This window comes from Acinonyx jubatus, chromosome A3 (genome assembly GCF_027475565.1).
Source record: "Acinonyx jubatus isolate Ajub_Pintada_27869175 chromosome A3, VMU_Ajub_asm_v1.0, whole genome shotgun sequence".
Classification (NCBI taxonomy): domain Eukaryota; kingdom Metazoa; phylum Chordata; class Mammalia; order Carnivora; family Felidae; genus Acinonyx; species Acinonyx jubatus.
Genome location: NC_069388.1, coordinates 103952211 through 104023105, shown reverse-complemented (window position 1 = coordinate 104023105; position 70895 = coordinate 103952211). Strand labels below are relative to the sequence as shown.

Genomic DNA, 70895 nt, shown 5'->3' with positions numbered 1-70895 from the left:
CTTTATTTCGAGACTATTAACAGCCTGAAACAATCCTCCCCTCCCCTTTCTCCTCTCCTGGCAGATCCAGCATCCTCCAACTCAGTCCTGCCTGGGCCGGATTAGGGATGGGAGGAGGTTATGGCCCATGGAAGAGTCATACCATGAACTTTACGGGGTTTGCAGTGGCCAGGTGCAGAGCTGGGTCCCTCCTTTTCTCAGCAACAGCCAGACAAACGAAATGCAGGCTCCAGAGAACATCCAGTTCTGTGGAGGGGCAAGTAGAAAGGCAAGGGGATGGGAAAACAAACAGGTTTATGAAGATAAAGGGGAGTTTTTGTATAGGCACAGGGGACAGCCTTCGGGTGAGGAGGAATAAGAGAGTTATGGGGAGATTGGTCATGTCATAATCAACAAGTGACAAGGGGTAGGAAGTTTTTGTGGGTTGTTAGGAGGTTACCCACGATGGCAGTAATTTTCAGGCAGGTATTGGGAGCTGGGTTGAATCTGAGAAGAGCCCATGGCCACCTTTCACCACTGCTCACAATCCCCAGAGGACCCTGGCCATGATACTCCCTCCGGAACCAACTCCTGTCTCCCCTAACCTCAGACCTTCTGCTCCAGGGAGGAGCCTTAGGGCAGCTGGAGCCTAACATTCCCTGGGCTCTTCCAGCCCCAACATTTATCTTAGGGTTATTTTCACTCCCAAGAACAAAGAAGCTTTCTATTCAGCAAGTGGCGAGAACCCACACCTCTGACAAGCCATAGATCACCCTTGGGGAGAGCGGGAGGGACGGGTGGCCAGCACGTGGGGCTGCTTCTCCCTCCCACCCAGACCCTCAGAGGGGGCGTCTGGCTCGTGGCTTGCTGTAGGGTCCTGGGCAGAAGACAGAAATGGTGCAGGACAGACTGGTTTTGTGAGCCAGAGGCCAAGCTGTGTGGGAAGAGAGGGAAGTGAGGGTGGGGGCATGACTGACTCTCAGGAAGCAGTTCTGAGCAATCCGTGCTTGGACCCAAACTCCCTGGGCCCAGTCTCCTTACATGAGAGATATGATGATCATCCAAATCGCCAGGATCGGGGAAGGGGGGAGGGGCCTCTAAAAATATAAAAGTAACACATGCCCACGGTCTATAAAGGCCAATACACAGAAAAGGTATATATTGGATTCAACACCCACAGTGCCTGCCACTGTGGCTGAATTTTTTTTTAATGTTTGAAGAGGAGTTTTAATTTTTATTTTTGTAGCTGAATTTCTTGTTTCCTTCAATAAATATATTTGAATACACTAGCATGTGTAGGTATGGGCACACACCTATACATACATATGCTTATAAACTATCCATTTTCAAACACTCGGTAAGAAATTAAACACATTGTTCTACAACGTCCTTTTTACATTTAACTATATAGCTTGTAAGTCACTCCACTTACTGTTGTACATATAGAACTATCTCCTTTTTACTGACTGGTTAGTATTCCATTGCATGGCTCTTGATGGATATTTAGGTCATTTCCCGTCTTTTCCTATTACAAATAACACTGCACCAAATATCCACGTAACCTATTTCTTTGTACACATTTCTGAGTACCAGTAAGGTATGTTCCTAGAAGCAGAATCACCAGGCAGACCAAAGGGCATGTGCATTCATTTGATTCCAATGGATATTGCTAAACTGCTCTTTATAAACGCTGTTCTTATTTACACAGATGCCGACAATGCATGAGAGTGCCTCCCATCTTAGGCGAACACTGTGTGTTATACAACTTTTTGATTTACATTAATGTGATAGATGAGAAAAATGGCATTACGGTGTGGTTATACCTCGCATTTCACTCATTGCAAATAAGGTTAGAAAACTTAATGTGTTTAAAAGCCATGTGCACTTAAGGGAGCTTTAAAATATACAGATCCTTGCATCCCATGCTCAAAAAACTAATTCACTGAACCCCAAAACTGTATTTTTAAAAAGTGACTGGGGTAAGGATTTCTTACAGAGAACATAAAAAACACTATCCATGAAAGAGAAGCTGATACACCGTCCTTTAAACTATAAATGTCCATTCATTAAAAGAGAATGGAAAGTCAACCAACAGACTGGGAGAAGATATTTTCAATATATATATTCTACAAAGATCTAGGACCAGCATATATGAAGACAGTCCTACAAATCAACAAGAACAATTAAAAATCAACAACCGATTTTTTTTTTTTTTAGGTAAAAAAAGACACAGACACTTCACCAATGAAGATAAATGAATGACCATATACATATGAAAAGCTTGACTCATAACTCATCAGGGAAAGGTAAATTAAAACCACAGCGACATACGATCACCAGTAGCACTCTGGTATTCAACAAGCAACTTTCCAGGAATTAAAGCTTTTCTTTGGCATCAATACTCCCATGAGGGCTGACGTTAAGCCGCCAAGGTGACTTCGCTGATCGCATAATGAGGAAGCGATGTAGACAATGGACGTTTACAAGCCACACAGGCTGGTTCCAGCACATCACTGAGACCACTACACAACTGCCGTGAAGGCTAAAATGAAAAAGTCTGACCATACCAAGTACTGGTAAGATTGTAGAGGAAGTAGAACACTAACAGCTTGCTCGTGGGAAGTTGTTACTGGAAAAAAAAAAAAAAAAATTGGTACAGTGTAAATTGGTACCATCACAGCGGAAAACTGTCTCTTAAAGCTAAACATATTCTGATTCTATGAATATGTACGCCCCCACAAAAATGAGTGCATATGTAGTGGCTTATTTTAGGTGTCAACTTCACCGGGCCAAGGGATGCCCAAACATTTGGTCAAATATTTTTCTGGGTGTGTCTGTGAGGGTGTTTCTGGCTCAGATTAACTTTTGAATCAGTAGGCTGAGTAAAGCAGATTGCCTCCCCTGATATGGGTGAGCCTCAGCCAATCAACTGAAGACCTGACTAGAATAAAAAGGCTGAGTAACAAGGAACCCCTCCTGTCTGACTGCACTGAACCAGAGGGCATCGATTCTTTGGGACGTCTGGATTCAAACTGAAACATCAGTTCTTTCTGGGTCTTGAGCCCGCCAGCATTCAGCTGTCCTGGTTCTCAGTCCTCCGGTCTCTGAACTCACCATTGGTTCGGTTCTCCTAGGTCTCCAGCTTGCAAAACACAGATCCTGGGACTTGTCAACTATAATCATGTGAGACGATTCCTTATAATAAGTCTCTCCTTCTCTCTACACACACACACACACACACACACACACACACACACACTACTGGCTCTGTTTCTCCAGAGAACTCTGAATAATATAGCATATGTCCACCACAAAAATGTACAAGAATGTTCATAGCAGTTTTATTCATAAGAGTCAAAAACTGGAAACGATCCCAATGTCCACCGATACAGTAGCATGGATAAATATATGGTGCTAGACTTGTACCATGGAATACTATCCCACAATAAAAAGAATAAACTACAGATCTACACAACAGCATGCATGAATCTCACAGACAAAATTTGGAAATAAAGGAAACAGACACAAAAGACTTTATATATATATATATATATATATATATATATATATATATGTATGTATACCTCAACTTGGAGCATCCATGAAAACGTATTCTGAATATTCGAGATGCTCCATATTCTGATATGGGTGGTAGCTACAAGGGTACGAAAATTTATCCAGCTGCACACTTAAGCTTTGTACCCTTTACTGTTCATATGATATACCCAATATAATTTTTAAATAAAAATGGTGTTTTAAAGCTAGCAGGTATTTCCGATGATCAGTCTAGTATAGGAAACACTGGACTTGGAATCAAAATTTCTCTTAGAGCCGGTGTTCTGTGAATGTGAGAAGAAACAGGCAGAATGGCACCAGGGCAAAAGCAAGAAGAAGGATGCTGGAGCACCTGCCTGGCTCAGTCAATAGAGTGGGCGGCTCTTGATCTTGTGGTCATGAGTTCAAGCCCTACATTGGACGCAGAGTTTACTTTAAAAAGAAAAAGAGGGGCGCCTGGGTGGCTCAGTTGGTTAAGCATCCGACTCTTGATTTCAGCTCAGGTCCTGGCTTCACAGTTCATGGGATCGAGCCCCACACTGGGCTCTGCACTGACAGTGCAGTGGATTCTCTTGACGCTGCTTGGGATTCTCTCTCCCTCTTTCCCTTCCTGTCTCTCTCTCTCAAAATAAATAAATAAACTTTTAAAAAGAGAGGAAAAAAAAGAAAGAAAAAGGAGCAGCGAGTAGAGGCAAGGATGGAAAATGGAAAGACAGGGAGAGCAACTGAAAATACATTCAATTCAGCCAACATCTATTTAACAGCTGTTACGAGCAAGGCACTGTGCTAGGTAGCCAGAAGGTTAAAAATAAGCAGAGTGCAGCCCCTGCCCTCAAGAAGTTTGCCAGCTTGTGGAAGACATAATTGTACATTGCGAGGCAAAGCACGGTACATGCCCCACCCCCCAAAGGGGGCACCAAGAGAAAGCTCTGCAAGTGGAAAATGGCATTCGGTTGGGCATGAAGTTCATCTGGAAAGACTTCACAATGGGCCAGGCACTTGAACGAGGCCTCAAAGGATAGGGAGAATTCTGCTAGAGAGAGATGGTTGGAGGAAGATATTTATTCAGGATCCTTTCGAATGAGCCAGTGCACAGGGCCAGTGTAACCCTTGAGCACTGAAGCTCACCAGACTCCCCATGAGATGGATGAAGAAATAATCCACAGAAGTGGCTAGTGGATGTCTACTGACAAAGCCAGAAGGAGTTCCAGGTCTCATCCAGGGGCTAGAGATTTCCCAAGGAACCATAAAAGAGACAAATGTGCTCAGCCCTTCTCAGCACAGAGGATGAAGTTATTATTTGTTATGGATTCCTTAAAGAGCAGGGGGAGTAGGGGCTGCATGGGGACCAGAGTCAGTAAGAACAGGCTAGAGGCAATGGCCATAGTCCAGGGCTGGACCAGCCAGGACCTGAAGCAGGAAAATGGCAATGACAAGGCAAAGGTTGGGACACAGGAAAGCTGGAATCAACAAATTAAGACTACGGCATATGCTCCCTGAGGTAGGGGCTCTGTCTATCTTGAACAAGTGAATTTCCAGTGAATTTCTAGCACCTAGTGCGGTGACGGGTACATAGGAAATACATAATAATGTTTGTTGGACAGACTAAAAGGAGTGAGGGACAGGAAAAAGACAAAGATGACAGCCTTCCCCTGGGTGAAAATTTACGTGAGTAGGAAGATGGGAACTCAAGAGAAGATGGTTTGGAAAGGAAAGAAGAAGATGATGGTTAACTGAGACAGAAATCCTAGCAGAACCCTCTTCTGGTACAATCTAGTAGAAACAAGACCGTGGCTGGGACCAGACAACGAACTAACAATTTTATATGTGATGTCGTCCTCGAGAAGTGACTGTTGCAGCTGCATGACCAGATGACATGGGCAAGAGAGAGAGCAGAGAGAAGACGAGTGAGGACAGAACTCAAGGGTAAGACGCTGGGGAGGGCAGCAGGAAAGGAGACAGAGAAGAATCGGGACAGTAGAGTATCGCCACAGTCCATGGAAGACAGAACTTCAAGAGGAAGACCCTCTCAGTTCAGTTCTATATGAGAAATAATTGTGTCCCCCTGCTCCACAGTAACCCAGAAACAGAAGAGTTTAGTAGACAGTGTGGACTTGAAATAGAAACAGACAAGCCTTGACTAAATATAGCTTTAGTGCCAGTTAATAGTGACATCTTGAGCAAGTTCCTAAAACATCTATTTCCCAACGGATTGGATTCTGATTGGTTATAAGAGTGCAATTGATATAATCTATAATTCCGGGTTGCTGTAAGGATTAAGTAAAGGTATATGATAATAAATGAAATGTATAAAAATACACAACAGAGGGACTAGAACGTAGTTGGCATTCAATGCCTACTCACTACCCTTCTCTGGCCCTCCTGCGTACTAGGACCAGGAGTACTAGGACCTCCTGCGTACTAGGACCATTTGGGGAAATGACGCTCAACATAGACTACTTGAGGTATATGTAAGAGATCTAAGCACACTCCAGAACCACTTGCTAGGACCGGGGGGAGCCACTGCATGCTGGTCAAGCCACTGAACCTGATCAAGCTGCCCAGAATACTGCAGTCAGTAAGGAGATGTTGGTGACGCTGCAAAGATGGTGGCAGCAGCATCGAGGATACAAGAGCAGAGTCATCAACCATCTCCTTGGCAGCACGAGGAAAGAGGCAGAAGTGCCACTGAAAAACTAACCACAGAGACACAAGTGTCCTTGGGTTGAGAGCAATCTGAACAAGTATGTGGGCCAGGGGAGAAGGCAAGCTAGGAGATACAAGAAAGACAAAGGCCTGGGGCTCCTGGGTGGCTCAGTCGGTTAAGCATCGGACTCTTAATTTCAGCTCAGGTCATGATCTCACAGTTTGTGGGATCAAGCCCCATGTAGGGCTCCACACTGACGGCCCAGAGTCTGCTTGGGATTCTCTCTTTCCCTCTCTCTCTCTTTCTCTCTCTCTCTCTCTGCCCCTACCCCGCTGGTGCTCATGCTCTATCTCTCACCCTCTGAAAATAACTAAATAAGCATTAAAAAAAGGAAAGACAAAGGCTACTCAAGACACTCAAAGTGAAGGGTTCAAACCAAGGGGTGAACCAGGTTCCATGACATGATCCTAAGACTGGTATAACTTGAGGAGCCATGACCCTTTAAGAAGGCAAATTTATAAATTTATGATTACAAATTAGATACAAAACTGTATGTTTATTTAAAATGAGAAAATCACTCACACTAAAATTTTGAAAAAATTTTATGCTGATAAACACCACAATCACAAAACCCAGAAAAATAACATACATTTATTAATTAATTGCTCGATACACCCCTAGAATACTTTTAGGAAAAGTATTTTAGGTTTTGTGTGTGTGTGTGTGTATTTTTTGATTGCTTCCTCTTACATCAAAGGTTTTGTGGCATTATCTCCTATAGAGAGCACAGAAAAGTAACTCAGTCTTTCCCCCAGCATGGCTAATCAAAATTTGTTTTTTATTATTGATGGTTTAGAAAAAAATTCAGCTTCATAACTCGCTATTGGTAATGTCACATAAATTTTTAGGATTATTGTCATATTCGGGAAAACCACTATCAAGATCCTTTCGTCTAGAAGCTATGGTATTTCACGGCATGTCAAGTTCTCTTGTACAGAGACTCATTCTAAACGTCCTTTGACTTGATAGTATCAATGAGCCAGGTTGTTGATTTTCTTACTATAGTGGTTAATCATGAGTGTTGTAGCAACTCACTGATGTCGGTATTAAACAAGACATTTAAATAATGATTCAGTGATGAGAATCACAAACCTACGACTCTACAGACGAGCATTCTAGCTATTTGGAGCACCACTGCAAACGTGTGCTCTGTACACACAGGAATTCTGATTAAGTCACATTTCTCAGAAAAAAGAAAAGAAAAATGTATGGTGCATTTACTATTGAGTGTATTCCTGGCAGGAGAGAATTTTCCCTGTGACTTGGCACTGATGATGAGAACCAAATTCTCACAGCTTTACCTTTCTGAAGAATGCAAAATTATTTGCTAGACTAGCCTCTGGGTCTGCAGCAAGTTGCCTGGTGACTCCTAAAAAGATATGTCCTTGTGCTAACCCCCTGAACCTGTGAATTTGACCTTATTTAAAGGAAATGTCTTTGCAGGTGTTAAATTAAAGATCTTGAGGGGCGCCTGGGTGGCTCAGTCGGTTGAGCCTCCAACTCTTGGTTTCGGTTCAGGTCATGATCTCACGGTTCATGGGTTCGAGCCCCACATCAAGCTCTGTGCTGACAGTGTGTGGAGCCTGTTTAGGATTTTCTCTCTCTCTCTCTCTCTCTCTCTCTCTCTCTCTCTCTCTCCATCTCTCTCAGCCCCTCCTCCCCACTCACACTGCCTCTGTCTCTCTCAAAATAAATAAATAAACTTAAAAAAATTTGTTTTAAATCTTGAGATCATCCTGGATTATCCTGATGGGCCCTAAATCCAATGACAAGTGTCCTTATAAAGCAACAGGAAAGGAAAAGGCAGGGACACAGAGGAGGCCATGTGAAGAGAGAGGCAGAAAATGGAGCGACGCAGCCACACGCCAAGGAGCACCAAGAGCTGAAAGAGACACAGAAGTCCAAGAAGAATTCTTCCCTAGAGTATCTGGAGGGATGGTCAGCCCCCTGGCCCCCAGAGCTGAGAGAATACATTTCTGCTGTTTCAAGCCATCCAGCGTGCGGCCCTTTGTTAGAGCAGCTAGAAAACTAATACAGGTTCCATACATTCCAAACTTTGTTTCTCCTCTACTCCCCAAACATTTCCTGTGGGGCTGCCATAAGACACGTTCACGGTCTCCAGCCATGCACCTCAAGGTGCCGGTTAAGTCAGCACAGTGTGCTGCAGAGAAGCCCCCGGAAGCCCTTCCCCCTGCGGATGGCTGACAATAATTTAACTACACATGCGAGTGACCAGAAGCCTCATACACACATCTCACTAAACCCAGACTCAACACGTGCTGGACACAGCTTCCCATTAGCTGGGTCTCAACAAACCTTCTCACCCCTCCAAGGCCATTCAACACAAGCAAAAATGTGAAGGCAAGGCAATCAGAGTGGAAGGAGGCAGACTTCTTAGCAACCATGGTTAAAATACATGACGCTTGTAACTTTACTGGAACATATCATCCCATGGATGCACTAGTAGAGTTCCCGCCCCTGGGTCCCTGGAAGGAGTTGTACAAGAGGGGGCTCTGAGCTCAACTTCTGAGCTTCCTGGTAATCGTCTCAAGGTCAGCCTCCAGCAAGAAGGACCACATCTTTCCCTGAGATCTAAAAATGCACAGCCAACCAGCTTTCCAGTGGACTCAGTTTCTAGAAGGAAAGCAACTCTGACAAATTTGAAGAGTTCTAGGAAGGCAAGAGCACAGAAAGTATTAAGACAAGGAAGAAAAAAAAAATCCTAGGAGCTCACAAAGGGCCCCTTTAATTATACCAAGAACAGGAAGGAAGGTGTGGACCCACTCTTGAGGATATACTTAGGGCAGAGCAGTGATGTCAATGGCCATGGAAGAGAAGTGAGTATGGCAAATCCAAACTTACTTTCATATTCTAGGCAAGATTCATCAAATAAGAAAGCATAAATATTTGTAAACTGAGTTAAAAGCTGAAGTTACATGAAGAGGTCCTGAAAGTCTGAGGCTTCTCTAAATGGAGATCTGTCAGCTCACCTGTAACATCCAGGGACTCATAAGAACCTATGGATGAAATAGTCCTGTAACTTCAGTGTATCATGCAGGTTGAGAGAGATGCTGCATTTCTGTAGCTGAGCAGATATAGTTAGGACTTTTGAAAACAGAAGAGGTCAATACTGGTAACTGTGGATTATCCATCTCGGGCAAGATTCTGGCACAGACTTTGAGCACATCTGTGTGTATTTGTGTGTGTGTGTGTGTGTGTGTGTGTGTGTGTGCGCGCGCGCGCGCGCGTGTGTGTGTGTGTGTGTGTGTGTGTGTGTAAATTTCCAGGACAAGTTTCCACGTGCCATCAGGTTCCCAGAGAAGTTGGTGACCCCTAAAATGGTTAAAAGCTACTGACCAAAGATTTTCTTTCAGGAAAAATTGCTTAACCCTTGGACTCTTCCAATCCCCTCTGTCCACCGGTGGGGAAACTGAGGACATGGGAAAAGGGGTCTGTTCAAGGTCTGTTCCTTCCTCAAGTTCTCACTGCCCCACCCCTACCTCCACCCCCACCCTTTACATTGCTTTTTCCAAAATGCTTCTCTCTCCATCAGAAGGTATGAAGAGATGCCCAGAGCTTGGCTGTGGGAACAGGGTGTGATTTATGAGCTCTTTGTATCCCTTCCTGGGAAGGGACGGACAGTTTCTGAGCATAACACTCAAACCAAAAGGAATCCCTTTGGATTTGGAAATCCCCAGACATTCTTTGAGAAATGATGAATAGGGCTTGAATGTAATGGGAAAGTCATGGGAGACAGACTGGAGATGGGACGTCTTTCAAAGAGCAGTTGGGGTTCTTGGAAAGGAAGGCCAGGATCTCTGGGAGCAGGGTGGGTTCCCTAAGGCTCCTCTGTCCTGCCAAGTTAATTTCACTCTTTTTTAAAATTTTATTTTAGAGAAGACAGAGAGAGCACAAGCTGGGGAGAGGGACAGAGGGAGAGAGAGAGAACTAAGCAGGCTCCTACTCTATGCAGAGCCTGACACAGGGCTCGATCCCACAACCCTGGGATGATGACCTGAGCAGAAATCAAGAGTCAGATGCTCAACTGACTGAGCCACCCAGGCGCCCATATTTCACTCTTTTTCATAGACTTTCCACTCCTGCCAGATTAGGAGAAGGAATTTGACATTATTTATCTATATTGCTTCAAGCTCTTGGTGAAATTGCTCATTATAGACAAGAAGAAATGGTATGGATAGTTTGAAGATATAAACAGCTTCAGGATTCACCCTTGTTTCCCTCTGTTCAAACTTTTTATTTATTTTTTTATTTTTTAAGATTTATTTATTTATTTAAGTAATCTCTACACCCAGTGTAGGGCTTGAACTCATCACTCCAAGATCAAGAGTCACATGCTCCACCAACTGAGCCAGCCAGGTGCCCTTGTTCAAACTTTTTATTAGTGATGTGCATGAGAATATTGCTGGCATGCTTACTAAATTTGCAAGCACTATCAAGCTAGAATTATTAACTTTTCAATCAACAAACTTTTATCAAAAACTTCTAAATGAAGAAACCGAGGGGATGAAAGACACTGTTTCCTGCAAAACTCAGGAACCAGAAGCAAAAGAAACAAGTACACAGTTACAGTGCACTGTGACTGTGCTGCCACAGAGAGGGAGGCATGGGGGGGTGGGGGTGGTTACAGGAGCCCAGAAAAAGGGCCCCAACCCAGATTGTGATCTCCATGAGGAGGTGATGGTTGAGGAGTCTTGAGAACAAGGCAGCAGTTAGCAGAGCAAACCTGGGAAGGAGATGACCCACTGGAGGGAAAACATATACACAGGCCCAAGTGCAGATAAGCCCTGGTCTGTTCAGGAAGCTGCATGTGGTTCTGGATAGCAGGTGTTCATGGAGGTCATTCAGTGGCATCAGCCAACAGATGGTCTTGTCTGGTCTGAAGGGTCCAAGATGGCTTTCCCCACATTTCTGATTATTTGCTGGCTGGGACTGGATTCAGCTGAGACTATTGATCTAGTGGCTTCACCAGCATGTTCTAAGAGTGACTGGACTTTTTACATGGTGGCTCAGAGAGAGTGTCCCAAGAGACCAAAATGGGAGCTTTGGGAAATTGATGACCTACCTTGGAAATTCCAGACATTGACTCCCAATGCATGCTGTTGGCCAAACAAGTCACCAGAGCCAGCCCAGAGTCAAGGGAGGGGGATGGGACCCCATTTCTCAATGGGACAAATGTCAAAGGATTTGCATCATCTCTAAGCCACCACAATGGAGAGAAGGTCAGGGAAGTGACACTTATATTTTCAGAAAGATAAAGTTATGGTGTCCAGGAAGGAAAAAGACGGATGGAATTCAGCTAGGGAAGAGTTGAGGGTGCTCTGTAAAATGGCCTAAGTCTTAATAAAACCAGTATAACTCATCAGCCTGATGGCCTGGTCTTCCCTGCTCTTCATTCTTTCAACAAGCACTGATTTTGTGTCCACTCTTTTCCAGCCCCTGGACAAGGTGCTGGGGAGATGGTGTGAATAAGACACTGTTCCTGTATTTAATCCATAAATCCATAAGTAAGTGCAACAGAATGTCACAAGGGTTGCATCTTGGAAGATGAGGGGACTCTCTAGGTACCTGGAGAGAAGAGTGGGGAAGAGGGCATTCCAGGCCAATAAGCAGCAGGAACAAAGCTGTAGAGGCATGTGGTGGTTGGTTTTAGGGCCATGTCAGCATGCTAGAATACGGGATATGGTGGCCTCGGCAAGAGCAGAAACAAAAGGGACAGCATTCAGACCCAGATGATGTCTGCCGATGGCTCGGCAGTGTGTGTGGGGGCATGTGGGCTCTTTACCTGTTTGCCTGGTACCCTTTCACAGAAATAGCCCATAAAGGCACTAGAATGATGTCTGCTTATTGCCTTGCGGGGGCAGAGGAACAGAACCAAATGATTGCCATTCCCAGGTACTTCTTCAAAGTGATCAAAATGGGAGAAAACTGGTCAGCTGGACACCAGGTGCCAGAGCAGGTAGGATGTGTTTCTGGCCACAGGGGTCCCTAGAACTCAGCCAGCTGGCTCTGTGCCTCAGGTCCTAAGCCAGAGTTCCACGGTCCTACCCCAGCTGCCTGGGGTAGACAAGAAGACAAACAAACATCAGGGCCCCCTGCCTCTACCTGCCCTCCTGCCTTCACAAGAGCCAAAAGAGATACACCCCAACATTGGGTTTTACCAGGCTTCAGTGGAGGCTACTGTGGAGTTCATATGTGACATCTCTCAACACCAAACACTCTAGGCAGGGGGGAGGGGCTGGTGGGGAAGGCCTTATCTTATTCAGCCCAAAATTTCATAGCAGGACCAAGGGTTTGGTCCCAATGAGCATGGAAATTCAGGTGTGGCATAATCCTCAGCCCCACCGATGAGCTTCCAAGAGTTCAACAAAGCAACTGACCCAGCCCTAATCCCAAATACCAACAGCAAACCACATCCTAACCCAAACCCTTTCAGACCCTTATCCTCTTTGCTAACTCCACAACCATCTGAATTCCAGCCCAGTACTCATCTAACCCTATGCTAATACCAAATAAAATAACAAAATAACCTATACATTTACCTCCAATCAATCCGTACTGCCTTCAGCCCTAACTTTGACTCCAATTCCAACCTCACCCTAGGTCAAAGCAAAGGAAGGGTCTCTGGAGAGAAAATCACCACTGCTCCACAATCTGGAGGCCTTGACCGACAGCTGTCTACAATTTGTAACTTGAAATGTGTCTTGAACAACTGTCCTCCGGGTTTAAAACCTGATAGGAGACTATTGCCATTATTAAAGGATTTAATGCCCAGAAATCTATTTGGAAAGAATCAGACCTTAGAAATCCATAGCTGAGAAATAGAGGCATTTTAGTTATTTCCTCTGCAAACAGCAGACTGGGATGAAAATTCTTCTATCCCAAACCTTGGGCTGCCAGGAGTCATCGGGAAATGGGATTATCTTCAATTTATAAATGTTGAATAACTGCCAGCTTCTAAGGAGAGAGGAGATAAGTAGAAGAGTCCAAAGGAGAAACTAGATTTTTTTTAAAGAGACCCCAGCATGTTTCGTTCTGACTTAGTGTCTGGCCTTCTCCCCACCCTGGAAGGCTGGTTAGGGGTGCCCAGCCCATGGCCCAGAGGCTAAGAGCCTGAATGAGGGGCAGGGAAGGTGGGGTTTCAGAGCATGAGGCCCGAGCTAAGTCCCAGAGTTGTGTTCTGTAGGAGAAGGCAGAGGTCAGTCTGGAAATGTGATTCCAAAGTGGGCTGTCAATCAGGGAAATAAGACAAATAACTGAGGCTGAGACACAAAGCCCAGGGGCGGGATGGCTGGAGCAGGGAAGGCCAGAAAGAGAAACTGCAGGTTGGGGCAGGCCAGTTGGGGGATGGGGGAGGCAGTCTGGAGAAATTCCAGGATCCAGGTGCCAGTACCCCACCCAAGCAGGTTTTACATCCTAACAGCACAAGTTTGCATGGAAAAGCCAGATTCCTTTTTCAATCACACTTCCCCCCCCCCCCCCCCCCCACCGACAAAATTGGAGAATATTTAGCAAGTCTAAAAAAGTTTCTAGAAGCGAATTAAAATTAACTACAACCCCTAGGGGCGCCTGGGTGGCTCAGTCGGTTAAGCGTCCGACTTCAGCTCAAGTCACTATCGCCCCGTCCGTGGGTTCGAGCCCCGTGTCGGGCTCTGGGCTGATGGCTCGGAGCCTGGAGCCTGCTTCTGATTCTGTGTCTCCCTCTCTCTCTGCCCCTCCCCCATTCATGCTCTGTCTCTCTCTGTCTCAAAAATAAATAAACGTTAAAAAAATTTTTTTAACTACAACCCCTTGACTTGGGTTACAGTCATTTAAAGGGGGCAATGTGACTAGCACTTCATCATTTCAAGAATTTGTCCTCTTACCTTCCAGGCTTAGTTGCTAACATCTAGAAGAAAACAGCTTCTGCTCTCTTTCTTCGTCCAAGAGGACAAGACCTCCTGACCAGAAATCAAGGCACAGCTGAGGCTGACTGAGCAGATGCTATTCCCTGCACTGGAAGGGAGGTGGGGGTCCGTTCAGAAGATGCGTGCTGGTTGTCTCCCGCGTGGCGGCGCTGTGCTGGCCCCGGGGTTACAGCCTGGCACATACCACCCCTTCTCTGGGCACTTCCACCTCCTGCAAAGGCTACCGATGGTCCCCAGGCCAGCTTCCTCCGTGTATCACTGACACACCCCCGTGTGCACCCACTCCCATACTCCCACACCACAGCATCACACGGGTGCCTGCACCCTGGCAAATACATTCGCGGACGCACACAATCATTCACGCCGATGTCCTCGCTTGCACGCTCACATCACAGCGACATACACTTACACGCTCAAAGACTACACACGCACACGCATGCCCTCGGACACACTCTCACACATGCCGTCACTGATGAGCACACACTAGGCAGTCACCTGCTCCTTCTTTTGTGCTCCCTTGTCCCCTGGAGAAAAGTCAGCAGGTGGCATTTAATATAATTAATTATATAATGTCACTCACCCACCTCTCTCAGCCTGGATGCTTCCTAAGTTCACTCCGGTAAAGCCCACCTTCCTGCACAGTGCCTGGCACATGGTAGGTGTCGACGGTGTTCACTGCATGAGCCATGACCCGCTCCTAGACACCCCCTCTCTCTCAGGCTGGAGTTACAGCTGGGAAAACAAAATTCTAGGGAGCTCGTCAGAAAACTGGCAGGTGCTACAGCAAGTGTCTCCCAGCTCAGCTCTCCCCTGTGCCCCGTCTGGGGTAGACACAGGCGGACAGCACCCAGCCGGCAAGCCTTCCCTGCTCCTGCCACCCCTCCAGGTGACATCACCACAGGTCCCACCCTTGGCCTCAAGGAGCCGGAAATGGGGTTCCTCGGCCCTCGGAAAGTTGACCAATGCCAGGAAAGAGGGATGTACTCACCAGTTGCATGCAGGACTCTGGATAAACCTGAATGGTTGAGAAACTCAGAAGTGAAGAGAGCTGGGGCAGGACAGGATGAGACAGGACAGGGTGGGTCCTGCAATATTTGGGAGAGCAGACAGAAAAGGCGCCTCAGGAGAGGCAGACCAAAGCCTCACACAGTCACCTTGCCCTTTCTCTTGCTCAGTCAGCAACAGACCACAACCAGGGCCCAGACTGGATACCAAACTAACAGCACAGGCTCCCATCCCTATCCCTATCATGATGAACATACCATACTAGCAGTAGGATAGTCCATTCTACACACACACACACACACACACACACACACAGCCTGCAGAGCTAAGGCAGGTCCAGGATACGGACCTTGGCCTGGCAGTGGGGGATCAGGGCTCAGAGCAGGGGAGAAGGTGGGCTGGGGTAGGGCTGTGGCCGCTTTCTGTGGTCAGAGCTGCAACTCTGAGCTCCTAAAAAGAGCTTCAGGTTTGGGGAAGGAGAGAGGACTTGGGGGATGGGGAGAGGGCATCTCTGATCAGATTTGGCCATTATCACACATCCCTGATGCTGTGCCCCATCATGGGACTCCCCCCACCTCTCCCGGGGCCCCCATCGCACAAGCACAACCCTGGAGAGCAGGGTCCAAACACCCCTCGGTGAGGGGCTCAAGGATGGGGGAACCAGGACACGCTCTCCTCCTCACCCCACAAATACCGAATCTCCCTTTTGCCGTCTACAGGGCCAGCGTCAGGCATGACCTTTGCTCCTTGGTGCCGCCTCCTTCACCACCCACCGCCAGCCTGCTCACCACCTTGGGGCCATTAGCATTTTTAAGGTTCTTATTCCCATACACATCCTGCCCTGGGATTGTCTCTTCCTCGAGGTATTAGCACCTTCCACTTGCCTTTTATCACCCCAGCCCCGCCTGCCTGGGGTCAGCCTTCAATCCACAAGCGTCTGGGGAAGAGCCAGGAAGCCTGCTCACACTCCTTTCACAGTTCATCCCTTTCCGTCGGAGGCATGTCCTGAGGTCCCGAGCCCCCTCCCACCTTTTCTCCCTTCCCCCCCACGAGAGGTGTTCCCATAATCAGTAGGCATCAGTCGGCTCTAATCAACCCCCTGTTTTGACTATTTTAGCAGCAATAAAAGGGCCATAAAGAGAAAGTCAGTGGGCCCTCTAGGAGCATGGATCTCCTTTGCTGTGATATAATGAAAAACACCAAGTGCTTCCTCAGAGCCCTAAGTGACAGCGTGGCAAGCAAAGCTATTGGAGGAAGCCTAATTATGCTATAAATTAAAGGCCTTTTTTTTTTTACCCAACATTATGACCTTTAATAAGATTGTTTTTACAACCGGCTGTCAATAAATCATGCAGGAGCACCAGTAAGAAGCATTCTCCGAGAACTTCTGCGAATTTCATTAGCTGCAGTTTATTTGGTTTTGGCGAGCTATGATGTTTTTTAAATCTCAAATTAAAGGCTCTGAACCATAAAAGCTAATTCAGAAAAGTTCCTGTTTCAGCCTCTGAAAACAAGCTTCCCTAATTGCAGAAATTAGCTGAGATGTGGCCAGGCCAGGAGGTCATTAGCTGGGAAGCAATGACAAGTGGCTGGGACTTCACCAGGCCCAGCAGCCACGAGCCCCCTAAAAACCTAAAGGTGCCAGTCCCAGGGGACAGCTGGCCCTACAGTGGCCGGCTCTGGGAGGTCCTCGTCCTGAGGACTACTGATGTCAAAAGGGACAGGCCAGCTCAGCTACTGGGGCAGGAACGGCCCCAGCCAGTGTTCTTAGGCCAACAGATTGGGAATCCACAAAGCCGTTTAACCCGCCGCTCAGAACTCCCCACCCGAGCTTTCTTGACTTCAGTTCTTGTCCTCCTCAGAACACTAACATTGGCCATATCAGTGTTATAAGCTTCCTGAAAGATATATAAGGAGAATATATAAAGAATAGGACATATGGGTGGCAAATTCAGAGGCATCGCCATGACAAAGGAGTGCACACAGTGAGCAGAAACATGGCCAATGGTGTGAGGTCTGCTGCCCACCTCTTAAGAAAGCAGGTGAACCTGCTATATGCCACACGCAGCTGGTGCCTGAGTACAGACTTACATCAGAAAGCCTGCGTTTAAATTCCAGCCCTGCTATGAATTATGGAACCTTGTGTGGCATGTACAATTAAGATTGTGAAGCCAGACAGACCTTGTTCAAATACTGGCTTCAGGACTTGCCAGCCAAGTGACCTTAGGCAAAGTATGTCATCTTTCTGGGCCTCAGTTTCCTCCTCTGTAAAATGGGGATAGTCTCAGTAGTCTCCCCAGAGCATTGTTTTGAGCAAGAGGAAGCAGAGGCAGAGACAGGGCTGCTGTCTATCGGCTCTCGATAAACACCAGCTGGTGACAATGGTAGTAAGAAGGACAACAGCATTTCCTCCTGGGTCTCAGCTTCACCCCCTACAAAAAGGGGGCTGGATCTGAAGGATTTCTAAGGCCACTTCCATCATGGAGTGGAAGTGACTCGAAGAGATGTAAACTCTCCTGCTTAAACCCTTCAAAGACTTCCCATTACCCACAGAATGAAGTCAAAGCTCCTCAGAAAGAGCCCGTATGCTTGGATCCCTGCTGCCCACTCCACCCCTCCCCCACTGTCCCAGAGCTCAAGAGAATTTGATGCGCAATAGCCCCTGCCTCTGGGCTCAGGTACACAGTCTCCTCTCTGCCTAGAATCCCCCTGGAGCCTCTTCACCTGGCTAAGACCTTCTCCCAGACCCCCAAAGTCACTTCTCCCAGGAAGCTCCCTACCCTCAGCCCTCCCCCCCCATTCCCACAGGATCTACTTGTAACACCTGCTACTTCTATCAGAGACATCATCACCCCACACTGATGGTTTTGTCCAACCCGCACCCTCACCTAAGTAGGCAGCAAAGACCATATTGATTTGGGTCCCCAAATCCCAAAACCATCCTTGGCATATGATATGCCCTTAAAATATTTGTCAAAGGAACGTTCATGAAATAGCATTCAGGGACAGAAATCTAGCAAAAATGGTATGCAGAAATAGATGAAGTTATTTTGTCAACAGACATTTGAGTTGTAACTAGGAGTTAGGTTTTTTTTAATCTTAACGAAGTAATTATACTGAAGATCGTCAGAAAACGAAACTTTAATACCTCTTCCCGTAGTCTTACCATCTGTTCATCATCTCTCTTTTCTCAGAGAACGAGGAGGGCAGACGGAGTCGAGATGAGACCTCATAGGGTGAGGCTGGGTCAGAAAGGATCGCCTTTGAGAACCAGGAGACACAGAGGCATGCCCTGGGTGGGTTCCATTCTCCTCGCCCCCAACTCTTTCCCTCCACGCTCCCCAACCTGCCCAACTTCCACAGCCCAGGATTCCTTTCTCCTAGGGGAGAAACATCAGTGGTTCTAAAATTTCCGAATGAAAACCATCCGTGAAGTCGTGCGTGGGAAATGAAATGCCAGCACAAGGGCGTCAGTGACTGTGGAGAAATCATGGCATCTACACTCACCTGGGCTTCCTTTGGTCTGCCTCATTAATCAGCTCCCCAGGTCATAGGGGTGTCTCGCCTCAGGCTCACAGGTCTGGTTTTTGTATAATACACATTTCCCCCAGTTTTTATTTCATCTGCTTTTTTCAAGCAGCCTTTCCATTATTTCTGAACATTTGAGTTAAAAAAATGTAAATTACAGACGCCTGTGGATTGACGTAATGTGAAAAGAAGGCGGCTGTTTCCCCTCCCTCCAAACAGGGACCATGGTTTTTAAAACTAATAAACCCCTTAAACCTCATGAAGCCCACTTCAACCTTTTTAAATGGCTATTTTCAGAAAGGAAAAGGGAAAAAGAAGAAGCCAGGAAACATGTTTGGGGCAATGCCTTGGCAGGAGGGGGAATGACCCCTGCCAGGGCAGATGGCATCTGCCCCTCCCTCAGGTCCAAGGTGGCAGCCCATGGAGAATCTGGGAGGGGAAAGCCTCCCACTCGTGGAAGAGCCTTGGAAGTCCTCATAGAAAGGAGAGACTGAACGGACAGACACAGGAGACAGGAACTTCATGGTACAGAGAGGCTCTGGAGAAGGTGGGAGCAGAGGGATTGAGAGGGACATAGGAGGGATCAGTTTTGATACCCAAGTTGGGATAGTGAGTGGGAGGGCACTGGGAGGAGAAAAGGGTGAGGAAGGTGGCCTGGCCGGGAAGGAAAGTCAACAGGATCTGCCTTTTCTAGAAACAGGAATTGAATGTGGAGGAGACTATGAAGCTGGGAATCATGGGTGGAGCAGAGATCAGAAATAGCTCTAGGGAGACAACAAAAGCCACCTTTAAAAACTGATCCCACCTCTAGTGTGTGCAAGACTCTCCTATTTTTGCCACTCAGTGAGGGTCCCACTCAGTAACCACTAGAGACAGAGTCAAGGGTCACTTACCTTACCCCAGAGGACTCTGGCTGACTGTCTACTCAGGCATTGGGTCCTGCTCTGCCCGTAGCCCTGAATTAAATGCTTGGCAGAGAAACACACAGAAGGCATCCAGCAACATTCATAGAATGAATGAATGAGCTAACACACGAATGGATCAATGAATGGGTGAAATGACCGTCTTCGAAGCAACTGTAATCCTTCTGGAAAGAAGTACAGGTGCCTCTCTTCCAAGCGTACCAGAAGTATGCCCCAGAACAAGCCTACCATGTACAGCTGCACAGGTACTAGGGATCCAAATCAAAAATTTCCCTCCCAAAGTGACCTCTCATTCAGAAAGCAAAAGTTCCTAGGAACAGCTGAGAAGTCTCTCTCTTGCTTTTTCTGTCTCTTCTAGGTTCAACAGGTTGGAATTTCAAAATCAGAGAAGGACCAGCAAAGTTGATTTGGAAGTGCCCCAGGGAGAGGCTGGTGTGAGCCACTCTGCATTTGCCACATGGGCTGATGATCCTCCCCAGCTTCCTGAGGGATGGCATCAGCTCTTACAATTTCTGAGGGTGAAACGGGTCTTTGGAGTTTCTGGATTTGCCTCCCGGACACAAGGAGATTCCCAGCAAATCCGCTATTTACACTTGTAAATGGAAGTGTTTCGCTTCTGTTCTGGTTTGGTTTGGAAAGAATTTCTCTAATGCTTCCACCTCCCGAACCATCGAACCATCGAGTAGGCTTTAAAAGTATCACGCTTAGCCCTTCCCTACCACACCCACACCAGAGGGCATGGCTAGGGTCCTCCAGGGGGAAATGCTTCTGTACCCTAGGTCCCTGGGATTCGTGCCTCCTTCTCAGCAGTTGCAATGGAGGGGCTAGATGAAGGGGAGATCACCCTTCGAATCAGCCAATGTCCCTTCCTCAGCTGAAGTCAAGGAGATGTGAATGGGTTGCCAGTCAAAAGGCAGATATAAGTGTCCCCCACGATTTGAGCTGGATGAGGGAAGCACACGCTTCATCACTGTCATTCTACTCTGGCTTATAATTTAGGGAGCAGAGGATACGTTCTCATGGAGCTCAAAATCTCGAGCTACAACTCTTCAAGCTAAAAGTACGATCACTTAAAAAAAAAAATACGACTGCTTATCAACTTTATGCACCTCCTATTTAGATGTGAAAAATGCTCCAGAGGGAAGTTTCATGAGCAAAGGCCAGAATTTACTGCGTATTTCCCACAAATAGGGCTCACTGGTTTGTTCTGCGAGAAAGAAAACCCAGAGGACCCACCCAGCAGGCCTCTCGGGCAAAACAGAATCTAAGCCAGATTAAAAAATCCACTTCAGGACTTTTTTATTGCTGGGGTGGGCTGGAGAACTGTCAATGGGCAGGAAAATAGCACATCTGGAATGTGGCTCTGTCCCCTTGATGGCTGGTATAACTCAACTTGTATGTCAGATCTTTTTTTGTTCTTTCTTTCTTTCTTTCTTTCTTTCTTTCTTTCTTTCTTTTTTTAATGGCCAAGATTTATCTGGCTTCTACTCATTTTTTAAGTCCAGGGTGAATACGATGGTTGAATTCTCTACGTTTACATTTGTGTAAATTAAAAGTCGTATTTCACTACCAGGCTGGTCTCTTGCTTGTCTTCAAGGTGAAAATGGCAAAACTAAGCGCTATGATCCAAGGCGCTGATTACCCTTCTCACCCAGAAGATACTAAAAGAGAAAGATCTTGTGATTTTCTTCACTGAAGCTATATCCCCTTTGTGCCTTTATAAAATCTGGTTCTGGAAAAGTTGGCGCCAAGATGCTCAAACTGAAAGTAGAATTTTGGATTAATTTAGTCAGTCATGTTCTGACTGTGGCAACAAGAGGCTATTATAGGCCTTTTTTTGCAGCAAGCAAATTGGTTTGTAAAGTTGATAGAGCCATTTTAACTCCTAAAGGGATTTGAGAGGAAAGTGAGCGGACCCTTCTGGAGACAGTGGTCTATTGCTTTTTCGTCCAGGGGCTGATATCAGTTTTGACCATAAGGGAATGCCTTTTTCGTGGAAGTCCACACTTGGCATTTGCTCTTAAGTTAAAAGCAAGAGCAATGTAATAAACGTTTGGTAACAACCCCCCACATACTTAGATTTATTGGCTAGTTAAATCTTTAATGGTTAAAGTTAAAAACCTTTTATTTCAATGGCCTGGGGATTTGCACAGCTGGAAAGTTGCATTTTAATATATTCAAATTGGAATAGAAAAGCCAAAATTGACCAGGACATTGACTGTGTTTCTTGGATACTCCCAAACTCGTAGTAAGCAGATGGCAGCCATGGCCTTGCTGTAGGTCTACCCTCCTCACCCCAAGCCAAGCCTGAAGGGGAAAGAAGAGAGGGGAGAAGGAGGCATGCGCTGCAGGGACCCGTGGGGCGGGCTCCCTTCCTACCTTCACTCACCTGCTTCACTCACCTTGTTCTCTACCCAAGTAGTTGAGAAATCACAGAGCATCTATTCTCTGGCTCTGCCACCCAAGTGGCCCATATTGGTTGGGTCATGCCCTACCAGTTTTGCCCTTCTGGAAACTCAGCTGGTGGCATGCGAAAGCAGTGGCAAAGGGACTGGGGCACCTGAGTTGATGGGGGTTGATAACATGATAAAGGGAGATGGGGGAGAATGGACTATCAAGGCATAAGGACAGTACAGCGTCTGAGAGGTGAAAGTGACGGCAGGGACAGGGGGTGGTGCTGGTGACAATTAACCAAAGGAGGGAATTTCAAATTGCTTTCCATGAATTATCTCATGGATTCTGCAATTTGGTACTATTTTACTCTCCTTTTACAGATAAGGAAACTGAGGTATACAGAGGCTGTCCGAGGGAGGGGCGCCTGGCTGGCTCAGTCAGTAGAACACGCAACTCTTGATCTCAAGGCTGTGAGTTCAAGCCTTGAACTCTCTTGAGTGTAGAGAGTACTTAAAAATAAATAAAATCGTAAAAAAAAGAGGTTGTCTAAGTTCATGTTGTTAGAAAAAGGTGGAGCCAGGATTCAACACCAGGCAGTCTCACTCGAGAGCCTGCAACCCTAAAAGCCTGCAACCCTCAAAGAGTGAAGGACGGGGACGCCCAACGTCTTGGAAACTAAGGAGCATGAGTGTTACAATCACCAGTAAAGCAGAACCAGTAAGGATTATCTCTGCTGCTTTCGGGACACATGAAAATGAAGAAATCGTCATCCTCACGCACAACTCACAAATGCACACTGTCACTTCACCCGTCAGCTCTTCAGGTACCTTAACCCAGAGACAAAGACGTTCTGACAAAGAGGTTATGCGCTCATCTGCTGACTTCTTGGGCACTTGCTGCAGAGACACAGAGACATCATGGGACCAGTGCTCTCACACAGGTGCACCACCAATCAGACTTACGTCTTCTGGCATCACATACTCACACACATTTGTGCATGCCACAGGGTATTCCTGGATGATCCCTTGGGACTCAGCGCTGACATTATTTCTCAGATGACAGACTACCGTCTGTCCTGCTGACAGTGATCCACCTGGCCCACGGTGGATCCTGAAGGACGAAGGATAAAGCATGCGGATCGCACTGCCAGGAATATAAGATGATCCAAAGGCCCCCAGGACAAAGTAGAAATAAATAGGACCATCTACCCACCACTTCCAATCCCCATCCCAAGAGCCCTGAGCTGTCACCTAGAGAAGGGTCAACCCAGCCTTTGCTAGTGACCTTTGTCAGGAGGAGGTTAAAGCTCGAACCCGGGACTTTAGTCACCAATAGTTATCTCAGCATCCAGGATGAAGGCTGAAGGCACGGGGGTCGGATCACTCTTCTTAAGTATACTTGATTGCTGGGTCCCAAGGAGAGAAGATTCTTGATGGAAAATGCCAGGCTCCCAGTGAATTTTCTAGTCCTGAAACACTAATATTTCTCATATGGAGGCTCACAGACGTTCACAGGGTTTTCAATTTCAAGGCCATTTTGGTTTTTTATGGGGTTTGATGTTCTCTGCACAAACATAGGTTTAATAATTGACAGAGTGCCAGGCTGCCCATTTTGGCACTTACAGGCCTGCCGTTCAGGACAGTGAAGCCACTCAGTTCATATGGCCCACAAAGCCACGACAGTCTACTGCCTGGCACAGAGACCTTGCCAATTGCAGGAAGTTGGGAAATAAAAGAAACGTTTCAAATAAAAAGATGTCAATTTAACAGCCAGGGACCTGGAAACAGATGTTCCTTGCATAGTCGGAGAGCCGCCCACCCGCCCGCCCATCCGTCCTCCGGGTTTTCAAAGTCACTTCTTGTCAGGTGCCCTGGTTAAGAGGGAGAATTAATGAGCTGTGCTCCATTTTACGGCTGCCGTCTGATGTGGGAGCCGTGTGCGGAGTGCTCCGCGGACAGGCCAGCCCGGCCCCCAGCCCTTCCTCCAGCAGCTCAGCTTGGATCAAAGCGGAGAGCAGCTCAGCTTTTATAGCAAAATGATTAAAACCACGTGGGGCTTGTTTCCTCACACGTGACCTCCCGTCAAAGTGCAGAGTAGGGAGCGGAGGAAAGGTGAACCCAGGGGTCTCCAGGCCGAAGGAAGGGTAGGACCCGGGAGGCAGACACCACAGAGAATGAGCACGGCCATCTATATGCATGTGCACACACTCACAAATAATGCCTTTTCCCTGCAAGTTGAAACCTGGCCCCAGAATGAGCAGCCAGAGGACCTAATTAGCCCAGTTAGCTGGGAGCACTTAGCACCATAGATAGATAGATAGATAGATAGATGATAGATAAATAGATGATAGATAGATAGATTCCTAGCTATCCATTTACTCCTAATCCTTGTTAGAAAGTACACTGGATTGCACTGACAAAGTAAGTCTCAAATGTCCCTGCTGTATCTAGACAAAAAATTTCTCATCCATTCTTGGATGGATGCTTGTCTTTGGCAATTCCACTGCACCTGAACATCAGAACTCCCCTGTGGTAGGTAGCCCCCCTTCTTATAGCTCAGTTGATTCCCCCAGCCTGGTATTCATGTGTAATCTCCTCTTCAAGTGAGCAAGGACCGGATTTAGTGACTTGTCTCTAGCAAGCAGAATGAAGCCGAGGTAATGAGATGTCCCTTCCAAGATTATGTTATTAAAAGACGGTGGCTTCCTTGTTGGGCTCATTTACTCTGAAGGAAGCCAGCTGTCATGGCGTGAGCTGGGCTAGGAGGGGGCCCACATGGCAAAGCACTGAGAGAGACCTCTTACCAGCAGCCAGAGAGGAACTGAACCTTGCCAGCAGCCGCAAGAGTGAGGTTAGAGGCAGACCCTCTCCCAGTCGAGTCTTGAGACTATGGCCCCGGTCACCTTGATGGCAGCCATCTGAGATACCCTCAGCTGCACCTGAATCCTTGGCCCACAGAAACTAAGCGATAATAAATGACTATTGTTTTAAGGTGCTAAGTTTGGGCTAATTTGTTAGGCGCCTTAAATGACTAATACACCTACCTTGGCTCCTCCTCCACACCTGAAAATCACACGCCCTTCAATCTTGGCTCCTCCCTGAGATACTCCTGTGCAGCCAGGCGTAATTTACAGCAATCTTTACGTGGGGCTTCTACACCATCAGCCCCACTGCGGCCTTTAGCTCTCTGAGCTCATCCCAGTCACCCTGGCCTCCTTGTTGTGACTTGAACGCACCAGATATGCATCCACTTCGGGGCCTTTGCACTTCCCCAGGGCTTACCTTCCCTCCTCCTTAGAGTCTTTGTTCAAACATCACCTTCTCAGGTAGGCCTTTCTTGACTAATCTGCTTAAAAAGGAAATCTCTTCCACCCCACCCCCAGAGCTTCCTACCCACCCTCTTCCTGCTGAATTTTTGCCATAGTCTTTGCCATCATCTAGCATACTACATCTTACTAATTTTATTTCTTGTTGGACCCCTCTCTCCCCTAGACCAAAGGCAGGGATTTTTGGAATTATTGTCTGTTTCGTTCGCCCCTTCATTCCCAGTGTCTAGAACCCTGCCTGGAACATTTTATAGGCATTCGATAAAGACTCACTGAATAAATGAGTGAATGGGATAGTTCTCCCATGTTCTTTAAGTTTATTTGTTTTGAGAGAGTGTGTGTGTGTGCAAGCACGGAGAAGGGGCAGAGAGAGGGGGGGAGAGAGAATCCCAAGCAGGTTCTGTGCTGTCATCTCAGAGCCCAACACAGGGCTTTAGCCCACGAACTGAACCATGAGATCATGGCCTGAGCTGAAATCAAGTGTCAGGTGCTTAAGTGACTGAGCCACCCAGGCGCCCCCAGTTCTCCCATTTTCTAACCATTTTCTAACCACCTGGCTGTCTCCTAAATACGTATTGTCATTAGTCCTCCTAACAACTCCACAAGGTTGACATTATTGTTTTTCATTTTACAGAACGTAAAACCTGAGGCCAGAGGATGCTGCATTATTCAAGGTCCTGCAGCTAATACGTGGGAGTACTAGGATTTGACCCTCCTACATTCATTTCTCTACACTTCTTCCATGGCACTGGCTAACTGTTTACAGTTAACCAAGTGCTTTCCAAAGCAATGATCTCATCTAACCTTCACGATAACCCTGCGAAAAAGGCACTAAAATTATTATCTCCATGTTGACAGAGATGGAAATCGAAGCTCAGAGAGGTTAAGGCATCTGCCTTAACAGAGCAGAGCCAGCGCAGAATTTCTCTGGCTCATAAAAAAGACATTGACTGAGCCGCTTCTGGGTGCCAGACACCATGAATAATAGCACCGGGTCCCCCTCAAGGCCTCTGGCTCTCCACTCTCCCCAGTCCTGTGGGGCTCTGTGTTGGCCACTGCAGTGTGGTGAGTACGTACTCAGGGTAACCACAGATAGAAGATTTTTCTAAATGTCAATTTGTGTTGTTCAGACACGGCCTGAAGGCGGCTGATCTGAAGGGAGACTGACAGGTGAACACTGAGGTCTTGGGGAAGGGAACCAGAAGAGATGACAGAGAAGGGGATTTTTCAAGATGGAGCCAGAAGATGCATTAAGCCAAAGGAGGTTGAGGTAGCTGAGCTTTTTAAAAATCCTCTTTTATCCTTATTCCTCATTCCCATCCCCCCGCAGGGAGCCACGTTAAGGCATTTGTTGTGTATGGATCTCTTGGTTCATGCCTTTGCAAAATGCTTAGCTTTCTTTTTGGGCATTCAGTCTTCTCCACCTAACGCAAATGTTGTACAGCTCCCTCTGCCTTTTACTCATCCGCTCAGCACTGTTTAAAGATCCATGCATGTTAGTGAGCGTACATCTAACCCGTTGCTTCTCACTGCGAGGTAATACTCCATGGCGTGTAGCTACCACCTCTTACTATCCACCTCCACGAGGATGACCCCCCACCACGGCAATACCGTCGCGCACGTCCCTGCCACACCCCGCCCGGGCCTGTGTGAGTGGACTGCTGGCACGTAGGGTAGAAACATCTTCATTCAGTAGTGCCCGCGTGCTGTCCTGATACACTCCTACCAGCATGACACGCACGTTCTTGTACCTCATACCCCTCCCAGCACTTGGTGTCATCCAGCCTTCCAATTTCCACCAGCCCGATAGCTATAAAGTTTATATCTCATTATTTCTTTAATGCGCATTTCTCTGATTATTAATGAGTTCGAGCAACCCTTCATTTGCTTGTTGGCCTTTTAGGTTCTCTTGAGTGGACTAATCGGATCTTAAGTGGAAGGAGGGAGATTAGTCCACAAAACTGACCTGGATTCCTGGAAAAGGGGGAAGGGATGGGAGGTCTCCAGGCATAGGAACCACAGATGCTCAGGCAACACTTCGAACCGGAAAAGGCTTCCAGGTGAACAGTATGGGCCTCAGCCATGGGGTTTTCCTTGAAAACCATCTTTTTTTTTTTAATTTTTTTTAACGTTTTTTATTTATTTTTGAGACAGGGAGAGACAGAGCATGAACAGGGGAGGGTCAGAGAGAGGGAGACACAGAATCTGAAACAAGCTCCTGGCTCTGAGCTGTCAGCACAGAGCCCGACGCGGGGCTTGAACTCACAGACCGCGAGATCGTGACCTGAGCCGAAGTCGGCCGCCCAACCAACTGAGCCAGCCAGGCGCCCCGAAAACCATCTTTTTACTTTCTCCAAAATACAGGACAGAACATAGAAAACAGGCTGGCTCAGAAGGGGAGAATGGAGTTGGCCAGGAAGATAGAAGCTGAATTCAGTCAAAGCATATGTCCTGGAAACTTAAATTGGATTCTGCTAAAAGGAAGCATTTCTGTTATTTTAAAAGACAGAATCAAGAGACTGAGAGGCAATCCGTGATGTGAGAAAAGATTTTTGCAGAATAAATATATGACAAAAGACTCAGATCCAGAATATATAAAGAACCTCTACAAACCAGTAAGAAAAAGACAAACCGCTCAATAGAAATATGGGCAAAAGACTTGAACAAGCTCTTCACAAAAGAGGCTATACAAATGGCCAACAACCATATGAAAATGTGCTCTGACTTCTTCAGGAATCAGAAATACAAAATGGAGCATCGATTTGAGTTACCACTATTACACCCACTAGTGTGGCTAAAGTGAAAAAGAGAAGCCAAATGTTGGATGGAACACAAATTGGCATATCCTCTTTGGAAAGCTAGTCAACAATATCTTCTAAAGCTGCTCCTTGAGCATGTATAAACCCTTTGCTCAAAAACTCCATCCTAGGTACATATCCAACAGAAATGCATTCTCCAAAATACACACACAATAGTGCTCATAGAGTCACTATCCATAACATACAACAACTGGAAACTACCCAAAGACCCCTCAACCATTGAAAAGATAAGTAATTGTAGTATATTCACATAATGAAATAATACACAGCAACAAAAATTTAAACAATCAGGGCACTTGGGTGGCTCAATTGGTTGAGCGTCCTACTCCTGATTTCAACTTGGGTCATGATCTCATGGTTTGTGAGTTTGAGCCCCACACTGGACTCTGCACTGACAACAAGGAGTCTGCTTGGGATTCTCTTTCTCCACCCCACTCTTCCCCGTTCGCTTGCTCTCTCTCTCAAAATAAATAAACATTTTTTTAAGTTTAAAAAAATCTTTCATGGGTACCTGTTGCCTCGCTCTGGCACCATACTGACAAATCAGGCATAGGAGACGCACAGGAGGGGGGAACTGGCAACAGGCTATGGAAACATCACATATAAGAACAGATGCTGGGGTGTCTGGGGCTTAGTTGGTTGGGCGTCAGACTTCAGCTCAGGTCATGATCTCACAGTCCACGAGTTCGAGCCCCGCATCAGACTCTCTGCTGACAGCTCAGAGCCTGAAGCCTGCTTCAGATTCTGAGTCTCCTCTCTCTCTGCCCCTCCCTGGCTCATGCTTGGTCTGTCTCTCTCTCAAAAGTAAATAAAGATTAAAAAGATTCAAAAAAAAAAAAAAAACAGATGTTCACCCTGCCTTGCTTTGTGAGCAGAGTACAAGTGAGTACACAGTCAGTGCGTACCTCATGAGATTTCAGAGAACAAGATAGGAGTGTCCTAAACGTGGGGAGGGCTCTACCAAGAACCAAGTGCTTTGTGTATTTTATCCCACTCGTGCCCCTCTGCAGCTGAGTGAACTGAGATCCTTATAGGCAACATGAGTTGCCTGAGGCCATACTGCCTGTAAGCCCCAGAGCTAGATCTGGTCCTCGGGTCTCCTAGCTTAAGTTTCCTTCTCTCAGACCACATTACCAGCTTGATCTGAGCCACAGCAATCAGGGGAGCACCCCCCCTCCCCGCCCCAGGGAGGAACAAATTACACAGACGTTGAAGGATGGAGATGATTCATGAGAGCAGACAATGGAGGAAGCCAGAGCGTATGCTATGGCAGGGAAATGCCAAGTCCAGGAGCTTACAACCTTATCTGGAATTCAGCTTCCTACAGAGGAGCTGCTGGTGGTTCTCTCAGGAGACAGGCAGAAAGAATGACCAGGGGAGTGCAGCTGACCCACCCCCGCCCCAGCCCTCGCTGTCTTGCCCCTTCTGTAAAGCCCTAGAAGTCTCTCCTCCCAAAGGCTCTCTGTGCCCCCAGATTTATTTTGCTTTCTTTCGCTAAATCAAACTTTATCAGACAGTTTTACTATCAGCCGTTAAACCAAAATGTGTTTGTGCAACAGTAAACACCTTGTTACTGCAGGGAAGGATTACATAAACAACAGTGGAGACGAGGCCTGACTCACTGTACCCAGGAGCCCGCGGCCCTCAGTGGGGATGGAGGAGGGCAGACTGGAGGGCACTGCGGGGCACCTCGGAAACTGAGGGCAAGGGGAAGGGTCCACACTCTGCTCTGGGGCATCTGCTTTCACCAGAATGGAATGGCTGGCAACCATTTCTCCAGTCAGAGGCTGACAGGCATGTCCTCTAGAGATCCCAGAAGGTACACGGACCCTCCCCAGAGCACTGGGGGAGTAAGCAGACAGGGAGGGATGGCAGAAATGCTAGGCAGGAGGTGGGGGTAGTTGGTTTTGGATTAGAATCTCATGAGATGGGTCAGGTTGGGGGCTGGATCGGGGTGGAAATAGATGAAGGCCGGAAGGAGTCAAGAGAGGAGAGGGGGGAGGGCATGTTGTGGAGACAAGAGGGTAAGGAAGATCAGGGCAGTGGGGCCACCTGCTTGGGACTGAATTGTTGGCCAAGGAGTGGAGAGACAGGGGCCTCTTTTGGCATGATGGAGGCACAGGTGTTTAGACCAGCCCTGGCTGAGTGGCAGACAGAGACACTGGGGTGTGGGCCCAGAGGCAGGGACCTGTGGGCAGAATAACCAGTGAGGCTGCCCCTCTCACTGGGTCTGCCCAAGGCCTTCCCTCCAGGTGCCCTTCTCCCTCCCCTCTGCACACTCAAGACCCTCTCTTCATGGCTGCTCGCCCAGCCAGAGTCATGTGGCATAGGCTGTCTAAGGGACGTTAAGACTGGATTTAAGGAGGCCCCAAGAGCTGGATGGAACCCAAGGGAAAGTTGGAGAGAAGGTGAACAAACAGTTTACAGGGTTTTTTTTGACCCTACTAGACACCAGGCACCATTCTGGGAGCTTCTACACCACAGACACTACTTTGAGTCTTACACTCACATTCTGGAACAGAAATTATCTCCATATACCACATTGCCTGTTCACATTAATGACCTTATTCTTCTTATGCCACTACTACGAACAGTTATCATTTTATTGAGCACTCGCGATGTGGCCAGCATCCTGACCATATTTTTCCATTTAATCCTCCTATGTAGTTTATGAGACAGGCACCTTCATTATTCTTTTTTATAAATGGGGAAACCAAGACTCAAAAAGGTTGAGTTACTTGGCTGGGGTCACACACCTAGTAAATAGCCAAGTCAGAATCGGAGCCCAGAACTCTCTCATGCCAAAACCTGCGCTCTTCTTACCCGAATACGTGCTAAGGAAAGAGTCTGGAGAAAGGGGTAGCATGATGGGGGGCGGGGGTGGGGGGGAGTGCAAGAGGTGGCATACACGCAGAAGGGTTGGCCTGAGACACGAGGCACGTAGAAGCCTCTACTGAAGAAGAGAGAACAGTCATCCGCTTCACTCATAGCCCAAAGCAGTGGGGTGCTCCTGGGCTGGCATGACTCTAAGCTCCTTCCTCAGAGACTAGGATGTACTCTCAGGAGCCCTGGAAGCCTCTGGCCACTGCAGGCTCAGAGTCCTAGGCACCGTACCAGCTTCCTGAAGTCCTGGTCCGAGCTATTTGAAGCATAGAGGCTGTATCTCCCACTTCCCTCCAAGGTCCAGATCTCAAGCATCCCCTCATCCCTTTCTTTTGGCCTTCTTTTTTTTTTTTTTTTAAGTTTATTTATTTATTTTGAGAGAGAGAGAGAGAGAGAGATCCAGGGAGTGGCAAGGAGAGAGGGAGAGAGAATCGCAAGCAGACTCCAAGCTGTCAGTGTAGAACTTGCCTGACTCGGGACTCAAACCCATGAACCATGAGATCATGACCTGAGCTGAAACCAAGAGCCGGATGCTTAACGGACTGACTCACCCAGGCGCCCCTTTCCTTTGGCCTTCAAAGCTATTCCACAGGTCCTTCATCTCCCCACCACCATCCTACCTCATCCCTCTACCCCCTACCGCACACCGACCTATCTGCCAGGCCACAATCCTACAGCCTGAGGCCACACAACAGAGACCTAACCCCTGAGGTTGGTGTCACTTCAGAGCCCTGGATCACTGGGGCTGTAAGTCTTCAAGTCACCACAGTCTTTCTGCCCAGGTCCTGAGTACACACAGGCCACTGACCTCACTGACAATCCTGTCCCTTCTGAGGAGACCAGGGAATCCAACAAGCTTGGATCCTGGGGTCTGGACCCATGTCTAAGGCCACAAATCTCAGGACTCCACTTAGAAGAATCATAAGATAGCATTCAAGGGGACAGGGCCAAGGTCCCATGCTTAGTTTAATGCCTTGGTATCACTGTCTTGAAATTCTTAATGTTTTGATTTTTTTTTTTTTAAACAAGGAGCTCTGGATGTTGATTTTGCACTCAGCTCTGCAAATTGTAGAGCGAGTCCTGCCCAGCAGCACTAGTATTCCTATGGCTTGGACCCTCTTCTTGGGTTCCTTGGGCCAATTTCAGATGTAGGAAGCCTGGTGTGGGCAGGAGCCCCCCAAGCTGGACACTGCTAGCCTGGAAGGCAAATCAGGGCTAGCCCAGGAAAGGGCACAGATTGTTCTGTGGAGCTCTGGCATCTGGGGCTCCAGAGACAGCAGGAGGGGAGGAGAGAAGTTGTCATTTAGGGAAGAAGGTAAAAGAGAAGACAGACGGGCTTCCAGAAGCTGCAGCCACGGGAGCCAGGAAAATGAAATAGTCAGAGGTCGGGGAGCTCATCTCCAGGAGTCCTGGAACCACAGCAGCATGGCCAGCTGCAGGCACAGGGTTCCAGGCAGCATAGCAGAGAGTTTAGGCACTTCGGCTCAGGGCTGGTGGTCAGGGTCCAAATCCTACTCCGCCACTCATTAGGTGGGATCCTGCTACATGCAAGCTGGGTTTCCTCATTTGTAAGATAAAAATAATACCTATTGTGCAGAGTAAAAATTAGAGACAATGTAAGTACGGAACAATTTCTCAAATGTCTGCCACATGTCGGGCATTGTAACAGACATATGTCCCTTGGGAAGCCTCATTTAATTCTCAGTGTCAACCCATTAAGTGGATATTAAGGCTTCGAGAACAGGTCAGTGTCCAGGGTGGCAAAGCAGGTGAGAAGCAGAGATGAGGTTTAAAACCAGTTCTGTGGTTCTGTGAGCCTGTGCTATCACCCCTCTCTGTCAGGCAGCATGGCACTGAGCTGGGGGAGTTGTGTGTGGGATCTGTCAGTAGGAAAAGTATTCCAAGAGTAGATGACATAAAGGAGGTTCTTCCACCAACTATCATTTAAAGTCCCTCTTTTGGAAAAAAAAAAAATTCCTTTTTCTAAAAGGAAAAGTATAATTAGAGATCATCTATGCTGTCTCCATGGAGCCCGCCCCACCTCCCCACCATCCGCCACCCTGTCTGAGACAGAATTGAATAGAGGCCGCCATCATGTCTGCAGTGAAGCATGCTGGGATGCCTGCCAGCGACCCAGTCTCTCCCATAATCCCATTGCACTTACTGGCTTTTTTTCTAATGCTTTATGGAAGTATAACTTACATAGTGAAAGTGCAAACTTCGTTAAGTACGTAGTGTGATGAGCATGATGAATTTTCACAAATCAAACACACCCAGGTAAATAACATCAAGAAACAAAATGTTCCCAGCATCCCAGAAACCCTTCTGCTGTGCCTTTGGAATACCTACCCCACCCCATCCCCCAAAGGCTAACTTCCAACATCACTGGTTAGTTTTACCTATTTTAAAACTTTATATAAACGGAATCAAACATCCTTTGTGCTGTCTGGCCTTTTTGCTCACTGTTATGTGTGTGTGAGTCACTTATTTTTTTCCAGGTACCTGATGGCAGTTCATTCATTCACATTGCTGTATAATATTCTTTGGTACAAACATGTCCTAGTCTACCTCTTCTCGCCATTTAAGTAGTTTTCAATCACTTATAGGTTTTAAATGTCTTATGATTGAGTGGCTTTTAAAGGTCAGGCTCTCCAAAAAACTCTAAAAAGTAAGGTTATGTTTCATTACGGATGAATTTTGTTAAACAAGGATGGTGAAGATTTCTCTGGTGCGAAAGCATCACAATCGGTTTGTGTGATATTTTCACCTCCAGTAGGAGTCCTAGAGAAATAATCATTTAAAACATCACTTGGAACAAATACATGGGTGAATTCTACAGACATTCTCTTGAATCTTCTCTTAGAACCATTTACAGTTTGAAGAAAAGTGTAGAGATTCATGTTAGTAAATTATTTTTTGAGAGAGGGGGACGAAAGAGCCTGATAACAGAAAAGTTTTGCATGAAATGTCCCTCACACAAAACAAGGACTGGGCAGACTCTTTCCATTGGCAAATGCTCGTCATTTCCGCCCCACCCCCCAAATTAGGAGACACAAATGTGACTTGATAGCTGAAACAATTTCCCTCTCTTCTATTGCAATCATGAGAAGAGGGGGAGAGAGTGACATATATAAATGTAGTAAATTAGTAATTTCCCTTGCCATGAATTCCCCCACAATGTTCTCAGTTGCCATAAATGAAGGTATTTATATTACTGAAAATGCCTGAGAACTCATTTGGCCCTATAATATCACTGAAATTGTAATGGCTACTCCAGATTTGTTTTTAACTAACTTTCCATTACAGGGGCTGACATTTTTAATTGCTAAAGAGCTGCACTGAGAATATTGAAAACAACGAGGAATATTTGAAGATAAGGCTGGACTCATGCGCCCAGATGACACCAGGCTATGAGCAGGAGGAACCTGATTATCCAATTACCTATGACTGTGAGCCAACTTTGACATTTCAAAAAAAAAAAAAAAGAAAGAAAGAACATTTTTAAATACATTTTAAGCTTCTTCAATTTATTAGGCAAAAAGATATTTTCCCCTCGTTTAAATCAACGGTGTGTTTAAGTGTAAATTCAGTCTTCTGAGTGCTTGCCATTGGAAGGGCCTGAGATACTTTTTAATTTTCTTTATTTAATTAAAAATATCCAAGGGGCACCTGGGTGGCTCAGTCGGTTAAGTGTCCGACTTCGGCTCAGGTCATGATCTCGTGGTTCATGAGTTCGAGTCCCACGTCAGGCTCTGTGCTGACAGCTCAGAACCTGGAGCCTGCTTCAGATTCTGTATCTCCTTCTCTCTCTGCCTTTCCCCCGCTCACACCCTGCCTCTCTCTCTCTCTCTCTGTCAAATAAACATTAAAAATTTTTTAAATAATAATAATATCCAAGATGTTACCATTGAGGGAAACTGGGTAAAAAGTACATGAGCCCTTGGATATTTTTCTGCAACTTCTTGTGAATCTATAATGATTTCAAAATTAAAGATTGAAATAATAATAATAGCATTAAAATAGTAAATGGCCCTGCTGGCTTGGAGTTGGATCCCTTTAAGCCTGCCTTTCAGGCATCATCTGAGTGCTCACAGGACATTTTGAAGCCATTGAGCTGGAAACCTTTCCTTTCCACGAGTTTGTTATCATTCCAGTGGGCAATATAGAAATATAGCCTCCAAAGAATGACTCCGAATTACAGACATTTGCAGCCATTCGAGACTTCAAGTTTGTAAAACGTCTAGTTTCCTTCCATTTGAACATTTCTGAAGGGGGAAACAACCTTTTGGAAATTTTTCTCTCCAAAAGTGATTACACTAAAAGCCCTGGTACACTTTGGTTCAATTTACATCTGGGAGTAGATATTTCTTTCCTTCCATAACTATGTTTATAACACAAGTTTGGAGTTTTGTTAACAAATGTTCACTTAGGCAGTCTGAGTTTGCAACTGGCAGGACAAAAACATTTCTGAATATTGAAAATTTGCTAAAAACTGTCGAAAACCAGTGCCATCTTTTTATTTGGGGGCCATTAGCAGGGGATAGCCAGGAGACCCCTCAGAGGCCCCCAGGTGACCCCTTCACTTCATTTGGTCCTACAGGAAAAGATTCTCAAGTGCCATCCATGCACGAGGTGCTGGACCCACAGCCAGGAGCAGCAATTAGGTTGAGGGGCCATGTTTCGCTTCTGGCCCCCACCCTTCAGGCCAGAAGTCAGATGGTCTTCTGTCAGTCTCCCAACAGCAGATGCAGATCAGCAAAATTCACACAAGCAGCTATAAAAACAAGAGTTTCAATCTATAAGATGAATTTGGGATTGATGCCTCACACCCTCATCAGGGACCAAAAGACTTTACCCCCCATCCCACACCACCACGTGGGTGTGCAAATGCAAGGAAGTGGCTAAGAGGAAGGCATCTGAGAGAGATCCCAGCTTCCTGGGAGCAAAGCCTGGCTGTCACTACCTATGTGACGTTGGGCCAGTGCATTAACTTCTGTGGCCTCATTCTACCATCTGTAATGCCCAGATAATAACAGTTACCTGCATCATTAGTTGTTGGAAACATTAAATGAGATAATGCATATAAGGGCTCACAGGAACGTTCTCTGTTATTGTTCTCTGAGTGCTTAGGAAGTGTTCTCTATTAAGTCAAATTAATCCCCAGGAGGCTGCTTGGAGGGCCCAGAATCAGAACAAAGGGCAGTTGAGGCAATAGTTCCCCTTCACTCAGAAGATATCAGTGAAACACCCCTCGCCCCCAAAATAATGGACATTCTCTGGTCACAAGGCTGCTCTGCTCTTTACATTCTATGTGTATCTCCCATGGGCCAGGCTGGAGAAGCTTGACACGTCTTGCTTTTCCAAACCCCTCTTTCTCTGTGAACGACCTCTTGTCTGCTGGCCCATTTTTTTCCTTCTGTTTAAAATGCACTAGATTGTTCTTCCCACAGTCCTGGCAGACATTATATCTCCACCCCACCCCCACCCAGCCCAGTGTTGATTCAATTAGAACCACTCTCCAAACTCCGGCTGGGGCGCCCAAGGTCAGAGCCCATGTGCAGAAATCACATTACCTTCCCTATGAATCACAACCCATCATTTCATATTGGTGTCAGCAAGATTTAAATCTTTCAATAACAACTACCCATGCATTTTACAGTTGTATAGTTCCTGCTTTCTTTTTCTTTTTTTTTTTATAAGCATAATTAAGTTTAGGGCACATGTAATTTTATTTTAGGTTCCATTACTTTATTTGCCTCTCACAATGGAAACTGTATATGTTTGCGTATTTTTTAAACATGACAGATAAACATGCTGAGGTAGCCCATGTTCACTCCTTTGATCTCAGTCTTCTTGCTTAGCTTAAAGTCAACAACTCCCATTTTGAACATGATGTTTTCAGATGACTGGCTTTGGAAACCTCCTGGCCTGGGCATGTAACTATTGACTTGACATTTCCCCTCCGGTTGCCAAAAGCACCTTACATTCAATATATCTAAGACTAAACTCATAATCTTACCTCCCACACTAGGCCTTCTTCCAGGGTCCCTCATCTGAATAACAGTACCTCCATCTACGTATCTGGACAGGCCTGGAACCTAGAATCCATTCTTGACACCTCCTCTCCTTGTCTGCCATATGCAATTTACCTCAAGAGTTCAGCTCCTGAACATCCCCTGAATCCATCCACTTCTCTCCATCTCAGCTGCCTCAACCTGAACCAAAGCCACCTTTGCCTATGAGTTAGAGTATAACAATAGCCTCTGGACTGGTCTCTCTGTGTTCCTTCCTGATTCTCTTATTCATGAAGGAAGCACATTCCGTTTTCCGGATTGTCTAGCCGTGATTTCCAACCGTGGCACACATCCAAGCACCAAGCGCCCTTGCTAAAATGCAGCATCCAACTGTGGAGATTCTAATTCATTAGGTGTGAGTGTAATTCCAGAATCTGTATATGTAACAAGTACCCTCAAATGATTTTGATGTAGCTAGCCTGTCTGTGAATCGACATTTGGGGATCATTAGCTACAGCTCACCAGTGCCATACCTGACCCATTTTAGAGATGACCAAATATGTCTCCGGCATAAGTCAGGGGATGGGTACCTCTCTGACAAGCATTTCTTGAGCCCCTGCTGTGTGCCAAGCTGTTCAAGCACTAGGGATACAGGAGTGAATAACATGGACAAAAATCCCTGTCTTCATGGAGCTTGCCTTTTGGTAGTAGTAGACCAACAAAAAGAAACGAACGAACAAAATATATGGAATGTTAGACAGCAGTAAGTGCTATGGAAGAAAATAAAGGAAGTTGAAGGATGCGGGGGGAGTAGGGCTGTGGAGGGGGGGTGCAGGTTGTCATTCAGAATAGGCTACTCGGGGATGGCCTCCCTGGGAAGGTGGCAACTGAGTAAATACCTGAAGGAGAAGAGGCAGATAAGCCACTCAGATAAGAGAAGAAGGGCTTTCCTAGATGAAGTCTAAAAGGAGCAAGCAAGGCTTGCTGTTCTAGCATCCTTCAGAGGAAGGATATTCTCTGCAGAGTACATATTCAGCTTCTAGTCCTCAGCTCCAAACTGGGGAAGATATTCCCAATAAAATGTGGCATTCTTCACCTCACTGTCATTGCTCAAGTATCCCCTCTGCCTGAAAACCTCTCCGGACCCCTCAGCTTTGAAGGCTTACCAGTTCAGCCCTTTTATGCTCCACTATATCTGAACATCCTTCTATCACGGGACCTAAGATACAGCACTGCCTTTGCTGGTTTACATGCTTGTCTCCCCCATCTCCACGACCAGACTTCAGGCTGTGGAGCTTTTTCTGTGACGGTATCTTCAGTGCCTCGCAAAGAATCGGGCCAGAGTAGGTTCTTGACAAGTGTCAAGTGCAGAAAACAAAGAGGGAGGGGAGGAGGGAGGTGGAAGGAAGCAAGACCTAACTTCAGGTTAAACGCCAAAATGGGTATTACGCAGCGGGAGACGGACAGACCAGGATTTCTGCCAACCAGTCCTGTGGGGAGTAATGCCCTCATTCTCCTACCATCCCTCAGTAGCCTCTCTGGGATATTCCTTCAGGTGCAGATGAGTGATCGTAAGATGTGGTAATCATATTAATAGCTGTCACCTGTCAGATGTGTGCTCTGCACCAGGCACGACACTAAGTCCTTTACATGCGTCACCGCATTACGTTGCTTAATCCTCATAACAGTCCTGTGCATTAGATACAGTTATTATCTCTACTTCACACGTAAGGCGTCCAGTGTCTTGCCCAAGGTTTCCCAGCTGGAATGAGTATTCAAACCCAGGGAGCGAGACACCAGAGCCCATACGCTTAACTTTTGTCCGAGTCAACTGAGCAGTAATTTGAAGGGAACCCAAGTTCTGGGCTGGGAAGCTGGGGAGAGCAAGTGGAAAAGAAGGGAGGAAGGACAGTTTGGGCCAGAAGAGAGGCCTGCGGTTGGAGAGAGAGGGTGGGTCTGCAGAGTAGACAGAGGTCCGGGGCTTCAGAACCCCCAGAGTCCCCTCAGAAGCTGAGGGGCTCTTTGGCAAAGCTCTATCCAGAGCAGAGGAAAGGAGGCTGAGAACCCTGGAGGGAATTTGGGGAGAGGGTGGCTAGACTTGAAACTGGATTGAATGGGGATCTGGAAATCAGGAAGTTCTGAGGGGGGATACGTCTCTTGAGCTGGCCACAAATGAGCCTGCGGTTGTTCAGCCCACTGAAGCCTGCCCTGGGGAAGGTTATCAAGGCTGCCCAGTGGCCGGGGCCATGTTGGTGCACAGTCCCAGGGACATCATTCATACTAGGCTGTAAGAGGAGCGTCTTCCACTGGGTCAGCAGGCCTGAAGGGAAGTGTGTTCAGACCCTCTGTCCACACGGCTCCCTCACCCATCCCACAGAGTTCCATTCTGCACAGCAGCTATCTGTCCCCCTCCATCCCACCCTCATCCTACATGCCCCCTACTCCCAAGAAAACCTTCCTTCCACTGGTTTCTTACGCCACCTGAAAAACAAAATTTCACTACCGGGAGATTGGGGCACAGAGCCCTGGCTGGGTCCAGGGAGAAAAGACGCCCAAGAGGTGACATGGAGAGAGGTGAGGGGTCCAGCTGGAGCCCAGGCAGGGCCTCCGATTCTGGAAGCTCTGTGGAAACTTGACACCAAGGCCAGGTCCCGAGCCAGGGCGGGGGAGGGAGTAAACCATCTTCCCGGAGCAGGAAGTGAGGGAGAGAGTGAGCCGTGAGCTGGGGCAGCGCTCTGTTTTCTTTGGCCTCTGCCAGCCCCGGGAGGGAGAAAGGCAAGGGAGGAGGATGGGGCTGGTGGAAAGATCCAGCCTTTGTGTCCTACCTCCCCCAAGAGGTGGAGGCTGGAGGAAGGTGGGGGTTGGGATGGGAGATATGCAAGATTGCTGGGGCCAGAGAACCCTGGAATCAGGTGAAAATGTGGGGAGTGGCAAGGGGTGGGAGGGCCCATGAGCTGGGAGAGCTGAGCTTACTGTGTTGGAGGGCTGGAACTAAGCAAGGAAGGTACAGTGAGTTCCCTACATTCTCTCCAGCCTTGACCCCCCCTAGGGCTCCCCAAAAGGCCCTGACCTTGTGCACCCCACAGAGCCTTGAGGGGGAAGATGTCATCCTAAGAAAAGTTCTGGGCTTGTGCAGGCCAGGGCAGTCCCCCTCCCCCCACCAGGAAGCCGGACTTGCAAAGCCCCTGTGTGTCTCCTGCGTCTATGCTGGGTTGTAGTCGTTCTATTCTTGATAAAAAGTCTTCCCTTAAGGGCAACTCCATCCCTAACCCAAATTTTCCTGGGACCTCCATCCCAAATGTTGTCCTAATCCCAAACTTAATCCTAACACCCATCCCTAACAGGGACCCCAAACCTCCACCCAAACACTGTCCAAAAATCACTAAATTCAATCCCATACCTGCAACCTCATCCAAAACCTTACTGTAGCTCCAACTCCACACTCTCACCCTGATCTATGGAAATCAAATGCCTGACTCACACAGAGGTGTCTGTGGTGGGGTGGGAATTAACAAACAGCAAGAGTTAGCATGCATTAAGCATTTATGAGGTGTTAGGCACTGTAATAGGCTCTTTCTCTGTATCGCTGTATTTAATTAATACCAACCCTATGAGTTAGGTATTATTGTTACTACCATTTTACAGATAAGAACATTGAGGCTCAGAAAGATCAGGCTAGTTACCTAGTAAAGTGTCACCGGTCACATTTGGGACTGGTGGAATCACTGCTCCCATCAGGAACATTTCACAGGGTGACTTTGGAGCCTTAACAGGATGTCCTCTGTCTGCACGGGGAACACTTTGGCTGCTCTAGAATCCAAACCAGATAAGATCCAAACCAGATCTGCTCTACCAGATAAGATTCAAATGAGGGTCTCTGCTCAGATATTGAGTGAGTTGGCTCTGAAGTCACAGAGCCTAGAAACCCATTGCAGAGTGACAGAAGAATCATAGCAGGGCTGGGAAGTGTCTGATCCAGGAGAACAACGCCACACCTGGTTAACTCCCGGCAAAATCACTGAGGATTCCATCACCGCAGCCCCCACCCCACCACTTTGGGGGTGCACTTCCTGATCAGTCAAATCTTAACTTGGGCTCAACTGATGCTCTGATACATCCTGGGGAATGTGCCAGGCAAAATGCCATTCTAAGTCACAAGGTCCCAGAGCCTTCTAGAACACAGTGAGGGGAACCCTCAATCAGGACAGGGATGACAACCTTCTAAATGGAAGTGGTTTGTCGAACACACACACACACACACGCACACTCATAGATGGGCTTGTTCATACACTGATATACAGTCCCATTCAAGACCTCTCCAGTTCCTTTTCTCTGCATCAAATCCTACATCTTCTCTAGGCCAGTGAGGGAGACCGGAGGGGGCCCACCTCCCTCATCCTAGAGGACCTCACTCAGAGGACACTGACCTGCAAAGTTCCCAGGCCAGCAGGTCTGGGCCAGTCCAGAGGAAAGGTATCAGCTCTCTGGAGTCCTCTATCCTTTCCTGAGTCAGGATTTGTGTCGGAGTTCTTATGAGCAGAGTGTCTGTCCAACCATGAAGGACTACATCAAGCAATGCTCAGTATGCCATACACCCCACCCCCACCACTCTCCGACAGTCTTGAAAAGGAGACCCAACCAAGGAACTCTGGACACAAAGAAGCCTGATCGGAGGCCAGCTGGGATGCCCAGCCTATATATCGTCCAAGGTGCTCTGGCTTAAAAGCCAGAAGCCCTCTCATGGATCCTCCTGGCCTATAAACACAGAACGTGTTGGCTACAAGAACCTTGTCCCTAGTGTTCCATGTTGACATTACCTGGAGCCTTTCCAAACCAGTCCCGGGACCCCTGAGATGGCTCAAAGCCACCTACACCCAGTTCCATCTTGGTCTCCCTCCTTCCACACCCCACATTTAGCTCCCTCTCATGTGCAACATGAGTGCTCTTTCTCTTCTGCCACCATCCCATCTGTCATTTGGGAGCCAGAGCCTGGAACCAGTAGCAACAGTAAGTATATTAGCTGGGGGAGGAGAAGGGGCAAAAGGCATAGATACAGTAGAACAAGGGAAGGGAGAGGGCTTGGGGAGTGAGGTGTGAGGCTCTGGCGGGATCACTCCCAACTTTCTCTGCCTGGAACCCAAGAGCCAGGAATCCATGACTTCAGAGAGGTGGGAGCCAACGCCTCCCACTGAAGCCCATCAGAGCACCTCCCCTGGGCCTGGTGACATGGGGACCCTCCCCAGCCCTCCCCTAGAAACTGACAGCATCTGAGGCTAGGAACCCACCATCCACAGATCCCCTCCAGATTCCACAGATGCAGATAAAAGTCAGAATAGAAATAACCAGCTCTGAGAGGGGCGGATGCAGATGTGGCCATCAGAGCCCCAGATGTGGCTCAGCCATGGCTGCTGCCAGGGCTGCTGTGGCTGTGAATAGGAATGTAGACCCAGATGGGGATGGGGATGGGGGCAGGGGTGGGAGGAGGGGACAGTGCACAATTCTGTGCATTCTAGGCTCCAGGAGCGGTGCAGCTCTGAGCAGGAGAGAGGTCTAGTGTCTGACTTCGTGAAAAGGCTCAGCCTGGTCCCGGGGAAACTAGATTCCTACAAAGGAATACTCCACCTTCGTCCACCCAAGACTCGTTACACTCTCTGCCAACCCCTGCTGCCTGTCTTCCCTGGGGCCTCCAACCACAGAATCAGCTTCATCATTGGGACCCTTCTCCACTGGTGGCCCTACGGTTCTCCTTGGGCATCTCCTGCCATAGAAGGGAGGGCAGCAACGTGTCTCTGGCTCCGGGAAACAGAGGGAAATGTCAGTGTCAGCCCCGCAGGTCAGCCTCTGTCCTAAAGCCCCGCTAATACCCAGCATTCCGGGCTCCATAAAGATGAAGGGGCCCATGGCCCTGCTCGGGGGCCTCTGCACATAAACACCCCCAATGACAAAGCTTCCTACACCATCACTCATGAGGCCCATTTACTTCCCACTTTGTTCTGAATTTTCATCTCGGGAGGTTTGCAGATCGCTAACAGCAGGAACTTTCCAGAAGTTGCAGAATATAATCGGTGCATTCTCAGCCTTGCCGCTCTCAGAGCACCCCAGGCAGCGGCCTGCCAGTGAGCAGAGGGGGTGGGAGGCTGAAGGCGGCCGGGAGAGTCTAAGTGAGAACAGGCCATGGAGGACCACCTTGCCCAGCCTCTACCTCTGTGTGAGTTTAGCCTGCATCCCAGCCAGCCCCAACCCCGGTCCTATTTGTGAAAATAAGGAGATCAGCCCACACTCAACTACTCTGGGAAGATTAGCTATCACAACACAGAACCTCTCTCCTGGGCAGGAAGTTTGTCTTTAAATATACCCTGAACCCCACCCACTGCAGAATCAACATCGCCTCTGCTCCGGCCTCCTGAGGAGGGGAGGTGGAGGAAGACAGCCTGAGCCACAGAGTCAGGATTGCCAAGTCCCCTGACCATGGCACTTTTCTGGGTGGAAGTCCTAGGACCAGGTTTCCCAGGGTCACTCTGTCCCTTTGATGATCTCTAGGGATGGCCTGCTGCATTCACCACAGGAAACTACATCTCTTTTAGAAAAAAGACTTCTTCCAGTTTCCTCCCAAGAGCCAAACTAATACCTCCTGAGCGCCTACTATGTGCTTCACATGCTCCAGCACGGCTCATTTCATCTTTACAATGCTGCGAGTGTGGAAATACCACCATCCTTTTAAAACAGAAGGCAACAGCCTCAGAGAGGATAACGTCAGAACTTCACCTGAGGTCACATGGCCAACAGACCCCAGGACAAGACCAGAACACAACCCAGGCGGAGTCTTCAACCTGTGCTTTCTCCTCCATGTCACACTCCGCCAGGGAAGACAGGAAGCCAGACTGACCGGGCAGGGAAAAGTGGCAGAGGAAATGCTCCAGCTGTCACTCACCTGGCTGCCTTCCTGGCAGGTTAAGCGGCAGGACATCACACATCGACTCAGATCTTCCCACAGCCTGGACACAGGGTTCCCAGCAGCTAAGCAAGGCCAACGAGGGGCCAGAACCATTGCCTCTCCCTCTTCCATCAGAGGAGAGTGAACAGCTTCCAGAGTTCTACCCGGAATTACAGATGGATAAGGATTGCCAACATCGCATGAGTTTAAGTCAAGGCGGACTCCTGGGAAGAGAGGCGATCGTAGCCGGTTTTATAAAGAAATGAAATTCTTTGTGCAGCGAGAAGGAAGAAGAAAACCCCAGAGCAGAGAGGAAACCGATCAGAGGTTGGAGAAGTGGACTGGCCACCGTGGGGAAGGGTGGGGGGCCCAGGAACGACACACTTTGTGGGGTTCAGCAGCCCTCTGTAGTTCTCCCATCCAGAGCTCAGAATCCCAGATCCCCAAGGGGGCTGCAGCAGCCCTCCTCATGCGGTCTACTCCACATTCCTCACATTCTTTACGCTCAATTAAGGAGAAATAATCAGGGAAGCAAGCAAGGCCGCAGCCAGGCAGTCATGCCCCACGCTGGCGGAATCACGGCATCATGTGTGCGGAAACAGCCCCCCTCGGCCCAGCCAGACCGGACCTCAGACGAAGTGGCTTTGGGGGGGATGAAGGAGGCCAGCAGGCAGGACAAGGGTGTCTGTCTCTCTGTGCTCCACAGAGACAAAAGAGTGTGGGGGAAGTGGGTGGGGGATGGGGAGTGGGATCAGGAAAGAAAAGAAGATGAGAAGGCCAGGTCAGAAGAAAAGGACGGTGGGCAACCAGAAGGCCTCAGCCGTCCATTTCTAAATCACATCATTGCTCTACTGAAATCACAGCACTGTGTTGCCATTACCATCCGCCATCGTCATCAAACGCCCTTTGAGACCCTCCCAGATGCTTCAAGTGTTCTCCTTCATCAGTTTAGTGGCAGGTGTTGATTAAGGGAGTCATGGGACTAGTACCTCTCTGTGGTGGCCAAAATATACCAGCATAGTCTGCACGGGGATGCCATTCTTCACCCCCGTGGAAGGTGCATGTTATTTCCTCCTCGTGGACCCACCAGGCCCAGTCAGCCAAGCAAGCCCCTACTCCCTCTAGCCTCTATCCAAGGGCTGCCTCCATCCCTAGCCCCAAATTCCACCCCACAAAAGCATTCCCTGACATCCACCAGAAGACTCAGGGTTTCCTCTGGTCTCCCTCTTCACCTGGTACATGTAACCAGGACAGATCTTACGCTGTTTTGTAATTTTAGGTGTATACGTCTGTATCCCCACCCGAACGAGTAATAAGCAAACGAGTGATCATTATTTATTGAGCGTATTCTATGTGCCAGGCACTGTGTTAGCACTTGACACATGACCTCCTTTAATCCTTTTAACGTTCCCGAGAGGTCATTATTATTATTATCTCCAATTTACCTATAAGCAAGTTGAGATTTATAAAGGTTAAGTAACTTGTCCATAGTGACCCAGCTAGTAAATCAAGGAGGGGGAACTTGAACACAGGATCATGAAATGGAAAAACCCATGCTATTAATCTAACATAGAGATGTTCGAGGACAGGGCCCATATATAGACTTGCTTACCACTCTACTGCAAAGAATAAATGATCAATACACGATGAATGGATGGGTGATGTGGGCTTTGCAGAGTGGAAAACAGTGGAATTGGGCCACAAGCTCTCTCTTCTCACCTCCCTCATCAATGGATCAAATTTGTGAGACTATTTATTAGACCAAAGACTCAATCATGCTTTTTGTTGGGTCTACTGTTAGGCCAAACACCCAAACAGTGGCCACTTTGGGGTCTCAGTCCGTGGTCTGAGGCACGGGCCACTTTATTATCAGGGCGGGACTCAGTCTGGGCCTAATGTAGAGAATCAGTCTGTGACCCGTGTATGTTGGAAGGAGGTGTGCGTCAGGGGAGAATACCTCTCTGTCTAGCTAACTTGCAGCTAAATAGATACGGATGGTTCTCTAGCCAGAGCGCCTTGTGGCCCAGCATTTAGAGGTGGAGACATAATACATTCGACAGGATAGCACAGGCTGAAATGCCCCGGGATCGGGGGTGAGGAGATGTACCCACTAGGCAAGCTCCATGTATGCTCTGTGAGTCCCACATACGTGTGAGTGTGTGGGGTGGCACATGTGTGTGCTGTGTGTGGCGGGGCGACAGGGGCCGGGTAGGGTGTGGGGGAGACAAGCACACACACCTGTAATAACATTGGCTTCAGACGCTAGGAGAGAAGAAATTCCCCCAACTGTTTTATCAGAGCCGAAGTTACTAAATTACGTTGTTGTTTTAAATTTGAGCTTCTCTGCCTGCAAACGGGGGGATCTCAGGTTCAGAAGCTTAATGCTTGGCTGGGCCTGGAGCTCCACTTCCCCACCCAACCCGGGTTCCCAGAGCTCCCAGGCCTGAGGAACAAAAGTCTTCTCTCCCAGAGCTTTGAAGTGGAAACACTAACTGCTCCCTTTAATTAGAAAGAAACCCCCTATTGTTCCTGCTTTATTACTGATGGATGAAGACGTTGGAGGGGGAGCTCTGAAGAGCAGGGGGGGGGGTAGCAGAGGGGACAGAAAATCTCTATTTAGAATAGAGAATCTCCACGCTCAGCCCCCATGCACTGAAGCAGACCTCTTTGTCCACACAATCAACCAAGATTTCATAGGGCCTCCAGCCTTTGATTAGATGTTATGGGAAACATACAAGACAGGGTCCCAGCCCTCAAAGAGTTTAAAATCTAGGTAGGGGAGGCAGGGCAGGGGAACAAGAAATAAAAGATGATTGGTACTAAATCAGTACTGCCAAGCATATGCAAAAAGAATTCGGGATACGTGGAACGGAGAGATAGTCCCATGAGACACCCTCCTAAGAAACGTCTGGCGGGGGTTGAGGGGGGGCACCTGGGTGGCTCAGTCGGTTAAGCGTCTGACTCTTGGTTTCGGCTCAGGTCCTGATCCCACGGTTTGTGGAATCGAGCCCGGCATTGGGCTCTGTGTCGACAATGCAGAGCCTGCTTAGAATTCTCTCTCTCTTCTCTCTCTCGCTCTGCCCCTCCCCTGACACTGTCTCTCTCAAATTAAAGAAACATTAAAATATTTTTTAAAAAAAGAAATGTCTGGGGGGTGGGGGGTGGGGGGTGGGGGGTGGCGGCTAGGGACTTGAGCTGGATGCTACAGAATGGAGAGAATTGACAGCGAGAAGGAGAGGGAGGCTACAGGAAAAGAGATTCCCACTCCAAGCAGGGTAAATGGACCCGTGCGGAGACATAGAAGCAGAAGCTGGTCTGGCTTCTTTGGAGGACAGGAAGGAATAAGTCTGGTTGTATAGGGGGGCATGTGCAGGGGGCTGTGGGAAATCAGGTGCATAGAGCAGATGTAACAGAGGGGTGGAAGACATTCTCCACAGGGAGAATGGCCTTGATGAGATAATCAGGGAGCCATCGAGCTTCCTTGAGCAGGGGGGTGACCTGATACAAAGTGGCCCTTGGGAAGATTAATCTGGCAGCCCTGTGCAAGAAGGCATGAAGGGGAAGGACAGCAAAGGAGGGAAACGAGTTGGGGAGCTCCCAAGGAAACCCAGGTAATGATGGCTTAGACTAAGGTGATGGCAGTGGGATCAGGAAAGAAAAGGTGAGTCTGGGATAGATTTCAAAGGAAGAAAAGGATGTGTTGACAGAATAGATGTAAGAGGATAAAGGAGTGGGATGAGTCAAAGACACCTCTAAGATCTCCAGTCTGGGAGACTAGGAGGGTGGTGAAGGGGTAAGAGGACAGAAGCCCTCTAGGGGAAGTGTGGGGCCAGAGGAGTTAATAAACAAAACCCCCCAAAGCTTTATGCTCCCTTCCAGAGCTCAGAGATGTCCTGAACCTTGTAGCAGCTCCAGGGCAAGAGAGCCCTGTCCCCTGACAATGGGGACACCATTAATGAAATAACAACTTTTGTACAGTCTTTTCTCAGTGCACTTCAAAGTGATTCACATTTGCACCTCATTTCATCCTCAAAACAACCACCGCAGGTATCATTATCCCCATTTTGCAGATGAAAAAAACTGAGGTACGGAAAGACTAAACAACTTGCTCTAAGTCACGTAACTAGTTAAGGGCAGGGCTAGATGCAGAAGCCTTCTGACTTTCAGCTCAGGACCCCTCCCGGTGCCTGCTGGCAGACCAGGAGAGGGGTGGGGCCTCGAGCTGCAGGTGCCCCGAGTCACTGGGGGCAAAGAGTCTGGGGCTCAGAGACAGGGTCCACCCCGGACTTCAACAGCACCTCCAGCCTGCTCTTCACACTCACATAGGGCGTAAGTCGGGAGCCCAGGGTTGGAAACGCCAAGTCTAATCAGACCTCACAAGCCCACAGATGGTTTGAATCAATGTGCTACCTTGATAGGAATAATGAGGAGTCCTGAAGACAGTCTTATGCCAGCTCTATCCGCCTGGACAGAGAACCGTATCTTTCACAAGAATTTCCCCATCCAGGGTCCTGTGACCCTCCAAGCCGGGCAATCCTTCATGAGGAAGTCCCCTGGTCCCACGTCACACCCGCTCCCCGGCCCCCGCCCCCCAGCAGAACCACCCACAGATTTTCCGAAAACTTTGGCCTCAGGTTCTGATTTGACAAACTCTGACTTCTTAGGCTTTTCTTGAGGCTGAAAATGGTTCCTAGGGAGAAATACGTGATCACAGGTTACAAGGCCAGCCAGGGGTTGTGGGGCAATATGGTAGGGTGGGCGGGCCTGGATGCAGAGAAATGCAGGAACAGACACATGTCCCACACACTTCGTGTCAGAGTGAGTGTCCCCAGTGTGCATTGTTTCATTCGTTCAACATGACAAATGTCATCATGACGTTTCCTTTGCTGGGATACCTGAACTAGGGCACCCAAATCTCATGGAATTAATCAATCTGTAAGGTCGCAGACTCCCAGCAACAGAACCAGACCTACGATTTAGAAAAACCTCTTACTGTGGGAGCCCATTGAAGACAGCACCCCAGAATGGCAGCAACGGCCCTTCCCCCGGGAAAGCTCAGACCTGGGACCTCAATCCCGCAAGGGTGGTCCTGTGGGCAGGGACCTGCTTTAATGTAATTTGGTCCTGCCCCACCCCTTGCCTAGCAAAGCTTAATTTGAAGCTTAAAAAACAATGAAGTTAATTTTTAAAAACCTTTCATTGAGTTCCATGAGACCCCTATTAATTTTATTGTTTCAATAAAGCATTTATTTAATTGTCTCCAGAAGGGCCCTGTTAAATGTACAGATGTTACCTGAGTCAGAAGGGAGGGAGCTGGGAGCCTTTTTTTCACCCTCTCCCGTTAGCACATTAGCAGGATTCTGTTATTGGATTAACTGATTGTCACCTTAAAAGTCACAAAGTAGAGCCCTGAGGGAATGAGACATGAGGCAGGTAAATTCTGGGGAGTAGTTGTGGTCACAGTTGCACAAAGCAGAAAGCCAGGCATATGATAAAGAGGTTGGGTTTGGTTAAAACAAAAGGAGAGCTTGGGGCGCCTGGGTGGCTCAGTCGGTTAAGCATCTGACTTCAGCTCAGGTCATGATCTCATGGTTCATGAGTTCAAGCCCCGCGTCGGGCTCTGTGCTGACGGCTCAGAGCCTGGAGCCTGTTTCGGATTCTGTGTCTCCCTCTCTCTCTGACCCTCCCCCGTTCATGCTCTGTCTCTCTCTGTCTCAAAAATAAAGATTAAAAAAACAAAAGGAAAGCATTTTTTTTTTCTGTCAATGAGGAGATATTTGTTATTTAGTCTCTGGCACAAGGCTGATAACCCTGAAAAAAAAAAAATCAGAACAAACACATTACTAGATGTATGTTGTCCAAACCATAGGAGGGGAGGAGCTTGGCTTGAGTTGACCGAAGATCTGAGGAACAACATGTTCAGTCCTTCCACAATTATTTACTGAGTACGTACTATATGTTGCCACTACTTGGAGCTCTGAGTGTGCAGCAGTGAACAAAACAAAGCCCCTGCTCTCATGGTGCTTACATTCTAATGAGGGGAGACTGACAACAAAAAAATATACCGGACATATCAAGATAATTTCAGACAAGAAGGGCTCTGAGGACAAAACAGGGTGATTTGCTAGACAGTGGTCAGAGGAGGCCTGTGATATGACATCTGAGCCAAGACTTGAATATATGGAGAAGGAGCCAACCCACAGAAAGGTCTGAGAGATAGAGCTTTCCGGGCAGAGGGAACAGCAAGTGCAAAGATCCTGGGGCCCTAGTGTGAGAGGAGCATTATCAACCAAGTAATCAAAGGAGCGTGCTCTGGGGAGAGAATCAGGAGACCCTCTAACATAAGAATATGTCAGAACAGAGTCCATCATTCATCTTTGTGTCCCTGGTTATTTGTTTGCTGTGTAGCACAGAATAGGTGATCAATAAATGGATGACGGAAGGGGTGAAAGGAATGAGAGGAAGGATACGATTGAACATTTAGAGGGAACTGCATTTAGTCAGATTATTTGCAATTAAACAGAAAGGGGGGTGGGGAACAGCTGAGTCTGTACAGTAGGTCATTCGTTACCAAGCCAGGAGGTGCCCAGGGGAAGGAAGGTATGGAGGGGGGTATATATCTGCTCCCATCTAGGAGATCAAAATGTAACTGAGGAAACAGTAATAGTCATCACTCCTAAAATTATTATAGGCCCTGATTTATAGCTTACATGGTGCTTTTGCACACATTTTGTTTCTTTTGTTTTAATATTTATTTACTTTTGAGAGAGAGACAGAGAGAGACAGAGTGTGAGTGGGGGAGGGGCAGAGAGAGCGAAAGAGAGGGAGACACAGATCTGAAACAGGCTCCAGGCTCTGAGCTGTCAGCACAGAGCTGGACACAGGGCTCGAACTCGGGAACGGCGAGATCATGACCTAGGCCAAAGTCAGACACTTAACCAACTGAGCCACCCAAGCACCCCACACATTTCCTGTTTCTAACAGACTCATGAAATAGAAACTAACACTATTAGTCAATATTTAATGAATTGCCTGTAGGCCTAGCATGGCACCATGCTAGGTGATGGGGATATACTGGGAGCAGAAATCAAACAAGGCCCTGCTTTCATGGACTATATAGTCCAGAATAGACAGACTCATTTGTGTCATTGAGAGAAATTATCACCACAGTGAGTGCTTCAATGGATACGTACAAAGGGCTACAAGCACCCATACTGGGGGTGATCAGGAAAGGCTTCCTTGGGGAGGTGACTTAGCTGAGCTCTAAGGATGAGTGGAGTCGCTAGGTAAAGAGGGGAGACAAGAGTGTTCCAAACAGAGGAACAGTAAGTGAAAGGAGAAGCAAGGGAGGGTCAGCAGGTCCTGAGCAGAGTTCGAGAGACAGGGCACAGTTACGGCAGAAGTAGGAGTGGACAAGGCTCTAGGATGTGGGGCCTCAGAGAACACAGATGAAAGTCTGTCCTTGACCTACAGGGAACTGGAAGCCAATGGAGGTTTTAAGTTATATTTAAATACTTGAAAAGCTGTCCTGAGGAAGATGGTTTCAATCTACTACAATCAAATAGTATCTCGGCCCCCTGTAAGAAAGTGACCTTGTCCATCACAAAAGTGGGGAGTGACTGGCTGTTCAAATGTCAGGGAGGAGTCCTCCTTTGGTCAGGAGACTGGGCAGCATGTACGACTTCAACTTTTTCACCATCAAGGATCCCTTTTATTCATCTTGCTGGCCCACAAACCCCAGATGTTTTAGAGACTACCTACCACGATACATTTACATAACACAATTTTCCTCCATTTTTACAATTTTTTGTTAAAGTTTATTCATTTACCTTAAGAGAGAGACAGAGAGTGAGCGCAAGCAGGTGGGGCAGAGGGAGAGAGAGAATCCCAAGCAGGCTTTGCACTGTCAGCGCAGAGCCTGACGCAGGGCTTGAACCCACCAGCCATGAGGTCATGACCTGACCCAATATCAAGAGTCAGATCCCTAACCAACTGAGGCACCCAGTCACCCTATTTTTTTTTTATTTGTGTAATGTTTATTTTTGAGAGAGAGACAGACATACAGACAGAGCACAAGCAGGGGAGGGCAGAGAGAGAGGGAGATACAGAATCTGAAGCAGGCTCCAGGCTCCAAGCTGTCAGGATAGAGCCCAATGCAGGGCTCGAACTCATGAACCATGGGATCATGACCTGAGCCAGAATTAGATGCCTAAATGACTGAGACACCCAGGTGTCCCTAAGCATTTTTCTTAATAAACATAGCCAATGTCATTCATCAGGACAAGAAGCCCAATGCATGATACAATTCTGGCCACAAGTGAAGAAATTCAATGTTTCCTTTGACAGGGTACATTTATCATGAAATATGTATAATTTCCTAGAGGCTTTCTGAAATACTCACAATAGCTCCCCATTCCCCAATATATTTATAGACTCTGGGAGATCTTTTGGCTCCAGGCTGGGAACTACTATTCTTTGGTGACACCCAAGGTCTCTTTCCAACCAGGGTATGCTAAACCACGAGCTATAGCTTCCTTGTGTTCAGGGATTTGGGGAAGGATCAGTAAATGTGAACTAAAACAATCAGGGAAGGCTTGCTGGAAAAAGAAAGCCTTGAGCTGGGCCTTGAAGGACGGGCAAGCTTCGGACAGGTGGGGACAGGGTGTTGTCAGGTGGGAGAAGCAGAGTGTTCCCTAGGATTGGCGAAGCAGCCAGCCAGGCTGCAAATGGAGTCAGGAAGTATTTGCGGGTACAAGAATAGAAAAAGTCAGTTGCAACTGACTTTACATGCCAAGCTAAATTATCCTCCAAATGATGGGGAGTCATCAAAGATTTTAGAACAGGAAAATGATGTGTTGGAAACAGTGTTCTTGGCAGATGAATCTGGTGCCCATACATGCTTTGAGGTGGGAGGGGAACTTTGAGGGGACCCAATCAACAGACCAGATGTGAGAGGAAGAGCCTGGACTGGAGAGAAAGGCAGTGAGGAAAATAAAGGAGCAAATCCAAGAAACTTTTTTTTTTGTAAAGCACAGGACTTGAATTTGAGTTTAGAAGCATTGACAGACTGTGAGGTGTCTTTGGAGCCTAGGGTACAGCAGTGAGTCACCAAGGGAAGCTCATGGGGGTGGGGGAGATGATGGGTGCATGGGGCATCTTGGGAAGTTTTTACTCACTACATCCTTCCTAGTGGTGACTAACCTCAGCAAGTGGGGTTGGAGGGGCAGCCAAGGTGCTTTCACATCTTATGATACATAATCTCCTTTAATGGAGGGATTTTGTATAATTTTTACTTCCTTTTTTTATGCTTTTTTTGGGATTTTTCAAATAATTATTTTAATTCCATACAGACTCCCAGAGTCTCGTTAACCCTTTGTGAAACATCACTCCTGATTTGTTCCCTCCCCCCTGCAGGGAAGGGGAAGGAAGGAAATGATTTACAGGGTCCTGTTGGGTCTCTGAAAAACACATCATGGGGGTTTAGTCTCTACTCCTGAGTCTGTGGGTTTCCCTATGGGGGAGCGGGGAGGTCTCTTCAGTGTACCTCTTTCTACATCTCCCTCCTTCTCTCCCCACTGTCCCCTGCCCCACAGGGCCTACCTCTGTCCTTTAAAGACTCAAATATCATCAGACAGCCATCTTTGACTTCAGATAGCAAAGCTGGGCTGGGAAAGATGGACCTGGGGATTTTAACAGCTGAAATCAGCCCTGCCTGGCCCACCCCGTGAACTAAATTACAGGCAGCAGGAGAGAACCTGGAAGAGAATAAACTCTGCAGGCAAAGGCATCTGTGTCCAAATCCCAGCTCGGCCACTAGTCACCTAACCTCTCAGTATGTCAATCTTCTCATCTTGAAAATTGGAGATAATAACAGTATTTATTTCCTAGCGGTATTAAGTGGATCAAATCATGATGAAAGGCATTGAATAAGTGTGCTCTATCATTAGTATTAATAAGAACGACAAAATAATACAACTTTACCATCAAGCTCTGTTGCTTGGAGACAAAACACCTTAACGTACTTCCATCTTGGTTCCCACTGGTGGCATTTATTTGCCTCTCTCCATCTCCTTTTGGACTGGAATCTTCTTCTTTTCCCAAACCGACAAAGAGCTGAGAGAAAACCTAAATCAGGGCCTGAGTCGCTGCTTCCTCATCTCATGGTGGTCTGCTCTGCCACAAGATTTGTGTGACGTTCGACAGAATCCTCAATCTCACGAGACTCATTTCCCTCATGTATAAAACAGGTGTAATAATACTGACCTCACAGTATGTGTCAAGAGGCTAGACCGTTCTCCATCAGGGTTCCAGGTAGGGTCAGTTCTTTCCTGCCTGCCCACCCCAGACCCTCCGCGGTCTCCTTTGCATTAGCTTCTGATGGTTTGGGGTGATCTTCCCAATTACACCATAAACTCCTGAGGGCACAAGTAGGGCCAAGATCTCCTTAACTTCAAGGAGCAGACTTCCTCCTGGGCCTCGGTCCAGGCCAGCCTTCCGGGGCAGCCAGGGAAGAGGCAGAGAATTTTCAGCCCTCTAGACGTCCAGAACCAGATGCACAAACACAACGGCTCCTCTTTCTTCGCCTTTTCTCTCCACTTTCCAAACCACAACCCCAAGGTTGCTTGGGAAGAACTGGTTCTTTCTATTTGACAACAGCCTAGAAGGAAAGTTGCCCCATCGACTCAGGGTACATTTGGCCTGGTCAGAGAAGGTGTAACGTATTAGATCCAATCACCCAGTCCCTATGTTCCATTCCGATCGCTCTCCCATGCAAAGGCCTCTGGACGAAGGCAAAGGTCTCCTTTTATCACCCCCTGCCACCAGAGTCTATCCATCACCCAGTGATCCAATGACCAACTCTCCATCCATCTACTGGCCTCTCTATCTGCCGCAGGAACAGGAGCCCTGGGGTTCAGCTCTCACAGTCTCAGTTCTTGGCTGGGTCGAAGGAACACCAGCACCCCCCCTTAGTCTACCCCCTGGTAATGTCTCTAAACAGGGACCTCTCAGCCTTCTCTGTCTTCCCCCCACCTCTACCCACCAGCAACTCCAATGAAAGGAAACAATGTAGGACGACACACATCTCAGCCACCCAGGAAAGGGAGAGAGAGACAAACTGTCTTAGAACATCTCTCTGGGCTGGTGGGTGAGGCTGAGCAGGAGGGAAGAGGGAGAAAGAGAGAGCCTTGCCCAGGGAGGGAGACTGAGAGGGACACTCTGGACCACAGACCCAGACACACAGACACACAGAGAGACCAGCCCAGGCAGTGAGAGCTCTGCGAGCCTATAAACCCTTTTGGTTGCAGGGTCCTGGAGGGCCTCACCCTGTCACAGGGTCATGGAGCCAAAATGGCTCACATTTGCATCTTGGGACCCACACAGAGGAACTAAGCTCTTTTCCAGAAACAAGTGGAACAATCTCCCCTGGGTCACAGCTTTCTCTTTGTCTGACTACTCTTCTCAGGATTCAGGGCTTTTGTCTCTGTCTCCCTGTCTCTGCATCTTTGTCTATCTTGTCTCTTCTCTCTTTCTCCCTCTGCCCCCATCTCTGTCTCAGATCACTTCTTGGGGACTCTGCCTTGGGGCTCCCGCTCTCCAGTGTGTAGGAAACCTGACCTTCATCATCTGTTTTTTATATTTTGGAAACGTCAGCTTCACTTCCTACCTGAGGGAAGTGGGGGTGGGAGAGCAGGCTGCCTGGCTCCACCTCTCTCCCTCCCCCCTCCATCTGAATCCACCCCATCTGAAATCCCACAGCTTCTTGCCCCAGGGAGGATAGATCCGAGGCCCCTCCTGCTCTCAGTCACTTTGGCAATAGGAGTCAGGCCCTGATTCACAGTCTTCCCTCCACAGCTCGCCGTGGGGTGTGGGAGGTAGTGAGGCCCCTTCGGATCAACCCACCAGTGGTTTGCTGATTTGGGAAAAAGAGAAAATGCCAGGGACACTGAAAGTCCAAAAGGCTGAGGGATTTCACCAATGAAAACCAGGATGGCAGCAGTCATTTCTGCCTCTAGGCCGAGTTACATCCTACACATTGTCACAGATATTTGCTTGATACTACTATGAATTCTAGAAATAGATTACACATACTAAGGGCTTACCCTGTGCCGAGCCCTCTACTTGTCTTCGCATTACACCCACCCCCCGCCCCAACTTCATGCGGTAGGTATTATTTTCTTCCACATTTGAATGGGAAAACTAAGTACACAGAGAGGTTAACCACCTCGCCCAAAGTAACTCAGCTAATCAGATGTGAACCCTGATTTCTCTGACTCCAAGTCCCAAGCTCTACATCGAGGTTTCCGAGACCAGGGAAATGTATTGTGTACATTTCCTTTTGAAGGAAATACATCCGCAGTAATCTGAGAATTTACCTTCAAAATCCCAGGGACCCAGGGACCCCGGGTGGGAGAAGCGTTGTAACACACTACTTTCTGTGAGACCTAGAAGAACCAGCTAGAAGAGAGCATTTCAAGGAGGAGGAACTGGGAGGGCAAAAAATGATGGCTGCAAGTCAGGGCACAGTGCAGGCACCAGGCAGGGGAAGTCTGGCTCCGTGCAGGGAAATGAAAAGGGGCAAACAGGACTAGGTGGAGGGCTGGGGCAGCTCAAGGAGGCCCGAAGGCCCAGTTCAGTTTATCCTCCAAGTTTTCGAACAGAAGAGTAATACTTCAAAAGACGTGTTTAAGGCCTGGGCTGGAGGGAAAAGGGAGTCAATAAAGAGCTGCTGAGGGGTTGCTATTACAATCCTGGCAGCCTAGGACCACCGGACAAAACATGCAGAAAGGAGGTATCTATAAGACATTTCCAGGGGTGCCTGGGTGGCTCAGTCAGTTGAGCGTCTGACTTTGGCTCAGGTCATGATCTCATGGTTTGTGAGTTCGAGCCCCACGTCGGGGCTCTGTGCTGACAGCTCAGAGCCTGAAGCCTGCTTCAGATTCTGTGTCTCCTCCTCTCTCTGCCCCTCCCATGCTCATGCTGTGTCTCTCTCTGTCTCTCAGTTAATAAATAAACGTTAAGGAAAAATAAATAAATAAAAGACATTTCCAAAGAAATCTAGCATTTCGGCGTCTGAGCCATCTGCCTTCTTCCCAAGGATTGCTATCCAAGGAAGCCTCTGGGTTGGGTAGGGGTGTGGCAGGCAGAGGGAGGAGCAGGAAAAGGTAGTGTGTCTGCAGCACTGAGCCTTTACACTCGCAGACACTCTGGTCTGAGGGCTGCTGTGGCCGTGAGTGACGGCAAGAGGAAGGCTCTGTGAAGACGGTCGGTACTCAAGGCTCAGAGCTGGACACTGGCCTGAGGAGGAAACTGGTCCTGCCAGGTCTCTGGCACACGGTGGGTGGGCAGACTATAGATCCTGAGCTTGAAGGAGTATTTTGTGTCTTTTTCAGTTCTTTGAAAGGAGGACTCCTCTCCCTGGGTGGCAAAAAAAAAAAAAAAAGCAAACAAGCAAAATTTGGTTAAGAACTCAAGAACTGCCAATTCAGAAACTCTGATCTGCCCAAAAGAGCAGTCCCTTTTTTTCAGAGGCCAAAAACCTATTTGCATCAAAGACTGTATATGTCTGTGTGTCTGCGGGCCGGTGAGGGAGACAGAGTGGGTGTGAGGAGAGAGCTGAAATGCCTTTGTTCCTGTGTGCGAAGCTACCGCTCTGTGGGCTTACACATGTGTGTTGTATGTACGTTTGTGCCTATTTCTCAGGCCCCTGTGTGCACTGAACTTTCAAACCATAAATAGAAACACTGCAGCTTGGCAAAGATATCATAGGAATAATTATCTAATTTCAGAACATGTTATTATAATACCTACTTGATGTGTAACAAACTTAACAATGTTAGCGTTATATTCACCAACTCTAAGTTATAGACTCACAATGCCAAGTCCCACCTCAGAGGCTTCTCTGAGACCCTAGTGCAGAGAAGGCCCCAAAGAAAGGTCTTTAAGGAACATCCACCCCCCCACCCCCACCCCCCAGGGCTTGCTTCTGGATGCAGAGTCTGGCTGGGGAGAGAGGAGATTGCCGGAAGTGGGACGCAGCCTAAATTGGGTGGCAACTCTGTTTCCTCCCAGAATCCCCAGTCCTCACCAGCAGAGGAACCCCTGGAACCGGGAAGGGATCGGCCATATTGGGGTCACCGAGGCAGATAAGCTTTCCCTGACTCAGCAGTGGGCTAGGGGGCCTCATGATCTGCAAGCCTCTCCTCTTCCCCAGGGTGGGGGGCTGGGTTGGATTGAGGCTGTGTGAGGAGAATGTTTGCTGTTTGCTGCTGCTCCCTGTTGACTTTAGCCAGTAGCTCTGTTTACAAACCCAGGTTGGTTTTCCCAGCACAGTTAATTAGAACAAAGACATCTGGTGTGAGGTCTGGGGAGGGCATCTGCGCAGAGTGTTCCCCCCACACCCAGCAGCCGTGGGCCAGCACAGGGCAGATCAGAGCAGCTAAACAGGACCAGACGGAACTCACCAAACCCAAAGTTCTCAGGAGAATCGTGGCTGTTCTCACTCTGCCTTTCCCATGCTTGCTAAGTTAGACTGGGCCCCCACTTTCGAGACTCGGGGGACCCCCCCCCAGGAGTCAGGGATAGATGCCCCTACCTCAGTGGGATCACAGGCTGGAGATCAAAGACTCAGTCCTCTCCTCTGCCCTTCCAAGTCCAAAAGAATCAGGCAGAGATTTCTGTCCCTCTCTCATCACAGTGACTGCATTCTGTAGGAATGTCAGACCTCTTCAGCCCCCCTGCAGGAAAATCTCCCCTCCTGGACACCCCCTCAGAGAGGTGTCCTTCTGACACCTCCCTGACTCCTCTCCAGCCAATTTCTGACACTGCCAGGGAAGAAAGAGATTAACCAGTCCAGAACCAGAGGGAGGCAGGAAGGTGCCCAGGAAGGTGAGAGGTTCTGGGTGGACAGTTCCAGGGCTGTGGGGATGTGGAGGGCTGGGATGGGGAGGGGCAGCGGCTTATCTCTCCCAGGAGGGGGGAACTCACTCCAAACAGCTAATGCACTGGCGTGTGAAAGCCCCTCAATTAGCACTAATGATGCAATCAGGGAGGGAGGAGGAGGGACCAGAAGTTCTGGCAGAGTCAGCACCAACCTACACACAGAGCACACACTCCTTTCCTTTCCCCGGACACAGTGGCCCCTTCAGAGACACCAGTGCACACAGTCCACAGACAGCCTGGACCACGCACGTCCGTGGGTACAAACGCATTCTTTGCACAAGCTACTAGCATGCATATGGTTCTGGATCCGCTGATGACCGTGTCTGACTGCGGGGATCCCGGGGAGAGGGGTTCGATTGGGGGCTGCAGGGACGAGGAAAATGAGAAACCAGACTGAGGGGTGGAGGTTCAGTAGGGCATCTTCGAACACCTCATGATTGTTCCTCTGATCCCAGAGTTCCCGTCCCACGCAGACTCGCAGGTGCCAGCCTCTCTGCGTCCACCTCTCCACACCCCCACCCCCTTCGCCCAGAGATCCGAGATTAGGCTAGGAGCCGCCATCCCCAGCCCCACCCGCGGGAGGCCCTGGGTCCCGGGAGGGAGCTCTGAAACCACGCGGACCCCCACCACCCCAGAGCCAGCTGCTCGCCACCCGCCCCCCCCCACCCCGCCCAGCCCATTACCCTCCGGCTTCACCCCTTTATCTTCTCCCCCACCCCGCCCGGCCAGCTCCGTTATCCGCCTCCCGGTCCCGTTATCCGGCAGCCCGGCCCCGTTATCCGCCCTTGCGCGGGGCCCGGAGCTCCCGCGCGTCGCGGGGCCGCCGCTGCCCCCTCCCCCTCTCGCGGCCCGAGCTCGGGGGCCCGCGGGCTGGGCAGGGCCGGAGCCGCCTCCGCGCCGCTTCCCAGGCCCGGACGGCCGCGGGAGGAGGTCCCGCTGTCAGTCAGCGGGGAAGGCCGGGCCGGGCGGCCGGAGGGGGCGGCGCCGAGGACGGGCTCGGGCCGGGAGCTGGGAGGCGGAGGCGGAGGGGGCGGGGGCGGGGGCGGCTCCGGGCCTTATAAACGGCGGGGGCAGGGCGGGAGGGAGGCAAGTGTCAGGCCGATGTGCGGCCCGCGAGGGGCCGGGGTCGGGGCCGCCGGGGCCATGCGCGCGGACTGGGCAGGGGGCCGGCGGGACGCAGAGCGGAGCCGCCTCGGAGCCTGAGCCTCCCGGGGCCGGGGCCGGGGAGCCGCGCGGGGCCGGCCGGCCGGGGGGGAGGGGAGCGATGCGGCGCCGGCGGGCGGCGGTGGCCGCGGGTTTCTGCGCCTCCTTCCTGCTGGGCTCCGTCCTCAACGTGCTCTTCGCACCGGGGTCGGAGCCTCCGCGGCCAGGCCAGTCCCCCGGGCCGTCGCCAGCCCCGGGCCCGGGCCGTCGCGGGGGCCGCGGGGAACTGGCCCGGCAGATCCGAGCGCGCTACGAGGAGGTGCAGCGCTATTCCCGCGGGGGCCCGGGGCCCGGGGCCGGCCGGCCGGAGCGGCGGCGCCTGATGGACCTGGCTCCGGGCGGGCCGGGCCTGCAGCGTCCCCGGCCCCCGCGGGCCCGGCCCCTGCCCGACGGCGCCCCGGGCTGGCCCCCGGCTCCCGGCCCGGGCTCCTCCGGCTCGGGCCCGCGCCTGGGCTGCGCCGCGCTCCGCAACGTGTCCGGCGCACAGTACGTGGGCTCAGGCTACACCAAGGCCGTGTACCGGGTCCGCCTGCCCGGCGGCGCCGCGGTGGCGCTCAAGGCGGTGGACTTCAGCGGCCACGATCTGGGCAGCTGCGTGCGCGAGTTCGGGGCACGGAGGGGCTGCTATCGGCTGGCGGCCCACAAGCTGCTCAAGGAGATGGTGCTGCTGGAGCGGCTGCGGCACCCCAACGTGCTGCAGGTACGACGCGGGGGGGGGGGGGTTGGTCAGGGGGTGAGGATGCTGGCTGGACGTGCCCAAGCCCGGTCACTCTGGCTGGAAGAGAACCCTTGGTCTTCTAGGTAAAGAAACGGAGCCCCAGTGACTGTGTCCACGTTAAGCTGGGGGCACAACCCCCCCCCCCCCCCCGTGGCTGCTTCCCACCACACTACCCTGCCTCTCACTCCTGAGTGGGTGTCTCTTTAAGGAGGGACTCCTGGGTCTCTCAGCTTCCACACCATATCCTTTGAAGACAGAGGCCAGGACAGAGGGTCCCAAAACTAGAGGTAGGGGTGCCGGTCTGTTAGGACTTAGGACCCTGCTTCGGGCTGGAGCTAGGGCGTTGAGTGCCAGGGAAATGACTGCAAAAGCCAAGACACAGAGCAGAGGTCATCCCTGAGTCAGGATTCCAACTGCAATGATAGGGCCCCCTTTCCTGATGGAATCTGAACCCCTCTTCTCTCAACTTCCAGTGACTTGTCTGACTTTGAAAATGGGACGGGACGGCAATGGGTTTGGGAATGGCTAGAAAGAGACCCTGTGTCAGGCTTGATTCCCAGAGACTATCCCCACCCCTTACCCCACCCAGAAGCCACTAGAAGGACTGGAGGGAATTGGGTAGTAGGCCAGAAAATGCAGAGCCCTTCCCAGAAGTGACCCTGCCATTCTCCAGGCCTTAAAGTCAGCCCTTAAATCCTTGAGGAAGCCTTAGGGTCTTAGCTCAGTGCTCAGAGGACAGACTACAGGCCTGAGGGTCTCAGGGTCACATTATCAGAGTAGATGTGGTCAGTAGCTGGAAGACTGAAAAAGCCAGATGCCCAGGTTCCTGCTAAATGGGACTCTGTCCCTCCTGTTCCCTGGGGGACAGAGGGGAAAGATGAGACACCCCCACCCCTTGTCCCCTCCAGCCGAGACTAAGAGCATGAGCCTCTCACAGCCCCAGCACTGCCCTAACGCACCCACTTCCTCCTCTCCCCCAGCTCTATGTCCTTGAGTCGGCCCTAGGATTAGACAAACTGTTCCCTTTGCACATGTCTGAGCAGACTGAGAGGGGAATCCCTGACTGGTCTTGGCCCGCGGAACAGAGGGTGTGTGCAGACTCCCCAGCAGAGGAACCTTGCCCACACCTTCCACCTCCTAGCCCACTCAGATTAACCTTTCTGCACCCAGCAGAACTGACCAGAAATCCAGGAGTCCTTCCCTCCTTTGGCGAGGAGGGAGATGGACCCCAGGCCTGGGTGGGTATTCCAGAATGAGAGAGAGAGGCCAGAGAGCTATTTATATTCCCGCTGGCTCCAGGTCTCCCCAGGCTACCCGAACTCTGGTCAGACACTTGTGACCAGGTCCTAGGCCCTGAACCGGCTGCAGGAGGTCAGGCAGAGCCAACAGTTGTGGGTAGTTATGCCTGGTTGCACAGCTGACACTGTGCCTGGAGCTCCGGGGAGCAAGCGGCTGGTTACGTGGCCGTTCTAACTGGGAGGATCTTGTTCTTTTTGCTTCCCAGGGGCTCTTGGGAACTTTTTGGCAACCCTGGGGTGTCAGTCTGATTCTGAAGCAGTGGAGAAGCAGGACATTAAGTGTTAGTTAATTGACTCAAGACGCCCCTCCCTTAGGACAGGTTTGAGGTTTACTGCGCTTCCCTGTCTCTTACGGAATTTCTCCCTCCCTCACTAACCCCAGCCAAGCTTCCTGACCAGCATCTAGCCAACTGCCCCCACACATCACAGAGTGCTCCTCAGCTTTAATGTCAGGCCCCCTGCCCAATTCCGAAGGCGTCAAAATGAAATTATATGAAACAGCCGAATAGTTTTCACCCATCCCCTCACTAGACCAGGACTGGGCTGTCTGAGGTTGGCTGTGTGACTTTTCCAGGGTCAGAGACTGGTGTTAGTCACCCTGGGGCATAAGGGTTATATGGTGGGAAGGGTCCCAATCCTTTCCATCTGGGGAAAGGTAAAAAGCTGCCATTCCAGCAAGGAAAGGCTTCTTTGGTGTGAGTTTAGGAACTGCTTTGGGAGTGATTTCCATTGATCCCCCCGACCCCCAGCCAGGCTCCTTCTGGCTTCCTCAGCAGCATGTTACCTCTGGTGCCAGGGAAGCCTGCTGTGGGGTCTTCTTGCTCAGGAGGCTTCAGTGAGGGTGCGCAGGGAACTAGAAATAATGCTTTAATACCTCTTAATCATTTAAAATTTCAAAATCGTTTGATAGATGCCCTGGGGAGGAGCCAAAGAATGTTTCTGACAATTCCGGCTCCCCCAGGCCACCCGAAGCCCCTCCCCCCTCTCTGGCAACCCCAAAGTTGGTTCTGTGGGTTCTAATAGAAAATGGCCAGGTAACATGTCCCACGTGCACCTCCCAGCACTCTCTCTGGTCTCTGGGGACTGCCTGGGTGAGCTCTCTCTTTCTTCCGTCACCCTTCACACACACACACACACACACACACACACACACACACACACTCTCCTCACGTGATAGATGCCTCTATAGCCCAGGGTCAAAGGGCGCAAGGGTCTTCCCTCCCCCCAAACTCCCGTAGTCCCAGGAGCTCAGGCCTCAGATGGGGCCCCAGGCGTTCTTGGGCCCAGAATCTGGCCCTGCTAGGGTATATTTCTTCTCCCAAACGAACAAAAGATGTGCCTGAAATGCTCAGCCTCACGCTTCCTGGGGGGGTTAATGGTGTCTTTTTATTTTTTCCTGAGGGGTGTTGATTAATACCTCGTTAACAGCGCATTTAACGACCTCCGGGTGTTTAATACCCTTCAGAAGTTTCCCACAAAGGCTCAGACTCTGGGCAAGAAAATGAGAACCAGGCCCCAGGGCTGCTCCCCTTACCTTCCTCCCCCCACCCCGCCCCACCAGGATCTGGGGCCTCCCTGGGCTGGTGCGAGGTGGGGGAGCAGACAGAGAGGGAAGAAGAGGGTGCCTGGGACTGTCCCCTGATCCCCCAGTTCACCACCCTGGTGAGCTAATGGCGGACGCTGAGTCGTGCTTTCTCTCTCATGCCAGCAGGACTGGGGCCGCTGGCTTCAGGAAGGGGGTGCTGAAAGGGCACTCCTGGGACCGAAGGGGGCATGTGAGGGCCTGGAGTAGATCTGGGCGGGGTGTGAATGATGGTAAGAAGGGTGATGGTATGGTATGTAGGGACATCTAGCCCGTGCTTGGATCCCCCTGTGCCGCACTCCCCCCTCAATCCCCACATTGTGCAGCTCTCCCCTCTGCCTGCTGCGGCCTGGACAACTCGGCCTTTGTGTTCCTACCCCACAGGGTGCTGGTTGTTTTGAGCAGCAGCTGACCCCTAACTGATGTGCAGTGTGGTGGCAGAGGCTGAAGGAAGCAGGGCTCTCTGTGGATGCTGGTTTAGGTGTTAATGACAAAGTCAGGCTGTGCTTCCCACAAGTCCCTGAGCTGAGCTGTACCAAGCCCAGCCTCAGGCCCTACGGAGTGGGCAGGCCCTTGTGAGCATGCCCCCAAAGAACTGATCTTCCCCAGAAACCTTCCCTTACTACTCTTCCCATTGGTGGGTGTGACCACCGCCTCCCCCTCACCACCAACATATGAAAAACACGCCAAGGATGTGCCCCTTGGACACTTTGTTCTTTACCTACTGCTTGTTCCCAATCCCGAGGGAGCTTGTTTTACCTCCCACAAGACCAGAGCTGAGAAAAGAATGAAGCTGCCCCCAAGTAGAAATGATAAAGAATAGAGAAGGATTGGAGCAGAGGCAGAGGTATAATACCAATTTGCTGGCTTGTTGATTAACGGATGATATTCTTAGAATTCGAGTGACGTAAATTTGAATCCTAGCTCCTGCATTTATCAGCTGTGTGATGTTATGCAAGGAACTTAACCTCTCTGAGTTGGTTTCCTCACCTGTAAATTGGAGACTAATAATAGTACCTACTATGTCTGTGTAAAGTTATTATAAGAATCGAGTTACACATGTAAAACATTTAGTACAGTGCCTGGCACATGGTTGACACATGGTGTCCAGACCTGCCCATTTACCTGGGAGGCGGGAGGTAAGAGGCTGACGTAATCAGCAGGAACTCTGGCTGCAGGGACAGAGGGCAGGCTTCTCAGGCAATGCTGTCGATGCTGGTCTCTTCTGGCCTGAGCTGCAACAACAGCCTAGGGATGGGGGTAGGGGGTCAGTAGTGCACAGGGAGGGGGCATCTGACAGCCCAGCCCTTCTCTGTCCCCACCCCGACCCTGTGACCTAATGACCTGCCCTGGACCTCCCCTAGCTCTATGGCTACTGCTACCAGGACAGCGAGGACATCCCAGACACCCTGACTACCATCACGGAGCTGGGTGCCCCTGTGGAGATGATCCAGCTGCTGCAGACTTCCTGGGAGGACCGTTTCCGAGTAAGCAGGGAGGAGGGCCGGGCCCTGGGTTCCTCGCTGGGATGGTTTTCCCTTAGAAGGCCAGCCCTCCAGAGCAGCTTGACTCCTCCTCCATCTAAAAGGAGGGAAAGTTGGAGCAAAGCTGACTCGGCCATCAGCCAAAGGGTTAAAAAAAGAAGCAAGACCTAGAGGATCCTGACGTTTTTGTACTCCTGCCCCCTTACACACACACACACACACACACACACACACACACACACACACACACACGTAGCCTGGCTGCAAAGGACTAGAAAAGACCTTAAGGTCAGCTTGACCCTCCCTCTGTTTTCACACACTGAACTAAAACCACATTCAAGATGCAGCTTCAGGGAGGAGATCCATTACCCACAAGCTTATGTGCCGCCCATGGCCAGGGTCAGGCCAGCCTGGATTAATAGAAAAATCACTGGCTTGCTCTGTTAGGGCCCTGACCCTCAGCCCTTAGTAAGCACTGGGGCCTTTAAGAGAAAAGCCAACCCCTCCACCCCAAGCTAAGTCCAGAACCCCAAAGGGGTGAGCCCTGGAGCCCCCCAGGTGCTTTCCCAGGAGAGACGCGGTGAGCAGCCTTGTGTCTACCCCTCAGATCTGCCTGAGCCTGGGCCGCCTCCTCCACCACCTGGCCCACTCCCCGCTGGGCTCCGTCACTCTGCTGGACTTCCGCCCCCGACAGTTTGTGCTGGTGGATGGGGAGCTGAAGGTAACGGATCTGGATGACGCACGCGTGGAGGAGACACCATGTACAAGCAGCACAGACTGCATACTGGAGTTTCCAGCCAGGAACTTCACCCTGCCCTGCTCAGCCCAGGGCTGGTGCGAGGGCATGAATGAGAAGCGCAACCTCTACAATGCCTACAGGTGACCTCCACTTCCCACTCAGGAAGGCCAGGGAGGGAGAGTAGGCCCCGGAGGGCGTGGTGAGGGGAGAGCCAGGGCCTTGACCAACAGAGCAGCAGCGGCTGGGAAAGTCTTCCACCCACTCAAGAAGGGAACATTCAGGCTCCTGATGATGATGCTAAAAATAGCTCCAAGGAGAATCTGGGTTGGGGGGTGGCAGCTGGAGACTTCTTAAAATAGTGTCTTAAAATAGTGTCACAGTGGAGTCTAGGGCTGGTGGGATCTGTGTTCCCCCTTTCTCCCCTGGTCCTTCACCTCTGGAAGCTCCTCACTGGGCCCCAGCTATGGGGCTGCTCTGACAGCGATCAGCTCATGGGGTAAGATGGGACTGGGTGGTGGGGAAGTCCTGGGGATGGATGAGGGAAACAGACCTCAGCTTTCAGTTTCATGTAAAGTCAAATTTTGGCCTTAGCATATGCCCAGATCCCTACCCTGAGTCCGAGCAGACTCCTTGGTACACTCTGGGGTTATGCCTAGGCCTGAGGGATCAGGCTCCCCGGCCCGATTAGGGTTCTGTCCCAAGTTGGGGCAGAGGAAAGATGCGTCCTCCAAGGCTGGACCACTGAGCCCCTTGTTTCTCTCTGTCCCAGGTTTTTCTTCACATACCTCCTGCCCCACAGTGCCCCACCCTCACTACGACCTCTGCTGGACAGCATTGTCAATGCCACAGGTGAGCTCTCCAGGGCCCTTCCGCGTCCCATCACCCTGCCCCTCCCCCAGCAGGCATGGAGACAAGAATGACCCAGGACAGCACATAGTCCAGAAACCATCGTTTCCCAAAGTGGCATTCTGTATCAAACCCCCTTAGCAGTACGCTGGTCATGTGGGCCCAGGCTTCAGAGGGAGAGAGGGAAAGGCAGCTGGTTGCCACCTCAGGGAGGAGTGGAAGCCCATATACCCTCTCATAGCCACACTGCACTCTGCAGGAGAGCTCACCTGGGGAGTAGACGAGACTCTGGCCCAGCTGGAGAAAGTGCTACACCTGTACCAGAGCGGGCAGTACCTGCAGAATGCCACGGCAAGCAGCAGAGCGGGTGAGTGGCTCCAACAGGGCTCCAGGGGCTGGGGTGAGGAACAGGTGGGAGGGTGAGTGGTCGCCCTCACTGGGCTAAGCGGCTCATCCTTCTAAGGCACACTTGGGGAGACCACTGACTGTTTAGCCTTTACTTGGAGGTGTCCTCTCTGGCTGAGTGGTCATTCTGCCTTGACCTGGGGAGGTGGGCCCTGATACCCCTTCTCCGGGTGGCTCCAGACCCCACTATGTACTGACTGTGTGACTTTGAGCAGATTACCTACACCTCGAGCCCACTTTGCTCATTTGTGAATTGGGTTTATTACGTGCCTCACAAACTACTTCTGGGGAATAAATGCCAGGGGAAGTGTGTGCAAGCAATTAACCTGGTTCCTATAACACAGCTGGAATACAATATATGTTTGCTTCTCTTTCCTTCCTCTGCTCTTCTGGGGGTGAGAAAGGTGGCTGGAGGTGGTTGGGGCTCCTTAGCAAAACGAGTCAAGAAGCCCAAGAATTCCGGGCGGAGAATTCTAGCCACTGCTATAGTCCCTCTGCTGAGGCCCTGGGGTTTATCATGGTTGGCAGGGGGGCCAGGAGTGGGCAGCCTCTGTATTCAAGGAGCTCTGGCCAGTCTTAGGGGTGGGGGAGCCCTCGTTAGCCCTGTAAATAAAGTTTAACGAGGTGAACAATGGCTGGCTCTGTCCCTGAGGACGCCGTTTATGGGGCTATAAATCACAGCCAGCCCTGGACTTTGGTCTAGTCCCTGGGAGAAGAAGGAGGCAGGAGGGCGGGGTGGCCAGAGGCCCAGGGCCTCTGCATTATCAGTGCAGAGCTGAGGCTCCCCTAGCAGCAGAAAGGACTCAGGTGAACGGGCGGCCTGCAACTAAGCAGCTTCCTGATTGAGGAGCTCTCAGAGCATTTGGGGGCTCTTTCCGCTAATGGGAAGATTTTTTCCTCCAGCCCCCTCCCAGACACTGAAGTTGTCATTGTTGTGTTCCACGTTCATTTGCATTCCCCTTAAGCTCAGAAACCTCCCCTTAAGCTCAGAAACCTCTAACTGTCCCCTCCCTCAGGAGCTTGCCTAACCTCTCTGCCCAAAGCCAGGAGGAAGTAGGACCAAGGGGTGCTCTAAACTCTCACTACTCTGGGGCGCCTGGGTGGCGTAGTCGGTTAAGCGTCCGACTTCAGCCAGGTCACGATCTCGCGGTCCCTGAGTTCGAGCCCCGCGTCAGGCTCTGGGCTGATGGGCTGATGGCTCAGAGCCTGGAGCCTGTTTCTGATTCTGTGTCTCCCTCTCTCTCTGCCCCTCCCCCGTTCATGCTCTGTCTCTCTCTGTCCCAAAAATAAATAAACGTTGAAAAAAAAAATTTTTTTTTAAATAAAAAATAAACCCTCACTACTCCAAAATGCGGTCTGCAGACCAGCAGCACCAGAAGCTGGTTAGAAGTGCCCAATCCTAAGCCTCGCTCCAGACCTTCTCAGTTAGGATCTGCACTTTAACCAGATTCATTGGAGATTCACGGGCACACTGAAGTTTGAGAAGCTCAGCTCTAAATGTCTAAAATGTCCTGATCTCCAGCTCTGTGTGTGTTTATCCCACGGTGTGCCCGCCATCATGTGCTGTCTGAACCCACTGCTCACTCTTAGATTTGGGAATTGTGTGTCTCCCAGAAACTGAATCTCACCTTTGCCTTTACTGGGTGGTCAGCCCAGTCCCCCAGTGGTAGCTGCCTTCATCATCTCCACGCTAGGGCTAGATTTCAGCTTTCAGCTTTCCGTTAGGAAATGAGTCTTAGCCCTGTTCATAAAGCGGCCCCAGTGCCCTCATGCCTAGAGACACAGAGTTCTCATCTGAGCTCTGTCCCCAACCCACAGAGTACCAGCGCCTCCCAGGCAGCACCATCCCCCAGGAAGACTACCGCTGCTGGCCCTCTTACCACCACGGAAGCTGCCTCCTTTCAGTGTTCAACGTGGCTGAGGCCGTGGACGTCTGTGAGAGCCATGCCCAGTGCCAGGCCTTTGTGGTCACCAACCAGACCACCTGGACAGGTGAGCCAGTGGGAAAGGACACCCGGAGGGAGGTGACTGGAGCTCCCTGGAAGAAACTGACAGGTAGCGGTCCCCCATCAGAAGCCAGGTTTGATGAGAAGACGAGAAGGCCGAGATGATGAGGGACAAGTATATGTGTCCTCTGGGCAGTCACATTAGGGAGACTGGCCCCGCCTCCAGGGAGAGAAACAGTCCTGTTACGTCTCACCTCTGCCCCCAGGTCGGCAGCTGGTATTTTTCAAGACAGGATGGAGCCACGTGGTCCCCGATCCCAACAAGACCACATATGTGAGGGCCTCGCTGACCTGAGGGCCCAGCTGGCGGCAGAGCAGCCCCGCCAGCTGGGCTCGCCTATGGAGGGAGGGAGTGACTTTCATATGTCACCTGCAAAGCCCTGCAGACGAGGCTGACACCCCCCAGTGAGGCGACCAGGACAACGTGCAATAATGCCAAATGTTAAAATGTGAGTTTACCGGTCTAGGTATGGGACTGCTGGCCCCAGGCCAGGAATCACGGGGGGCTGACCGGCTCTGCAACCCTCTGAGCTGCCAGCGAGGCTCAGGCTGGTGTCCCTGTGGGGGCCTCTGCCCCTCGCTGGGACAGTTCTGTGGGCAGCCCCATCACTGTGTTCATGGTGTGAGAATGTAGCCAGAGCCCCTGCTGCTGCTGCTGCTGCTGCTGCTGCTGCTGCTGCTGCTGCCCGCCGCAATCTGGCAGGGGCTGCGTGGGGACAATCGGTCACGGGGTGTTCTCTCAGCCGAGCTCCGGATGGCGATGCTCTGGGATGTGGGAAACTCCGTACCTGGGGAGGCCGCCTCCGGCCACTCTACCGGGGGCACCCGCAGGCCAGCGCAGGGGCGGGGACAGAGGAGCACACACATGGTATGAGCCAAGACACGGGGTCAAGGGGCAGGTTGCGGTTTGAGCCAGGACCTGGGGTGGGGGTGGGGCCGGGGCCTTTCTGCCTCATTTGCTTTCAGTGAAAGCCGCCAAGCAGCCAAAACCAGCCTCTCCCCCCCTCCTGGAGTTTGTATATCCAGAAGCTTTTGTATTTCTTGTTCGTTAAAATGTTTATTTTTGTAAAAAAAAGAAAAAAAAAGAAAGAAAGAAAAAGGAAAAAAATCAGTCAATTAATAAATGACGTTCCCTGGCAAGGATTCTTCCCAAGCCACAGTTTCTTGGGCTGACTTACTCATTCTCACTTAACGTCTTTGGTGTTTGGGGGAAATGGGGGCAGGAGGTCATGGGGGATGACCTCTGGAGGAGTGAAATCTTTGTGGCAAACACTGCAGTTGGCAAAACGTGTTTTCAGGTCCCTCTCCCATGGTGCCCACCTCCCTCCTTGGCCCTCCATATCCATGTCCGGACAAAAGACATGAGGGACTTCTTCCTACAGGGAGATTCACGCTTTAATACACACCGGCTTCTTCCATGCAAAGCTTTTACCCAGAGGACTGATGTCCTAATGGCGTGATGTCAGCCACGTCAGGGGACTCCCAAGCAACCTGCCGTCAGGTCACCTTTGCCCCATACAAGGTTTGGCCTCATCATCCTCACCACTGCCCACCGCAAGCTAATGGGCAATTTTTTTTTCAGAGCCTTTCCCCAAGCATGAAATATATGGAAAGTGGGAAGAAAGGAAGGTCTATGGAAAGACTAGCCCCCTCTTCCTGGGTTTTAGGCTGGAGGGTCTAGGA

At 49.6% G+C, this 70895-nt stretch overlaps 1 protein-coding gene and 2 long non-coding RNA genes across 4 annotated transcripts in view; 2 read left to right on the top strand and 1 right to left on the bottom strand.

Annotated features, from left to right (window-relative positions):
* LOC113592506 (uncharacterized) overlaps positions 1–25286 on the bottom strand; it is a 25534-nt gene extending 248 nt beyond the window's left edge. The window contains exons 1-3 of one of the 2 annotated variants that reach the window (XR_008289497.1): positions 25060–25286; positions 14751–14898; positions 1–246 (exon numbers count right to left, since the gene is read on the bottom strand). The exon at positions 1–246 is cut by the window's left edge and continues 248 nt beyond it. This is a non-coding gene — a long non-coding RNA (uncharacterized LOC113592506). Of the gene's footprint in view, positions 247–14750; positions 14899–15154; positions 15671–25059 lie in introns of those variants that run through there. The other variant, XR_008289496.1, reaches the window with a different exon arrangement.
* On the top strand, positions 1614–16537 carry LOC113592507 (uncharacterized). The gene is made up of 3 exons (XR_003412399.2): positions 1614–2555; positions 14132–14265; positions 15891–16537. It is a non-coding gene; the product is annotated as an uncharacterized LOC113592507 (long non-coding RNA).
* Positions 25287–60014: 34728 nt separating the features above from the next.
* On the top strand, positions 60015–70365 carry PKDCC (protein kinase domain containing, cytoplasmic). Its single transcript, XM_027033632.2, has 7 exons — positions 60015–60834; positions 65097–65219; positions 65824–66095; positions 66725–66804; positions 67061–67168; positions 69025–69198; positions 69419–70365. Exons 1-7 carry the CDS (start codon positions 60196–60198, stop codon positions 69505–69507), a joined length of 1485 nt encoding a protein of 494 aa, XP_026889433.1. The 5' UTR covers positions 60015–60195; the 3' UTR covers positions 69508–70365.
* Positions 70366–70895: the final 530 nt, after the last annotated feature.

What these genes read in the sequence shown, in the direction of transcription:
- PKDCC (XM_027033632.2), top strand. Translation starts at nt 60,196, where the DNA reads ATGCGGCGCCGGCGGGCGGCGGTGGCCGCGGGTTTCTGCGCCTCCTTC. An exon ending in CAGCATTGTCAATGCCACAG is followed by an intron (nt 66,805 to 67,060) that starts GTGAGCTCTCCA and finishes TGCACTCTGCAG; the next exon opens with GAGAGCTCACCTGGGGAGTA. An exon ending in CACGGCAAGCAGCAGAGCGG is followed by an intron (nt 67,169 to 69,024) that starts GTGAGTGGCTCC and finishes CCCAACCCACAG; the next exon opens with AGTACCAGCGCCTCCCAGGC.